Raw genomic sequence first — 71,070 nt, 5'->3', positions numbered from 1 at the left:
AGGATGCTGAGGTGGGGCAGAAAACTCCTGAAGGTTACCATGTAACAAAATACATTTAGCTCCACTATAACTAGAGCCAACACTTTTTGTTTATTTCTGGGGAGCTATTGTAAGCTCAACATGAGGTCTCCAATTGCCTCCAATGGCTCTGACCTGGAGGCAGTCTTGTCCTGATTCCTATACCTGGAGAATAGGATGCATCAACCCTGAATATGACAATATTCTTGAGGCCTCTACTAGAGTAGACAGGGCTTCAAAGATGGTAGGGGACAGGTCTTAACTGGTGTCCAGGTTTTAAGGCACAGTATGATGTTTCCTGAGGTTTCCAGTCTCTTTTCAGGTGTGGTCCTAGCAGCAGTGAGATCAAACCACATTTGCTTCTCGGTTATTTTTTGTCAGAGTCACTATGGTTATATTGGGATAGTCTTTTTGCTTTCTGAGTTCCCTCTCTGTCTTGGGTCTTTCCCATAAACTGTACCTGTTCCCAGGATTTGTCAGTTTTCCCCAGATCAGCAATAGATTGTCCAACATCATCAAAATATCTTGTCTTATGACTGGACTCTGCATGGATATCAGTGTCCCATACCAGGTGCACTGAGGGTGGACTGTGTTATCCTGGTTTTAGTTCCTGCAGTGAATGTCACCTAATCAGAGCTTTTAAAAACTGGTCAAAAACAGCCTGTCTCATTCCCAACTCCTTACGAATTTGTTGTAACTCCTCCATAGATCTATAGATTACCAGGATCCCACATGCCTAGGGAGATTCCCTTTCATTGGGCCAAGCCTCCCTGCAGGCTAGAATAATCCAATCTATAAGGGAATGAGTAACTTTAAACCCCTGAGCACCAGGCCAGCACTGCTGGAAGACTGTGTGTGTGTTGTTGCTCATTTTCTCTGTCTCCTACCCGGTCAGAGAAATGCCATCACCCACCATATCCCATAGCTGCAGTAACCATGCCAGGATAGTTTCCCTGGTCTTTTCCTAAACTTAGCAGCTACACCAATAAGCTCAGGGGGAGTATATTCTCTCATCATGAATGTTTCCTGAACTGTGGGCTGCCCCACTGGCTGGGATTGCTGTTGCTCTGCTTTTGCTTTCCTGTGTATTAAGGATCAAACAGCACCAGGTGTTTCATTCATTTCACTGCTAATCACCATAAAATCGTCCTCCTCATTTTCCTCACTTTCCCAGGTATTCCACCTCTTTGTGTCCCAATCAGGCTTTGTCATAAGCACTTGGACCTTACTCCATTGCAGCTTGTCATCTCCTGGTTTGTAAAGAAGAATGCTAGGATCTCCAACTAATTATCCTGCTCTTGCATCCTGTCTTCCAGCCCTCAAAGCCAGCAGAGTAGTGGAAACCTGCCCATCTTTCTCTAACCTCAGCTCTTCTTCCAACTTTATAACACAAGTTTCAGCCTCTAGTTGGGTACTAATGGCCAACCCACAGTAGAAGCCAGCCAACTACACAGCTGTGCATTTCTCTTCTCTGCTGCACTGCACTCTGCACGGTTCCTCAAACAAAAGTATCAGACCAGTCACCATTTAGGGAACATCCTTGTACTCATGCACTGGTCCACAAGCCTCTGACCTATGTCTCATCCCTCCCCACAAAAAGGTCACGAACAACTCCCAAGACCCATCTTTCAGTCTCTTGGCTGGCTAGCAAGTTGTTGGTTTGCAACCTCAGGTATTCCCAGAATGAAATTTGAAACCAGCCCCCATATGGAAAGCAGACAGAAAGAGGCAGGCTTTAGCAGGGTTAATAAGTGAGGGAAGTAAGAGGCCTGACTTGGGCAGCTTCAAGAAAAGTAGATCTTTACACTGGCCCACTAGAATCTTAAGTTTATATAGAGGCTTTAACTAGGTTCAGGTACATGTACCATCCAGATAGACTCAATAATGCATTGTTCTCTCAGGGCTGTGTCTTTCAAAATGGTTCCCACTTTGGAAATGGTAGGCAGAGTATACATTCCAAGGACAGGGCAGGGAGTGAGAAGCCTCTATATACCCAGAGCCAACCAATGGTCATGTCCTCTCGATGACCTCCTCCAACAAACCGCTCCTCTTGCTTTTAGGTGCTATTATCCAAGGACAAAATGCCTGGAACAATGGCAGTCATCTTGCAACAATGAGGGGCATGGTCTAAGACAAAAGCATCACAAGATGGCTGCATCTTAATGTCATTATCGAGGAACTGAATTAACCAATGACTATATCTGAACTTCATGTGGGAAGACTTTGGATTGTCCCCTGTTACTTATAGCCAAGAGCAACCTTCCAGCATAAACATTAACTTTATTGCTGCTTTTATAAGCTTCTTTGAAATTATGTGACTTGTACATACTTTTGCTGTAAGAGCAACTTTGATTTATGCCACTGTAGTTTTGCTGTCTTCTCTGTATTTAATGATAAAATTATTGCTTTGGGATGGGAAAGCAATATGTTGCAATCATTCTAAGAAGTCTCTGTTGCCTTGTCTGTGAGGTCATTATGTCATGTGTGAAAATGACACAAAAGCTTTGATAGCTTCAAGCCATCTAACAAAGTTTCATAATGGACAACACCCTAGGAGAAAAAAGATATGTGATCCAATAAAATACTGTTTCAATGGTATAATATATTCTAGATATATTTAAATTTTGCTCAGAACCACTCATCCCACCATTTACACATCCCGATACTAAATGTGCACTGGAACCTCATTGATTTTGATGATATTATTCTAAGTTGAAGCAATTTACTTTTTTTTTTTGGAACCTCAACTTTTATGCTTCAAAGAAAAATTTTTAAGCCGTTGATCCATTTTTATGATTTGGGGATATAACACAACACAATGGCAACCCTGAAAAATGTTAATAAAATTAATGTAAGCAATAATATGCACAGAAAATATGTGAAAATAACACCTGTTGCCTTCATTTTATTTTTTTAAATTTTTTAAACATTTATTTATTTTTGAGAGACAGAGAGAGGCAGAGCATGAGCAGGGGAGGGGGAGAGAGAGACACACACACACACACACAGAATCCTAAGCAGCCTCCAGGCTCTGAGCTGTTTGTTAGCACAGAGCCCGACACAGGGCTCGAACTCACGAACTGTGAGACCGTGACCTGAGCTGAAGTCGGAAGCTCAACTGACTGAGCGACCCCGGCGCCCCTGTTGCCTTCATTTTAGACAAGAGATTGCTGCAGTCCTTAGAGTCTAGGAACACCTTTAGGAACATAATTACTTAAGTATATGGCAGGATTTCCATGAAAGTCTATTCATGGAAAGGATTTCTATGAAGGGTTATTTTCCAGCTTCCCCTAAATCACTCATCAACTGCTTCACCCTTCTGTGTTTCTAATGCAACCATACACATGGCCCAAACACCTAAGGGGTGGCAGCAGCAGTGGGATCTCTCCAGGCAAGGAATGGCCTGCTATGTGTTGACCCCCAGCTCAGTGCCATGCACCACTTTGTGCTTTATGCTAAGATTGGTGGCATAATAGTAAGAATGGCCTTATTTGGGGCAGCAGGTCTCTGATATAAGACTTCAAAGTGCTCTCCAATCACTTACCATATGCAAACAATGTCCCCTTCACTACATCCTAGGATTTGTAAGAAACACCTGTGTGTTGATCCACTCTAATGACCTTTCCAGGTAAGCCCCTTCTTCATGCCCCTGTCACAGCCCCATCAGCCTCCCATCAGTGACAGCTTTGAGAATCGAGTGAGTAGATGAAGAAGTCAGGTTATCCAACGTAAGAACATTAATAATCCTCACTCTATTTAACTTACTTGTCCTGGCCTCAGGCTTCAGGGCTGGCAGGTGTCCACCATGGTTAGGGGACACCATGGACTGACCACTATACATGACTCACATCCCTAAAAGGCCTTAATTTTATACCTTTGACATATTTTCCAATGAAGGTGCATGCATTGTTTTTGTGCAATGTGTTAAATTGTTAATGCAAACTTTAAAATACACAATTTTTAGAATAATGCTTTAGCGTTTCTTCATTCGCTATATTTGGAACCTCAAAAAAATGGAAGTATCCTGGGCATCTTGATCTCTTGAGAGATGCTGGAGCTAGTTGAGCCAGAGTGACATTGGGGCAATACCCCTGCTGGGGTTCTACTTCTCCCTCCAAGCCAGCAATGCTGACAAAGGCTGGAAGCCATGTTTACAAATTTCAATGTGTAGACATTTTATTCCCAATTCAGTTTCAAAATGCGGGCTGAAATTTCTGAGACAAAAAGCTGCTTTGACAGTATTTACTAGGAATGAGGATGATAGGAAGGCACAAAGCAACTCATGGTGCGTACATCAAAGCCCACCTTCTGGAAATTCAACTGGATTCCTAACTTCAAGTTGGAGAGTTCAGGAGTTATCCTATGTTAATAGGGAGCCACCAAAGATAGATGAGGATTGTGGCTTGTTTAGTATTGTATTTTAGAAAGATCATTGGTAGCTAGTGAAGAGAGACTGGAGCCTGAGGCTATTGTTCATGTACTTCTAGGTAAAAATCAAGGGCATGGTGAAAAGCCTGTTCTGGGGTTTCCAGTTGCAGACTTGACAAAACAAATAGCCCTTCCCTGGCAAGAACTTTCAGTGAACACAATGCATCCTCCCAAAGGGAGAAAGCTGGCCTCCCTCACATGGAGCATTTCTCTCCCTGCTGGCCTAACTTAGCTGAGAGTAAGAGGGCCAGGAAACCTCTCAGAAGAGAACAGGTTCAAGGGAGAATAGGAGGTAATTTCTTATTGGGAAGCTTGAGGGTCTGGTGTCCCATTTTCTGGGATAGTCTGTCCATTTGCTTCCTCCATCATTTCCTTATACTGACGTTTGAAGAAGCCAACCTGTGGAGAGGAAGGAAAAGAGAATTAGGAAATCCAGTGGAAGAGAGGAAAAGAGATGATTGAGGAGGGAGAGGGATCACCATTGCTGGAGCCCCTACTATGTTCCAGCACTACACTAGAAACAGACACACTGTGTCATTTAGCCTTTACCAAAATTCTGTGAGTTGGATGAAATCACCTTCAGAATGAGAAGTCAAGACCCAGCATGGACCAGTCACTGCCTACAGTCACAGAAAGAATCAGTGGTAGTGTCAGCACCCAATCCAGTGCTGTGCTTTATTTTATAATTTGCTGTGAAGAGAAACATGTAGTGATAAAGAGGAGAGTGGAAAAGACAAGGAGAGCAATTAAAGGCAGTCTGACTAGAATTAACAACACAAGAAACAACAGATGTTAGCAACAATGCAGAGAAAGGGAAGCCATCCTAAACTGTTGGTGGGAGTGCAAACTGGTTCAGCCACTCTGGAAAACAGTATGGAGGTTACCCAAAATTTAAAAAAAAACCACACAACTACCCTCTAATCCAGCAATTGTGCTACTAGGTACTCAAGGATACAAAATACAGATTCAAGGGGCGCCTGGGTGGCTCAGTCAGTGAAGCATCTGACTCTTGACTTCGGCTCAGGTCATGATCTCACGGTTCATGAATTTGAGCCCCACATCGGGCTCCATGATGACAGCGTGGAGCCTGCTTGGGAGTCTGTCTTTCCTTCTCTCTCTCTCTCTCTCTGCCTCTTTCTGCTCTCTCTCTCTCTCTCTCTCTCTCTCTCAAAATAAATAAAAAACTTTAAAAAATTAAAATTGAAAGAAAAAACAAAAAGACAAAAAACAAAGGGATACATGCACCCCAATGTTTACAGCAGCATTATCACTAATAGTCAACTATGGAAAGAGCCCAACTGTCCATAGGCTGATGAATGGATAAAGAAGATTGTAGATATCAAAAGAAATGAAATCTTGCCATTTGCAATGACAAGATGGAGCTAGAGTATATTAATCTAAGAGAAATAAGTCAGCCAGAGAAAGACAAATATCATATGATTTCACTCATATGTGGATTTAGGAAACAAAACAGATAAACATACGAGAAAGGAAAAAAAGGAGAGGGAAGAAAACTATAAGAGACTCAACAATAGAGAACAAACTGAGGGTTGTTGAAGGGTAGGTGAGTGGGAGGTGGGATAAATGGTGATGGGCATTAAGGGGAGGAATTATGATGAGCGCTGGGTATTACATGAAAGTGGTGAATTACTAAATTCTACTCCTGAAACCAATACTACACCATACATCAACTAACCTGAATTTAAATAAAAATTTGGAAGAAAAACACATAAGGAGGCCTGAGAATCAGACAGGAAGGCATGAGGGAGTGTTGGGGACTGGTGATGTCATATGTGGGAGGGGATCTCTCATATGCAGTGCGTTAGCAAGAATGTGTATCTATATCCAAGGTGAGTTCTTCCCTACACTGCAGAAAGAATGGGATCAAAAACTGATGGCTCAGTCAGTTAAGCGTCTGACTTCGGCTTAAGTCATGATCCCACAGTTCATGGGTTATAGCCCGCGCAGGGCTCTGTACTAACAGCTCAGAGCCTGGAGCCTACTTCGGATTCTGTGTCTCCCTCTCTCTCTGCCCCTCCCCTGTCTCTGTCTCTCAAAAATAAATAAAAATGTTAAAATTAAAAAAAAACCTGGTAGTGTCAAGAGCAGGATGAAAATACTCACCTTATACAGAATGACTGTGATGAGAGCCAGCAGCAGCAGTCCTCCCAAAGAGCTGCCCACAATAATGGGGACAGGGTTGTAGACCTCATACTTCTCCAGTACCATCTCCATCTGGAGTGGAGGTGACCTCATCAGAAAGTATCAGAACTCTTGCTGTCCCAGACTCTTCCCAGGTTCCCCAACCTTTAACTCTCTCCCCTCCTTCCTTTACTCCAAGGGGTGACAAAGAGAAAAATTCATAGGCTTGGGGACACCTCTCCTGCTGAGGGACCTTCATCCTTCCTCCCTCCAGGCTTGTGAGCCTCACAGCACCACATATTTTGCAGTAGGAGCCCTCTTACCAGCCTGGCCACTGCCTACCACACAGTCACTACCTGAGCTCTCAAGAATGCCTCCTGTCCTGGAAGCTGGGCATACACAGATGTGTTGAACATGATTTCAGCCACACTCACAATCAATACCTTCTTCTGCAATGTCTACAAAACAGAGGGGGCACAGATGAGGAACTAGCACTGGGAAAGGCACAGAGCTCAAGAAATGTCCTGGCTGGAGGATGGACACAGACATCATCTGGTGGCACCTGAATCCTGTGGTGGGGCGGTGGGGGGTGGGTGGACTCTGCTGTTGGGCCTACACACCTGGCTGACCCAGCCAAAGCTGAGGTTGCCCTTTAGGATGAAGTCAAGTTCCTCCTGGACGCCAAAGGAAGGCAGGTCACAGTGGAACCTCAGGCAGTCAGCAATTGAGCAGTTCTAGGGACAGAGAAGTAGCATTAGGCCAGAGAAAGGTGGTTTTGAAGGCAGATGACAGCATAAAACTGATTGATGTGAGAGGAGCAGTCACAATTGAATTCAAGAGGGCTGTTCAGCAGACAGCCATCTGAATGTAATACAGGTTCTTGAATTAAACTCTTCTGGTGTGTGGTTTGAAGTGGAAATGGCCCAGAGCCCTCCTTTTACCAGCACGGGATTCTTCTGAATGTGGGTCAGGAAGTCAGACTCTATGGGCACCATTCTCTCTGAAGAACACTGAATGGAGGGGTTCTAGGAAAAAACACAGAGAACAAGCATCTAAGGGGGTTGGGCATCAGGAATTCATGAGGGACAGAGAGATCCAAGTAAAGGGCATTAGCTGGGGAGCTGTACACAGTCCTTGAGTACCTGGGGGTGGAAAACCTCTAACTCTGTCCACACAGGCACCCCATTCAGCTCCACAGGCACAGAGAAGTTGATGCTGACAGGCAGGTCCCTCTGTCCCAGATTGTTCACCTGCACAGAGGGCAGTGAGAGCAAAGACCATGCCAAATGCCATATCCCTCCCTAATTGCTGGCTGCTAGCCCCCTGCCACAGCCCATGCTCTTGAGTCAGTATCACTTGCCTGGTATCTATGCTGAGCCTGGCTGCTTTCCTCCCAGTCCAAGGCTGAGAAGTTGAGGTACTTGGTGGACTGTTCATGGCTGGGGAGAAAAGAGGCACAGATGGATTTGAAGTTCCTTGAGGGACTCCTAAAGAGGCTCCAGTTAGCATCATGACAGGATAGGTAGCCAGTGGGGCCTTGGGGTGGCCTTCAATGAATTCTGTGACTGATCTGAGGTAATGGGAGGATTTAGGGAGCAGGGCTGGGCTTCAAGCTGGGTGCAAGCTTCTTGCAGAAGCTGTCAATGGAGTAAACTGCCAAGGAGGCTGGCAGAGAGCACCGTGAAAGGGACCCAGAGCTATGCCATTGACTCACTAGAGAACAGGGGCCAAACCATCCCTCTTTGTGTCTCTGTTTTCCTTTCAGGCCTTCATGGGCACAGAGGATACAGGATATGCATGTGAGACCCAGCAAAGTTTTGGGGAGACTTGGACTTATACTATTGGTAAATGTTTACTGGACACTACCACTGTCTGGCCTCCCACAGACCTTCCTTCCTCTCCTGTTTCCTTGGCTTTTCTTGGTCCTGGGACTTAGAGGTGAGGGAAGGCCTAACAGTACTCTTTACTGGATCTCAGCGTAACAATTCCTCCTGAGCCCTACCCAAGCCCATGTGTGGAGACCCAGTGGCCAGCCTGGCTCCTCACACAGGTGGGTGGGCTCACCTCTGGCCCTTCTTGCTCCACTTCTTGGGTACCTGTCCTTTGCCCACACAGTCCTAATTCTAGACCACTTCCACTCTAAACTCTCATCCCTCCTCTGTGAGGAGCTTCCCCAAAATGCCCCAGCCTCATCCTGTGGGCCTCTCTGAATGCTCCCACCCACAGAGTCAAATCAGCTGAGTACAGCTGAACTGTAGGGCCAAATATGCCTAGATATGCCCTGCCCATGGGTTTCCAGTACACACTCCAGCAAACAAGCTCAGAGCATGCACCTGGCTGGGCTGCTGAGACCTCCCAATGTGGAGATGTGAATTAGAATGTGACACTGGGCAGGAGGAGGGTGTCCAATGAGGCACAAGGGCAGAACTAGCACAGGGAAAGGTACCCAGGCTAAGCCACACAGACTTGTTGCATATCATGGATGTATACATCCCACAAGGGCAGGAGATTGTGTCTAGTTTTGATTATACAATACAGACTCAATAAATTTTTGTTGAATTTCAAATGAATTTATGGAAAGCAGCCAGAGCACTGTGCTTAGAACACAGGAAATGCTAGGAAGCTATTTACTGAAAGAAGGTGTCTGCTCCAACACATGACTTGACTCCTGAGTTTTAAACACCTCATCTATTACCCTTCCTGGAGCAGCATTTTAAGCTCTTTTTCTTTTATCTAACTTCTCCCTGAAATTTGACCTCTACAGCAAGCAGGTCATTTGTCTCTATACCTCCCAAAAGGGACTGGGAAGAGGAGGAGTAGCAGGTCTAACGCCCTGCAGGTGTAAATCTGTTCCTTTCAATGAAGAATTGTCTCACCCAAATGTCAATGACTCCTTTGAGAACCACTGCTGGCTAATCCCAATGCCATGGACTCTCACATTTAGCAGAGGCCTCCCCTGACACAAGGCTCTAGCTGCTCTTGGAAACTCAGCCTCAGAGTACAGAACCATGGAGAGGTCCTTGATGAGATTCTGTCTTGGATCAGAGTAACCTCACTTCCAAATAAAGCTGTAGGAATCTTGAGACATGGAAATGTCTCATATTTCTCAGGAAACCCAGGAAAATCTTGGTGTTTCTAAAAAAGCCTTCTGAGAACTGTAACCTCTATTAAATGTATAACAATAATAATATTACAATTATTATTATCATAGCTATCCCGCAATAAACACTCGATATTTAATTAGTAAGTGCTAGCAGTATCATCTACCAATTGAAAAGGTGGTGATAAAACCTGAATGTTCCAGATGTTGAAATGCTGCAGGGGATAAAATCCTTTCCTAGCCCCATCAGAGTGATAGAGAAGAACGCTTTTGAGCTGGTGGTATGGTACCTGCTGATCACAGTGTAGATGGCATACTTCACCATGAGCTCCATCTGAAAGGTGGTCTTGCTGGTCCTGGGAGTAGTATTTTCACTGGAGAAAGAGGAGGAGCCTAATTGGCAAGGACCCCAGAGGAGGAGGCTAGGGGCAAGGAGGCACTGCCCCCGGCCTGGCCCAGCTCACCTGCTCACATTAGCTGTCAGAAGCAACCTATCACCCAGTATGGCCTTGGGGGAGACGTCAAAGGTGACCATGAAGGTCATCTGAGGAAGAGGCAAGAATGAGGGAGTCACCAAGAAATGAGACAGGGTAGGGGCAGGTAAGCAGTGGGTGGGCAGAAGCAAGGCTGACCTTAGCACCCTCACGGAAGATGAGGTGGTTGATGCTGCAACGGGTGCTCTGAGTACTCTGGCCCTGGGCTGGGGTGCCATCACAGGTCAGGCTTGGGGAGTGTGCCTGCAGCTGGTTCTAGGCAAGGGCAAGTAAAGAAAAGGCAGGTGAGCATTGTTTAATATTCTAAAGAGACTCCATGAAGTAGTGAGTTTCCTGGTATGTATCTTAAGGTTATGTTTTTTAAAATATCTTCAGACACTGTCTGGTCAAATTTCTTCCTAATGTAGAAATGCCAGATTTATTAGAGTTTACCCTCTTTATTTTTTGTTCTTTTAAAAGAGCTTTTTATTATGGAAATTTTCAAACATACTCAAAAGTAGAAAGACAGACTAGATAAGTCAACCCTCTTTGTTTCCATCACTCAATTTAAATTTCTACTCTTGTTTTATTCAGCTGCTTGACAATTTTTTCTGAATAATTTAAAGCACATTCTGGATATCACATCACTGTATCCAGAAACACTTCAGTGTATGCCACTAACAGATAAGGGTATTTTTTAACATAACCACAAGACTTAAGAAATCACACTCAATAAAATAACTCCTTAATACTAGCTAATATCCAGGTCATGTTCAGTCTTCACATTTTCTCCAATAATGTTATTTTGCAGCTCATTTTTATTTATTTTTTACAGCTATTTTTAAAATCAATATCCAACGAAGGTTCACATATTGCATTTGGTTGACACATCTAGTAGTACATTCAATGATAGGGTGCTCAACCCTCACACAGCCAGAATTTGCCATTCCTAGTGCATTCCTTCATACATAAATCAAAATATGCTCCCATTGGGAATATCACTAGCCTAAGAGAGACATCGGAGACCAACCAACCAAATGGAAAGTATAGACCTAGTTTAGATGTTTGTTCAAATAAACCAGCTGTAAAAAAGATATTTTTGAGACAATTAAGGAAATTAGACTATGGTCTAAATACAAAGGAATCATTCATTTTGTTGGATGTGATCATGAGATCGGGGTCATGTAAGATGTGTGGGAGGAATGCAATGACATGTTGTCTGGGACTTGTTTTAAAATACATCAGCAAAGGGAAAAAACCCAGATGAAATAAATGTGGTCAAATGTTAATAATTGTTGAATTTGGATGATAAATTGTGGGGAGGTTTGTTGAACTACCTCCTATTTTTGTAAATGTTTAACATTTCATAATAAAATTTTCATTAAACAACCTGTTTCTCTTTGACTCCCTGTTGTCCTAGTTCTATCTTCTAGAATAGAGATTGCCAAATGACAGCTCACCATCAATTTTTATAAATAATTTTTTATTGGAAAACAGCTATGCTCATTCATATACATACTTTCATTGTCAATGGCTACTTTCATTCTACAACAGCAGAGGTGAATAGATGTGACAGACACTGTGTGACCCACAAAGCTGAAATATTTATCATCTAGTCCTTCATAGAAAAAGTGAAATCAGTAACCAAATGGTTAACAAGACTAATATGTGCAACTACAACTTTTTACCCAAATTTGCTTGTTCTCAGAATGTGGCCTACCACCACGTTTCTGTAGAAACAGTCTTGCCTAAAACCATGATAACAAAACACTTGATTTAGGTGTTTTGCAGAGACTCAGGCCTCATCAAGAAACTGGCCAGAACTGATCAGGACCACTGACTGCCTCTCTGACCATGCACAAATGCACAAGGGGTGAACTTTTGGCATAGAAGGGCCTAAAACTCCACTCTTGAATCATGCTAAGAAAACCATCTTCTGGTAATACGTAACATGCATGACAGCTTATGCAAAAGCTTCTCACGGTGCAGATAACAAAATGACCGCAATCCTCCCCTACTTATTAACTTCCTTTATCTGATTCTAAAGTCATATCACTCTTCTCCCCTATAACCAGACCTTGTTTTATTTGCCTTTAAATATCCCTGACTCTCCCTTTCCTTATGCAATGTCTCAATGATTGGCTTTACTGCACATTGAGGGTATGGACTTGGATTTGGTTACAAATTTGGCAAACCAGCCAAGAACTCTGCCTATGATTTGTCTACTCTCCAGCCAGTAAAAGTAACAGGAGGTTGGTGATAAGTCCAAGAAGTGTCCTAGGCTCTTTTGTTCTCGAGACCATCCCAGGGGCACCACCCCAACTTGGCACCACTGACTTTCTATGTTTAATTTAACTCTGTGGCAAGGAAACATCTTTTGGTTTGGACAGACATCTTTTCAAGAGTATTTTGGTATGATAGCATGTGAGCTTATTTCTTATTCTCATTCAGTTGCCTCAAAATAGGTAGGGGCATTTGGTTTGGTTCTCTTAGCCTCCTTTTCTTGCTTAACTAAGAAAAGTTTCCTAGGGTGCTAAGTGAAATAAGTCAGTCAGAGAAAGACAATACCATATGATTTAACTCATATGTGGTACTTAAGGAACAAAACAGATGAACACAGGGGAAGGGAAGGAAAAATAAAATAAGATAAAGACAGAGGGGGAGGCAAACCATAAGAGACTCTTAAGTAATAGAGAACAAACTGAGGGTTGCTGGAGGGGAAGTAGATGGGGGGGGATGGGATAAATGGGTAATGGGCATTAAGGAGGACACTTGTTGGAATGAGCACAGGGTGCTATATGTAAGTGATGAATCACTAAATTCTACTCTTGAAACCAATATTACGCTATATGCTCTATATTAAGTAACTTGAATTTAAATGAAATCTTGGAAGAAAAAAATAAAATAAACATAAAAAGAAAAGGTTGACTAGAAAACTTTTTGGTTCAGTCAGTGAAGACCCAACTTTCAGAGAGAAACTAGAGACTAGGAAGCCATTTGGTTCAGTAGGTGAAGCCCCAACTTTTAGTGAGGAACTAAATGCTCACAGTAGTACTCTCTGAGCTTCATCTGGTATGTTTGTTGCTGCAGCTTTTGGCATCTTTGCATAATACCAGCCATGTTCTAATTAGAAAATGAGAAATGACTATTTGATTTCTGCATGTAGCCCTTTGGGCTATACTCTCCAAAATTGGGCAGTGTTTAGTTATGAAACTATGAAAAAATTATCTTTTTTTGCAACACTGCTTGGCCAAGATATGTTACATTCTGGAGAAAAATGGCCATTAATTAATGGATTCATAAATTATAATACCATTTTACAGTTAGATATTTGTAAAAGGGAAGGTAAATGGGATGAAATACCTTCTGTTCAGTCTTTTATGATTTTGTATCAGAATAAGCTGGCTCAGAAAAGATGTAAAATTTTACTTCAACAGCATAGTGACACTAAAAAATCTGTGTTGCCTGAATCCAACTGGAGAAAAGAAGATAATTTACTGATTATTGAATTAAACCCCCAAAGGGGGTGCCAGAGCAGCTGCCCCTCCACAGCAGCTCCATTCCAACAACTTGAGCACCAAAGGGACCCTGAACCAGGTCCCCTTACCTTCGGGGGTGGGGGGCAGAGTTTGGAAAGATTTCCCCTTCTCATATGCAGCAGGGTGTTTAATTCATCCAGGGAATCACTGATTCCTGAGGATGGCAATATCTGCTAACACAGGTCCCAATTGGATGTTCAGACGCTGGAAGAATGATTTGGGTCCACTCTCCATTCTCTACCTCAGATTTGTTTAATTGAAAAAACAATATGCTTACTTATAGAGATGACCCCAAGAGGATGGAAAATTTGTTTTCATCTATTTTTGCCACTCACAACCCACTTAGGTAGAGGTACAAAATCTGTTAAATACTTTCCTCACTTCTAAGGAATGCTGCATGTGGCCAGGAAAAGGCTAGAGAAGAAGCTAATCAGCTACATGCTGAAACCCCAGTAACCCCTTAAGAGCTGATTCCATGATGGCCATTGCTGCTGTGGATCCCAACTGGAGTGTCAACGTTGGAGACTGCAGTTAGCTTGAACACTATCAGGATTGCATTTTAGCTGGATTAAGAAAAGGAGTCCCTAAGCAAAGGAGTGTAAATAAGAGTCAAGAAGTTAAAACTGAATGAGAACCCTTCAGAATTTCCTGAAAGAATTTTTGAGACACATCAGAAATAAACTGATATTGATCCTGAGGCACCAGAAATTTTTAAGATGATCAATATGATGTTTATCAAACAAAACGTATCTGGAAATTCAAAAAAAAAAAAAAAAAAACTCCAAAAGCTGCATTGGTAATGCCCTTCACAATTGTTTGAAACTGTCTTTGAAGTTTTTAACAGTATCAACAGAGACCAAGCACAAGAAATAAAAGAGCACCAGAAAATGAAACAGCATGTTGCCTTGTTAACTGCGGCCTTAACTCAAGGAAATCCAAGACCAGGCCAGGGACCCCTAGAGGGTGAGATCGACAACAGATAAGAAATTCAGGTGCCCCAATTTGGGTCTTGTCAATATGCCTATTGTAAAGAAGAGGGCCATTGGAAAAGAGAATGCCTTAGGCTCATGAGTTCTCTTAAGGGGACAGAGTCCCAAAATGCCCACCAGATACCTTAACTGGCTGATAGTGACTAAGAATGAAGGGGATCAGGGGTTCCTTTAAATCTTGTAAAGCCTATCATCATATACCACAAGGAACCCCAAATAACAATGGCAATGGGAAATAGACTCATGGACTTTTTACTGATGTGAGGGCCACATATTCAGTACTCTGGGTTCTCTCTGCTATAGCTGTACCAAGAGTTTTGGGAGAAGTATTGACTAAAACCTTCCCACAACCACTAAACTGCCAAATGGGACAAATTCACCTTAAACGCAGATTTCTGAATATGCCCGAATGTCCCATCCCTTTGCTGGGCTTTGATCTATTAACTAAACTGAATGCTAAAGTTAATTTTGCTATTGGATCCATAGATATAAAGGTACCACCAGAACAAGCTTCATCAAGGTAGAGAAGTTCTATTAGAGCTGCCTGAAGAAGTCATCTGAAAAGTAAGATCAGATGTTTGGATGGATAGGAAGCCAGGACAAGCAAAAGCAGGGACACTTGTACATATTAAGTTTTGTGATGGGAATTCCAAACTTCAGATAGTACCCATTAAAGAAACAAACTAAAAGGGGGAATTCAGCCTGTCCTCTCTGCCTTCTTAGAATTTGGCCTTCTCCACTGTTGCCAGTCCACATACAATGCACCTATTTTTTTCTGTTTATTTATTCATTTTGAGAGAGAGAGAGAGCATGCAAGCACATGTGAGTGTGGAGGAGTGGCATAGAGAGAGGAAGAGAGAAAATCCCAAGCAGGCTCCACACTCAGTGCAGAGCTCAACACAGGGCTCTATCCCACGATCATAAGATCATGACCTTAGATGAAATCAAGAGTTGGATGCTCAACCAACTGAGCCACCCAGGCACCCCTACAATACACCTATTTTGCCTGTACAAATTTAAGAGCCATTAACCAAACTGTAGAAGATATCCACCTGGTGGTAACTAATTCATATACTCTCTTAACAACCTTGCCGGAGACTTTCAATGGTTTACTTTTCTAGATTTAAAAGATGCATTCTCTTACATCCCTCTCAGTTCAGACTCCCAAAAGCTGTTGGCATTTGGAAAGAACCTGAGACTAAGAATAAGCAGCAATATTGCTGGATGGTCCTTCCCTAAGGTTTTAAGAACTCTCTCTGCATTTTGAGGAAAGTCTTAGCCACAGACTTAAGGGACCTCCAATTATAAGGGGGAACCTTCCTTCAATATGTAGTTGATATTTTGGTTGCAAGCAAGACTAGAGAAACCTCAGACCAAAATATGATTTTGACCCTAAACTTCCTGAATTAGCAAGTCTATAAAGCCTCAAAGAAAAAGTCCCAAATCTCTCAAACATGTGTTAAATATCAAACTGTCAAAGGGACAAAGGAATCTGCTCCAGACCGAAGGGAAGCATTAGCAAAGGGTCACAGTGCTCACTACCAAAAGACAGTTGCATGGATTCCTAGGCATCACTGGATTTTTCCACATTTGGATTCCTGATTTTTTAAAATATAATTTATTGTCAAATTGGTTTCCATACAACACCCAGTGCTCATCCCAACAAGTGCTCCCCTCCATGCCCATCACCCACTTTCCCCTTTCTCCCACCGCCATCTACCCTTAGTTTTTTCTCCGTCCTTAAGATTCATCACTAAACCTCTCTATGAAATTCTTAAAGGAAGAAATAATGAACTTCTTGATTGGACTGGAGAATGTCATTAGGCATTCCAAGTTGTTAAAGAAAAGCTACTCACAGCTCCTGCTTTGAGCCTTCCATATATCAGGAAGCCTTTTGATTTGTCTGTCCATGAGAGTCAGGGGATCAGTCTTGGGAGTGCTAACTCAGAATTTGGGCAACATAAAAAGATCTGTTGCTATTTTTTCTAAATAATTAGATCTAACAACCAAGGGATGGCCAATGTGTGTGAGAGCAATAACAGCCACTTGTAATCTATTACAAGTAGAAAAATTTGCTTTGGGGTATCCTACCACACTGCATACTCCACATTTACGTACTCTTCCTACTGGAACAAAAGGGTGGCTACTGGCTCACCTCTAGAAGATTAGGCAAATATCAGGTTGTCCTATTGTACAACCCCAATGTTACTTAGAAAGCGGTCTCCACCTTGAACCCAGCCACATTGCTCTCCAACAACACTGAGGGACACATACATGACTGTATACAGATAATTAACAAGTTTATTCCAGCCATCCTGATTTTATGGATCTGACACTGGAAAATCCAGACTTTGAGATGTTTGTGGACTGGAGCAGTATATCATGGATCACGGACAATAAAGAGCTGGATATGCAGTGATGACCCATCAGTAGAAGCTCTCTCACCAGGTACCTCCACTCAGAAAGCTGAAGCCATAGCTCTCATAAGAGCCCTCCATTTAGGTATGACAAGACAGTGACTATTTTTACTTATTCTAAATACACCTTTTTATCAGTCCATGCACATGCAGAGCCATTTTGAAGGAAAGAGGTTTGTTAAATTCAGGAAATAGGGAAATTGAACATGACAAAGAGACTTTACAAGTACTAGAAGCTGTTTTGGAACTCAAGGAGGTAGCTATTGTCCCCTGCTGAGGACACCAGAAATTGGACTGTTTTCTTGCCAAAGGTAACAATCAGGCATGATCATACAAAGACTTCAAAAACCCTCTATAACAGCTTTAGTACCAGACATAGACTTAACTAAATACCAACTCTAACCTTCCTCTGAAGACCTAAGAAGAGCTAAGAAATGGATATTTGGACATATTTCTGGCATTGAAACTGGCTGGAAATATAATAAATAAGGAATAAACCTTAACCTAGAACATCTTATGGAAGAGATAATTAGTGATATTCACAAAGCACCTGTTATGGACATAATGCTGCTCTTTAATGGATCCAATCATATATTATGGATCCCAATATTTAGAAAACTGTTCAAAAATAGTTGAAAAATGTGACATTTGTGCTAAAAAAAAAATCCTAGGACCGAACCCCCACCAGTCCTAAAAGATATAGAACTTAGAGACACCAAACCTGGAGAAAATTGGTAGGAAGATTTTACCATGATGCCGAAAACAACAGGTAACTTTCAATATTTGCTAGAATTTACAGACACCTCTACAAGTTGGGTTGAGGTTTTTTCATGCCATTCAGAGAAGTTTTCAGAAGTTTTCAAAACACTTTAAAACCAATACTAGGTTTGGATTGCCACTAACAATTCAGAGAGACAATGAAGCAGCATTTGTGGCTAAGGTCACACAAGCAGTATCTAATGCCTTGGGCACTTGATGGAGACTACATACTTCCTAGAGACACCAATATTCTGGGAAAACAGGAAAAAAAATGAACCATATGCTTAAAAAACTTTGGTAAAAATCTGCCAAGAAACCAACTTAACTGGGAAAAAAGGTCTTGTCAGTTGCCCTGCTTCAGTAAGAGTGGCTTCTAGAAGTAGGCTTGGTTTAATCCCCTATGAAATGTTTTATGAAAGACACTTTCTGTATTCTTTTCATGACTTAGGAGTTCCAGGTGGGGCTCGTGTTCGGGATTTGGATACTATCGGGTACATTGATTCTTTGGGAAATATTCTAAGTGCTATACATACATTTGCTTCTATCAGGTTGATGCATTTCACAGATGTATTCTTACACCGCTTGAATCTTGGAGACTTGGTGTTATTAAACACCTTGAATAAGAAGCACCTGGAGGATCAACTCCAACCTCAGTTGACAGGACCTTATGAGGTACTGTTGACCACCATTCTTCAGTGAAACTGAAGGGAATTAAGCCATAGATTTACCACACTCAAGCTGGTTCCACAAGAATCCATTGGTTCCCTATGTCCTGTCAACAAGAACATAGGGAAAAACTCTGCTTGGACCAGAAAGCCTGAGATGGACCTGAAACTGCTACTTGGGAGAACTGGTCTAAAGAAACCAATAGATAAGTAACAAATGACCTATTAATAGTTTATACACTATGAATGTTATTCCATTTTCTATTTGCATTTTCCTGTTACATTTCCTAAGTAATTTCCTATTACAATCTCTCGAGTTTGGAAAGATAACTCCATGATTAGGATTTCTCAAATGTCATATACCTATTGGATATGTCACCCTAAACCACACTCAGTGTACAACCACAATGACCCAATAGTAATGCCTGTAACCAACTTTTCTCTGATCCCTAATTTTTCAATACATCTAAATCAATGCACTCCATTAGCTTAGAGTCAGGTTAATCAACTTGGCCTCCCTCATTTTCCTTATCCTTTAATTTTCTCCCAACTATCCCAAAATATGGGCCTCTCACATTCAATGGTTGGAATACACCCCAGAAGCTTGTATTTCTCCTTTTGTTTACAATATAATCATAACAGTTAATAATTTCACCTCTTGTTAAATTAATTGACCCTTTTTCCTTTCATCACCTTTTAGAGATTTTTGAGAAACATGCTGTTTTAAAAGTTACTCATCTTGAGCACTGAGTGTTGTGTGTAAATGATGAACCACTGGAATTTACCCCCAAAACCAAGAGCACACTGTACACACTGTATGTTAGCCAATTTGATGATAAATTATATTTAAAAAAACAATAATAAAATAAAATGTGTACTTAAAACAAAAACAAATAAACTTTTAAAAATTGAAAAAAAAAAAGTTACTCATCTTGTCCTGCTCCTCTCTGTACAATACTGAAAACTAAAAGAACTTGACAACATAGGACCCCCACACCCTTCTGTGTTACTCTCTTACCAATTACACCAAACTTAACTATACTTGTTCTTGGTTTCAAATAATACAACGATTCTGCAAAATGAAAGTATTGACCCCAATAAACTAAGAGAAGTGCTATGTGAACCCCAGGTTACATTTTTGTTTGTGGATATCAACACTTCCCTTGGCAATATGAATGTTTATGTGGCTAGCACATGGGAGGTACTTGTCTCCTAGGACATTTGGTCACCCCTTTTTTCATATATAATTCTAATAAAAGCAGACATTTGACAAGTCCTCTCAACTGTTCTACAGGTTAAAGAGAGAAATCACAAAATATTCTGATTATTTTCCCAGAAGTCAGGAAGATGGAATTTGGTACATGTTTGGGAGACCATTATTGCCAAGGTGTTGAAATGACATCACATGAACATATGATAAGAAATTCTTCCGTAACTTTAGGAATTATTAAATAAAATAAAACTTCCCAAGCCATAGCGGCCCAACAAAAGGCCTTGGGCAGGAATAGTTTTATATAATATAATTTAATATTAATATAATTTGTAAAATATATAATTTTATATAATATAATATATAATAGTTTTATATAACATAATTTAGATTATATTTTAGCAGAGCAAGGAGGTGTTTGTGTAAAAGCTAATTCATCATGCAGCATATATATTAGCACTTCCTCAGAAATTGAAGCTTGTATTTACAAAATAAGACAACAAGCTACTTGGTTACAACAAGTCTCCCCTAATGTCCCAGACTCAGATTTGGACTCGTTTTCCAGGTTATTTTCTTGGATCCTCCAAGAAATTAGATCAATTTCCCTAGGATTATTCATATTCCTACTTCTCCTTTGCTACTTAATCATAAAATGTGGTATAAAATGTACAAAAATTATTAACCAAAGTACAAAAATTTTGGTAATGCAAAATGTTAGCTTACAACATGGAACAAAGGATATTTCCAAATAAGTGCGAAAAGTTTCCATTCCTCTAACCCTGATCTACACACTATTTCAGCAGGAAGTAGCTAGAGTAGTCATCATCCCAGTTCCCTCAAGAATGAGGAATAATCAAAAGACAGTGGGCATGGAAACCAGTAACCAAAGAGTTAACAGGACTAATAAGTGCAACTGCAACTTTTTACCCAAATCTGCTTGTTCTCAGAATGCAGCCTGCCACCATGTCTCTGTAGATAACAGTCTTGCCTGATGCCATGATAACAGAAGGTTGATTTAGTTGTCCTGCAGAGACTCAAGCCTTCACTAAGAAACTGACCAGAACCAGGGAATACACATGGCAGAGAGGTAGGGGGACCCAAAGCTTCCTAGTCCCTCAAACACAGCAGTGTTGAGGCCAAAGGACTTTGAATTCCAAGAGTCCGGGCCACAGAGTGACAGAGACATCTCCAGGGGCCCACAAGGACAAACTGGTGGGCCATAGGTGTATGATTGTGAACTGGGAGAGATAAAATGGGTGGCATAGGCATGAAGGGGAGGGATCCCCTTCTGTGGAGAGACAAAGGGGAGAGAAAGAGAGGCTGTGGAAGTGTAAGACTATATTTGGACAAGAGAGAAACCACAGACCTGAGATCAAAAAAAAAAAAAAAAGAAATATCCAATTTCTAACTTCGAGGCTTTCTCTGGACTGGAGTCAGCTGCCCTGTTCTCACACCTGGAAAGGAGGGGAGCCCACCCAGGGCTCAGTAACTAGTTCAGCGACACAGTCCACAGTGGGAGAAAGCAATCCCCTCCCTCATGTGCTGTGGGAAGAATGTATACAGCCATTCAAAGGAAAAAGCACCCTGCCTGTGCCCACCAGCCAGAAACCATTTATCGGTGGGGTGGAGCGGCACTTCTCCCGGAACTGAGGTGCACAGAGTGGGACCCTTTAAGACATCAGGGTTTGAATCCCAGCTGAGCACTAGGGAGGCATAGGAGTCGAGTCAGTGGAGCAAAGAAAAAAAATAGGCCTGCTTGTGCCCACACAGTGCTGCGAGGACTACCTGAGCAGAGTGGTTTGGAACACCTGGTCTGGGGAGGAGAGACTGGGGTGTCACCATTTTTCTCCCCATCACCAACAAGGTGGGGCTTCAGAGAAGGGACAGCAGGCCCACAGTGGAGGCGGGACTCACCTACACCAAACCATACCCTTCAACACCAGATAACTACATATCTACCAGAGATTGACATTGACCAACCAGGCACCCCCTCTTCCAGATGAGCGCTGCCACCGGTTCCAAGGCACCCAGAGGTTTTGCCTTTCCAAATTTAATTCTTGGACAATTCTTAGTTTATATATTTTTTCTTCCTTTTCTCCTTATTTCTTCCCTTCCCTAGTCTGGGTATTCAGGTTGTTGGTTTGTTTAAGCAGACATATTTAATCTATTTTCTTTATACCTGTTCTATATCTCCCTCTTTATTTTCCCCTCTCTCTTTCTCTCTCTCTCTCTCACTCTCTCTCTGAATTAAGCCACATAGTTCTCTGCCTGGTCAATTTTCTTTTCTTTTCTTTTTCCCTTCCACGGTCATTTTTCTCTTTGTATGGGATAAGGCCTGTTCCACCACTCCCACCACCCCCTTTTTTAAAAATTTTTTTTCCAGGGTTACTTTAATGAACAAATCAAAGCACACCTGGTACAGAGTCCAAAACATCACTATGAGGAGGGAAATAAAGAAGCTAGAGTCACAACAACAGAGAGTACATAACACACTCCAAAAAACACCTCCTGAAGGTCCAGGTCCTGGACAGTGTATAGTAGTGCTCGCAGGTGCAGGACACAAAAGTTTCTAAAACACAGAAGGGACAGAAAACTAGCCAAAATGATGAAACAGAAGGATTCTCCTCAAAATAAATTCCAGGAAGAAATGACAGCTAAAGAATTGATCACAACAGATATAAACAATATAACTGAACAAGAATTTAGAATAATAGTCATAAGATTAATCACTGGGCTTGAAAAAAAAACATAGAAGACAGCAGAGAATCTATTGCTGCAGAGATCAAGGAACTAAAAAATAGTCATGATGAATTTAAAAATGCTGTAAATGAGGTGCAAAATAAACTAAAGGTGCTGACACTGAACACTGAAGAGGCAGAGGGGAGATTAGGTGAAATAGAGGATACAATTATGGAAAAAGATGAAGCTGAGAAAAAGAGAGATAAAAAAAAATTCTCGACCATAAGGGGAGAATTAGAGAACTAAGTGATTCAATGAAATGGAATAATATCCATATCATAGGAGTTTCAGGATAAGAAGGGAGAGAGATAGGAGCAATTTGAACAAATCATAGCTGAGAACTTCCCCAATCTGGGGAAAGAAACAAACATTGAAATCCAGGAGGCACAGAAAGCTCCCTTCAGATGCAACAGGAATCGATCTTCTGCATAACATATCATAGTGAAACTGTCAAAATGAAAAGATAAAGAGAGAATTCTAAAAGCAAGAGATCTTAAAGGGGACTCTGTGAGGAATGTTGCAAAGACTACAAAGGACCAGAGACATCACCAAAAAGATGAAACCTACAGATAACAAATTAACATTAAATCCACATCTTTCAATAATAACACTGAATGTAAATGGACTAAATGCTCCAATCAAAAGACATAGGGTATCAGAATGGATTAAAAAAAAAAAAGACCCATCAATTTTCTGTCTACCTTTAGACCTGAGGACACCTTCAGATTGAAAGTGAGGGGATGGAGAACCATCTATCATGCTACTGTAAGTCAAAAGAAAACTGGAGTAGCCATACTTGTATCAGACAAACTAGATTTTAAACTAAAGGCTGTAACAAGAAATGAAGAAGGGCATTATGTCATAATTACAGGGTCTATCCATCAAGAAGAGCTAACAATTATAAATGTTTATGCGCCCAATTTGAGAGCTCCCAAATATATAAAACAATCACAAACATAAGCAATCTTGTTATAAGAATATGGTAATTGCAGGTGACTTTAATATTCCACTTACAACAATGGACAGATCATATAGGCAGAAGATCAATAAAGAAACAATGGCCCTGAATGATATACTGGACCAGATGGACTTGACAGATATTTTCAGAACTTTTCATCCAAAAGCAGCAGAATACACATTCTTCTCGAGTGCACATGGAATGTTCTCCAAGATAGATCATATACTGGGTCACAAAACATCCATCAATAAATATAAAAGAATTTAGATCATACCATGAACATTTTCAGATCACAATGCCATGAAACTTGAAATCAACCACAGGAAAAAGTTTGGAAAACCTCCAAATGCGTGGAGGTTAAAGAACATCCTACTAAAGAATGAATGGGTCAACCAGGCAATTAAAGAAGAAATTTAAAAATTTATGGAAACAAATGAAAATGAAAACACGACAGTCAAAACCATTTGGGATGCAGTAAAGGTTGTCTTAAGGGGAAAACACATTGCAGTCCAGGCCTATCTCAAAAAACAAGAAAAATCCCAAATACAAAATCTAACAGCAAACTTAAAGGAACTAGAAGCAGAACAACAAAGAAACCCCAAGGCCAGGAGAAAAAGAGAAATAATAAAGATCAGAGCAGAAATAAACAATATAGAATTAAAAAAAAAAACAAAAAACCAGTAGAACAGATCAATGAAACTAAGAGCTGATTTTTTGAAAAAATAAGTAAAATTGATAAACCCCTAGCCAGACTTCTTAAAAAGAAAAGAGAGAGGACCCAAATAGATAAAATCACGAATGAAAATGGATTTATCACAACCAATCCCTCAGAAATACAAGCAGTTATCAGAGAATACTATGAAAAATTATATGCCAATAAACTGGACAACCTGGAAGAAATGGACAAATTCCTAAACAACCACACGCTTCCAAAACTCAATAGGAGGAAATAGAAAGCTTGAACAGACCCATAACCAGCGAAGAAATTGAATCAGTCATCAAAAATGCCCCAACAAACAAGAGTCCTGGGCCAGATGGCTTCCCAGTGGAATTCTACCAGACATTTAAATCAGACTTAATACCTATCCTTCTCAAGCTGTTCCAAAAATAGAAATGGAAGGAAAAGTTCTGGACTCATTCCATGAAGCCAGCATTACACTGATTCCCAAACCAGAGACCCCACAAAAAAGGAGAACTACAGGCCAATATCCCTGATGAATATGGATGCAAAAATTCTCAACAAGATACTAGCAAATCGAATTCAACAGCATATAAAAACAATTATTCACCATGATCAAGTGGGATTCATTCCTGGGATGCAGGGCTGGTTCAATATTTGCAAAGCAATCAATGTGATACATCACATTAATTAAAGAAAGGCTAAGAACCATATGATCCTGTCAACAGATGCAGAAAAAGCATTTGACAAATTACAGCATCCTTTCTTAATAAAAAAAACTCTCAAGAAAGTCGGGATAGAAAGAACATACCGGAACATCATAAAAGCCATATATGAAAAGCCCACAGCTAATATCATCCTCAATGGGGAAAAACTGAGACCTTTCCCCCTGAGATCAGGAACAGGACAAGGATGTCTACTCTCACCACTGTTGTTTAACATAGTGTTGGAAGTCCTAGCATCACCTATCAGATGACAAAATGAAATAGAAAGCATCAAAATTGGCAAAGAAGTTGAGCTTTCACTTTTCGCAGATGACTTGATATTCCACATGGAAAACCGGAAAGACTCCACCAAAAAGCTGCTAGAACTGATACATTAATTCAGCAAAGTCACAGGGTACAAAATCAATGTACAGAAGTCTGTTGCATTTCTATACACCAATAATGAAGCAACAGAAAGAGAAATCAAGACTTCGATCCCACTTACAATTGCACCAAGAACCATAAAATACCTAGGAATAAATGTAACCAAAGATGTAAAAGATCTGTATGCTGAAAACTATAGAAAACTTATGAAGGAAGTTGAAGAAGACACAAAGAAATGGAAAAACATTCCGTGCTCATGGATTGGAAGAATAAATATTGTTAAACTGTCAATACAACCAAAGCTATCTACACATTCACTGCAGTCCCAATCAAAATTGCACCAGCATTCTTCTCAAAGCTAGAACAAACAATCCCAAAATTTGTATGGAATCAGAAAAGACCCTAAATAGCCAAAGTAATGTTGAAAAAGAAAACCAAAGCGGGGGCATCACAATCCCAGACTTAGGCTCTACTACAAAGCTGTAATCATCAAGACAGTATGGTACTGGCACAAAAAACAGACACATAGACCAATGGAATAAATAGAGACCCCAGAATTGGACCCATAAATGTATGGCCAACTAATTTTTGACAAAGCGGGAAAGAGTATCCAATGGAAAAAAGATAGTATCTTTAACAAATGGTGCTGGAAGAACTGGACAGCAAGCAACATGCAGAAGAATGAAACTGGACCACTTTCTTACACCATACACAAAAATAAACTCAAAATGAATGAAAGACCTAAATGTGAGACAGGAAACTATCAAAACTCTAGAGGAGAAAACAGGCAACAACCTCTTTGACCTCAGCCGCAGTAATTTCTTGCTTGACACATCTCCAAAGGCAAGAGAATTAAAAGCAAAAGTGAAGTATTGGGACCTCATCAAGATAAATAGCTCTGCACTGCAAAGGAAACAATCAACCAAACTAAAAGGCAACTGACAGAATGGGAAAAGATATTTGCAAATGACATACCAGATAAGGACTTAGCATCCAAAATCTGTAAAGAACTTACCAAATTCAACACCCAAAAAATAAATAATCCAATCAAGAAATGGGCAGAAGACATGAATAGAGACTTTTCCATAGAAGACATCCAGATGGCAAAAAGACACATGAAAAGATGCTCAACACACTCATCATCAGGGAAATACAAATCAAAACCACACTGAGATACCACCTCACACTGGTCAGAGTGGCTAAAATTAACAACTCAGGAAACAACAGATGCTGGCGAGGATGTGGAGAAACGGGAACCCTCTTGTACTGTTGGTGGGAATGCAAACTGGTGCAGCCACTCTGGAAAACAGTGTGGAGGTTCCTCAAAAAATTAAAAATAGAACTGCCCTACAACCCAGGAACAGAACTACTAGGAATTTATCCAAAGGAAACAGGAGCGCTGATGCATAGGGGCACATGTACCCGTATAGCAGCTCTTATGGGTGCTATATAGCCAAATTATGGAAACAATAGCCAAATTATGGAAAGATCCTAAATGCCCATCAAGTGACGGATGGATAAAGAAGATGTGGTTTATATGTACAATGGAATGCTGCTTGGCATTGAGAAAGAATGAAATCTGGCCATTTGCAGCAACGTGGATGGAACTGAAGGGTATTATGCTAAGTGAAATAAGTCAGTCAGAGAAAGACAGATACCATATGTTTTCACTCATATGTGGATCCTGAGAAACTTAACAGAAGGCCATGGGGGAGGGGAAGGGGAAAGAAAGTTACAGAGAGGGAGGGAGGCAAACCATAAGAGCCTCTTAAATACTGAGAACAAACTGAGGGTTGATGGGGGTTGGGGGAGAGGGGAAAGTGGGTGATGGGCATTAAGGAGGGCACCTGTTGGGATGAGCACTGGGTGTTGTATGGAAACCAATTTGACAATAAATTATATTTAATAAAAAATAAATAATAAAAATAAATAAATAAACATTTAAATTTTTTTAATTAATAAATAAAAGGTTTAAAAAGAAAAAGAAACTGACCAGAACCAGTCATGACCACTGACTGTCTCTGAGAATGCACATATGTCCAATGTATGAACTTTTGACATAGAAGGGCCTAAAACCCTACTCTCAGATCATATTATGGACACCAATCTCTGGTTGTGGATTGCATGAAAACATATGTAGAAGCTTCTCGCAGGCACAGATGACAAAATGACTTCAACCTTCCCCTACTTATTAATTTCCTTTATCTGATTTTGAAGTCATGTAGCTCCTCTCCCCTATAGCCAGACTCTTTTTTTGTTTGTTGCCTTAAAAATCTCTGACTCTCCCCCTTGGAGAAGGTGGATTTGAGGCTGGATTTCCCATCTCCTGGTTGGGCTGCCTCTCGAATAAACCCTTCCCATGCTGCGTATTCAATGTCTCAGTGACTGGCTTTGCTGTGCACTAGGCATACAGACTGAGGTTTGATTACCAAAGTATCCAAAGCCCTGATCTATAGAAACCAATAAATTCAACTCTTTCTTCTACAGAACAGTGTTTTAAACTATTTGAGGGCCAAGATGTTTTATTTAAAGAGGAATACTTATATGGTGTGGAAAACAAAGAAATTTAAGGCAGGGTCCCCTTTCTCTCCACATTTGCAGCCTTGTGGGAATTAATTTCTGATAGTATCTCTAAAATACAATACCCAGAGTTGAACACAGCATGAGCCAAGGCAAGCTCCAGCAATATAACCATATTCATCCAACTATGATCACCCCAGTCCTCTTGGCTTACAAGAGGCTGCTAAGCAATGGTGGCACCTGCCTGAGCTCTAAACCAAGCACAGGAGTCTCTGCTGACCCCCAGCCATCAGCTGCTTTCTTCCCCAGATACCTGGCTCCCTGCCACACGACGATAAGACAGCCCTGGAGGGTAGAAGAAGGTGATTGTGGTTCCATAGGAGTCTTCACCATCATTCCACACTGTCACTTTCATATTCAGCTCCAGGGTACTCCCCACCACCAGAGTCTTCAAGCTAGTTGTTGGGGTAGAGGGCAGGAGATAATTCTGGGACTGGGGCTAGAAATGGTCTGGGGATAAAACACAGAGTGAGGAAGTAGGGAAGAAATGGGGTACAGGTTGTCTGTTTCTGAGCACAGGGTAGAAATGTTAGGGAGAGCCAGAGCAGGAGCTCCAGGTTCAAGAAGAGGGGTTGGGGAACCAGGGCAGGTCTAAGGAGTGGTAGCTCACCCTGAGAAGTCAAAGGAGATGCCAAGGTCATCCTGACAGACATGGTCAGTTCCACAATTCTTCTCAAAGGGAAGCTGAAAGGGAAGGCAAATGAGGTTTTCCCCAAGTTCTGGAGTCCACACCCTCCACTCCTTTCTGGAAGATTCCAGTACCAGGACTCACAGAGGCCACGAAGTATCGCTGAGCATCCACAGCCAAGACAGGCTGGAGGTTTCCAAAGGAAGGGATAGGTTTGCCCACCAGAGAGAAGTTGAGACGCAAGGTGATGGGGGTCACTGAGTCCTCCACACAGGCCTAGAGAATGGACATTGAAAACAGCAGTGGCTAAAGAATGCATCCTCACAGTCACTAGCTGTGTCCTGTTCCCTCATCTGTAAAATGTAAAATTTGTGTGCAATGACTATAATTCCACCATGCAGAACCTCTGCTTTGCCTATTTTCTGCCTTGAATTCCTTACCCCCAGCCTCCTACACAGCTCATTCATTCTATTCAGGATCTTCCCAAACTCTACCTGCTCAAGAGGTCTTCCCAATACCTTCTCTGCTCTCCTCCTTGACTTTATCCTTTTTTTTAATTTTTAAATGTTTATTCTCTTTTTTTTTTTTTTGAAAGAGAGAGAGAGAGAGCAAGTGGGAGAGGGGCAGAGAGAGGGAGACACAGCATCCAAAGCAGGCTCTAGGCTCTGAGCTGTCAGCACAGAGCCTGACACAGGGCTCGAACTTATGAACCACAAGATCATGACCTGAGCTGAAGTCAGATGCTCAACCGACTGAGCCACCCAGGTGCCCCGACTTTATCTTTCTTCATAGCATTCATCACTATCTGACATCTATTATCTAGGAACTTGATTGCTTTTGGCCTTCCCCTAGAGTTTCCCATGATCATGCTGTGTCCCCAGTGCCTCAGACAAGGCCTGTCTCAGAGAAGCAGTTCCTAAAAGAATCCCAGTACATCAACCCATAGCTCTCTAAACCAGTGGTTCTATCCTAAAATCCAGCTATATAGCCTCAGCAATTACAGGTGACCCATCCATTTATTCGTTTGCTCACTCACTCATTCAGCTAACAATGTTATGCACCTCCTGTATGCCAGGTGCTGTGCTGGGGCTGAACCACAGTGAGAATCAGAACACACTCTGTTCTTTCCCTGCCCAGCCCACTGCCAGCCTCAGAATCTCTGCCATCCCCAGGACTTCAAAGTCCCCTTACTAGGAGGAGCAACCTCACGGTCTCACAGTACTGTCTCAGCCCAAGGACTCGGATATGAGTCAGATTCCGGGCTTTTGTCTCCTCAAAGATGGCACGGGGATTCTGGCGGCCAGGGTCGAGGGTCAGGTCAAAGGTCACAGAGCTTTGGAGGTCACCTGCAGGGGAAAGGAGGGGATAAGGAGAGATGAGAGAGCCAGAAATGCCTCAGGTGGACAAGGTTCAAGGTAGGAGACAGGAGTCCTGAGCTGAGGGATTCCAAGTGTCAGGGTATCTTGGGTCAAAGAGGAGAGGACTCACCCAGCCGATTCTTGGGACTTTCATAAATACGAAGGCAGACGTTGGCATCACCCAGTGCCTTGACAGAGGCTGTCTCTTCCCGACATTCAAACACAGACCTGGCAATCTCTGCAGATGTGAATTGGATATTCATCCACACCCTGAGCACAGGTCTGGTCCTATGAGTGGAAAACTGAGCTGATGGCAGGCCCTTGATCCCAGGAAGACAACGTGGGATGGGGATTGGGAGGCTGGAGTCCTACGTGGACTTAGGATACCATCTGGAAGTGTCTGGGAAAGGCTTTCTCACCTTAGCAACACCACCTGCCCCTGGGCCCCCACAGCCAGGTCCACCAGTCCATCCAGGGTAAGGTCCTGACCCCCACTCAGTGACTGCCCAAAATACTGGAGGCTGGGGGAGAGCTGGGAGCCTGAGATCCGCTGGCGAGAAAGGGAACGGCAAGTCAAGTTGAGGGTGAGGGAAACGAGTTGGAAATTAGCAACAAGAGGAACAGGAAGGTATGAATGTGGGAGACAGAAAGAAGAGGTGAGTAGTGAAAAGATGTCACCAGAAGTGCTTAAAAAGAGGAGGTGGGGTGGGGCAATGATGACTAAAGAAAAGGAAAGATTCCTAAGACATAAGTGAAGACATGGTGATTGAAAGGCTGGCCTGGCGACCTGGGTCTCATTCATTCATTAATTTACTTAGTCTCAGGTTCAATTATGGAGCCTCCACTCATGAGCATGAGGCCTTGGGCCAGGATCTGATCTTACTGTGCCTCAGTTTCCTCATGCTTCATATGGGGATAATAATACCTCAGAGTTTAGCTGTGAGTAGTAAATGAATTAATGCATATAGTTCTTTGAACAGCACCTGGAAAAGTCACTAGTCAGTTACTGATTATGATGAGTATTAGGGCTAAATGGGACCTCAGAGCTCATCTGACCCCACCTCCTACTTTTCAGACAGTGCCAAGGCCACATGACCTTTAAGAGATCAGCTCCATATCTGAAATCAGATCCTCTGACACCATGCCCAAGGCCCCTTTTTGCTCCCAAGGGCGACCATATCTCTTCAGAGGACAAGGGATGGGAAGTGGCTGTACCCATAATAAAATGCTCTGGAAACTTGCCTCCCCTGTGCATTCCTTCTCTTTTATTTCCATTGCCCCTGTAATGACAAATCCCTTGAAGAATGTGTCCTTTAAAATCTCTGGACACTGCTGGGACTGGAAGACATTAAGCATAGTCATATTAAATAAAGAGTAATTTACCAATTACTAAGGGTGTCTAGAAAGGAAGAGGCAGGAAGTGATATACAAACCCAGTCAAATGGCTTCATGCTCAAGAAAACTGATCTTACCACCATATCCTCAGGTTTGTGTGGGGCCCAGTGGGAACAGGGTAAGTCCTTCCCAGTCAAGTATGTTGTGGGATACATCATGGTGGGAAGGAGGAAAATCATGGTGGGCCAGCAAATCTGGAAAGGTCTCCTCTTAGAGTCCTTATACCCTCTTGGGTATAACTCAAGTGATATTTGCAATTGAGATTTTTCATAGATATGCTTCTAAGCAGCTGTAGCAACGTGAAGTTAAACAGGTGGTGTGGAATCAATGCAGTTTCTTGACATCTGGTGTTATTGTCAACAAAGCCTTTCACCCTCTTCTTAAACTTCCAAGTTCTTTAGTGGCGCCTGGGTGGGTCAGTAGATTAAGCGTCTGACTCCTGATTTCAGCTCAGGTCATGATCTGCTAGCTTGTAGCAATGCAGAACCTGCTTGGGATTATCTCTCTACCTCTCTCTGTCTGCCCCTCTACTACTAGCACACCCTCACTCTTGCTCTCTCTCAAAATGAATAAGTAAACTTAAAAAAAATTCCAAGTTATTTAGAACCCCTCCCATTGTTAAACTGTATTAACAATAGTTGATTATAATACTGTAACACCAATTATATGCCAGGCACATGTGTATATTTATACTATGTATGTACTCTATATGTACTAACTCATTTAATCCTCACAGAAGCAGCCAAGTGAGGTTGGTTCTCTTATTATCACCATTTTACAGATGAGGAAACTGAACACAGAGAGATTGTAATGACTAAGACCATGTAGCTGGGAAGTAACAGAACTGTAGAGACCTTCTTTGACATTTTTGTTGTAACAACTTTTTGAGATATAGTTCACACACCATACAATTTACTCTTTTAAAGCATACAAGTCAGTGGTTTTAGGATGTTCTCAGAGTTATGCTACCATCACCAAATCAATGTTAGAACATTTTGATCACCCCCCAAGAAAACCCATACCCCTTATCACCCACACCCATGTTCCTCATTTTCCTCCATTGCCAGTCCCTGACAACCCCCAATCTACTTTCTATCTCTGTGGATTTACCTATTCTGGACATTTCATATAAATGGAATCATACAATATGTGCCCTTTTGTTTCTGGCTTCTTTTTACTTAGCATTATGTTTTCAAGCTTCATCCATGTTGTAGCAAATACTAGTATTTCATTCCTTTCATGGCCAAGTAATGTTCCATCATATAGGTATTTATTTACAACAGAATTTATCTGCTCATCAGTTAATGGATATTTGGATTATTTCCATATTTTGGATATTATGAATAATGCCCCTATGAACATTGATGTATAACTTTTTGTGTGGACATAAGGTTTCAATTCTCTTGGGTGGAATTGCTGAGTCATACAGTAACTCTACGTACAACCTTTTGAGGAACTGCCAGATGTGTTCCAAAGTAGCTGCAGCATTTTACATTCACACCAGCAGTGTTTACGGATACCAAACATTCAACATTCTCACCAACACTACTTATGATCTATCTTTTTATTCTAGCCATGCCAGTGGCTGTGAAATGGTATCTCACAGTGGTTTTGATTTGCTGATGACTGATGACTAATGATGTTTGACATCTTTTCATGTGCATATTGGTCCTTTGTATATCATCTTTGGAGACATGTCTATTCAAATCCTTTGCCTATTTTTTAATTGAGGCTTTCTTTAACTTTTGCCATGAGAAGAAACCCTCCCTTTTCAGGAGAACCTGCCCCATGGATGAAGTACTCCTGCCTAGACAGATATTTGGCAGGATTACTAATGACATGAGGAAATAGTCATAAAGCATCAAAGGAGAAGGGGTGAATAGACAGGCACACAGAGGCAGCCCAACCTAAACTGGCAACAGGGAGCCACCAAGAGAGCCAGCACTGGGTTAGAAGTCAGGAAATTGAAGCCTCCCTCATCACCATTCCTAATCCACAATAAACCTTGGACAAATCACTGATTTTCTCCATGCCCCAGATTTCATCTCTAACATAGGTTTGCTAATGCCTGGCTTATGTACCTTGTAAAGCTGCTGGGGGATTAACAGGTCTGGATAGAGAGCTCACTCAAGAATCAAGTCCTAGATTTACACAGGAGAAGATGGTGGCATAGGAGGACACTGGGCTCACTGCGTCCTGCTGGTCACTTGAATTCCACCCACATCTGCCTAAATAACCCAAAAAACCGCCAGAAGACTAGCAGAACGGACTCCCCAGAGCCAAGCATAGACAAGAGGTCCATGGAAGAGGGTAGGAAGGGTAGAGAGGCGGTGTGTGCTACACGGACTGGTGGGAGGGAGCCAGGACGGTGGAGGGGCAGCCTGCCTGGCAAGGTGGAATCCCCTAGTCTGGCTTGAAAAAGTGGAGGGGCCAGACTGTGTGAGTTCTGACAGCCAGTGGGACTTAACATCTGGAATGTTATAAGTCACCAGCTCGGCTCAGAGAGCAGGAGGGCGAGAGGACACCAGGAGGGAGAGGTGTTGAGCCCTGGAAGACAGAGCTCAGCTCAGCAGGGAACAAAGGCACTGGCCAGCGCCATCTCTCCCTCCCATCCCCCAGCCGAAATTCCAAAGGGAACCATTTCCTGTCACTGAAATTGCTTGCACCACGCAAACACCCAATGCTGTGCCTCTGTGGATCCATCCCTTCGACGGGTCTGCCTGCCTCCCTCCCAGTGCTGCAGGGCCCCTTGTGCAAGGGAACACTGATAGCAAAGTGAGCTAAGCCTGCCCCTCCTACCCCTGTACACCTAGGGGATCCACCCCAGCTAATATGCCAGATCCCATCAAAGCAGCACCACAAGCCTGGCAGTGTGCAAGTAGCCCAGACAGGGGCCACACCACTCCACAGTGAGTCCTGCCCCTGGGAGAGCAGGACATAAAGTACACACCAGTCTGACTGTGGCCCCAGCGGTGGACTGGGGACAGACATGAGGTCTGGCTGTGGCCCCACCCACCAACTCAAGTTACTCCAGACAGCACAGGGGAAGTGCCCTGCAGTTCTGCGCCACTCCAGGGACTATCCAAAATGATGAAATGGAAGAATTCTCCTCAAAAGAAACTCCAGGTAATAGCAATATCTAATGAATTGACCAAAAATGATTTAAGCAATATAACAGAACAAGAATTTAGAATAATCATCATAAAATTAATCGCTGGGTTTGTAAAAAGTATAAAGGACAACAGAGAATCTATTGCTACAGAGATCAAGGGACTAAGAAACAGTCATGAGAGCTAAAAAAAAAAAAAATGCTATAAATGAGGTGCAAAATAAAATGGAGGCGACCACAGCTCGGATTGAAGAGGCAGAGGAGAGAATAGGTGAATTAGAAGATAAAACTATGGAAAAAGAAGAAGCTGAGAAAAAGGGAAATTAAAAAATCCACGACTATGAGGTGAAAATTAGAGAACTAAGTGATGCAATGAAACGGAACAATATCCGTATAATAGGAATTCCAGAAGAGAGAGAGAAAGGGGCTGAAGGTGTACTTGAACAAATCATAGCTGGCAACTTCCTTGATCTGGGGAAGGAAAAAGGCATTGAAATCTAAGAGGCACAGAGAACTCCCTTCAGACATAACTTAAATCGATCTTCTGCATGACATATCATGGTGAAACTGGCAAAATACAAGGATAAAGAGAAAATTCTGAAAGCAGCTAATGCTAAATAGGCTCTAACTTACAAAGGTAGACAGATGAGAATAGTAGCAGACCTATCTACTGAAATTTGGCAGGCCAGAAAGGAATGGCAGGAAATCTTCAATGTGATGAACAGAAAAAAAATATGCAGCTGAGAATCCTTTATCCAGCAAGTCTGTCATTCAGAACAAAAGGAGAGATAAAGGTTTTCCCAAACAAACAAAAACTGAAGGAATTCATCACCACTAAACCGTCCTTACAAGAGATCCTAAGGGGGAATCTGTGAGTGAAATGATCCAAGAACCACAAAAGACCAGAAAAATTACTACAAGCATAAAACCTACAAACATCACAATGACTCTGAACCTATATGTTTCAATAATAACACTGAATGTAAATGGACTAAATGCTCCAACCAAAAGACATAGGGTATCAGAATGGATAAAAAAACAAGACCCATCTATTTGCTGTCTACAAGAGACTCATTTTAGACCTGAGGAGGTCAGGTCCATTCATGCTACTGGAAGTCAAAAGAAAGCTGGAGTAGCCATACTTATATCAGACAAACTAGAATTAAATTAAAGGCTGTAACAAGAGATGAAGAAGGGCATTATATAATAACTACAGGGTCTATCCATCAGGAAGAGCTAACAATTATAAATGTCTATGCACCAAATACGGGAACCCCCAAATATATAAAACAATTAATCACAAACATAAGCAAACTTATTGATAATAATGTGGTAATTGCAGGGAACTTTAATACTCCACTTACAGAAATGGATAGATCATCTAGACACAGGATCAATAAGGAAACACGGGCCCTGAGTGATACATTGGATCAGATGGACTTGACAGATATATTTAGAACTCTGCATCCCAAAGCAACACAACATACTTTCTTCTTGAGTGCACATGGAACATTCTCCAAGAGAGATCACATACTGGGTCACAAAACAGCCCTTCATAAGTATACAAGAATTGAAAGCATACCATGCATACTTTCAGACCACAATGCTATGAAGCTTGAAATCAACCACAGGAAAAAGTCTGGAAAACCTCCAAAAGCATGGAGGTTAAAGAACACCCTACTAAAGAAGGAATGGGTCAACCAGGCAATTAGAGAAGAAATTAAAAAATATATGGAAACAAATGAAAATGAAAATACAACGATACTAATGCTTTGGGATGCAGTGAAGGCAGTCCTGAGAGGAAAATGCATTGCAATCCAGGCCTATCTCAAGAAACAAGAAAAATCCCAAATACAAAATCTAACAGCACACCTAAAAGAAATAGAAGCAGAACAGCAAAGACACCCCAAACCCAGCAGAAGAAGAGAAATAATAAAGATCAGAGCAGAAATAAACAATATAGAATCTAAAAAAAACTGTAGAGCAGATCAACGAAACCAAGAGTTGGTTTTTTGAAAAAATAAACAAAATTGACAAACCTCTAGCCAGGCTTCTCAAAAAGAAAAGGGAGATGACCCAAATAGATAAAATCACGAATGAAAATGGAATTATTACAACCAATCCCTCAGAAATACAAGCAATTATCAGGGAATACTATGAAAAATTATATGCCAACAAACTGGACAACCTGGAAGAAATGGACAAATTCCTAAGCACCCACACACTTCCAAAACTCAAACAGGAAGAAATAGAAAACTTGAACAGACCCATAACCGGTGAAGACACTGAATCAGTTATCAAAAATCTCCCAACAAATAAGAGTCCAGGACCAAATGGCTTCCCAGGGGAATTCTACCAGACGTTTAAAGCAGAGATAATACCTATCCTTCTCAAGCTATTCCAAGAAATAGAAAGGGAAGGAAAACTTCCAGACTCATTCTATGAAGCCAGCATTACTTTGATTCCCAAACCAGACAGAGACCCAGCAAAAAAAGAGAACTACAGGCCAATATCCCTGATGAATATGGATGCAAAAATTCTCATCAAGATACTAGCAAATCGAATTCAACAGCATATAAAAAGAATTATTCACCATGATCAAGTGGGATTCATTCCTGGGCTGCAGAGCTGGTTCAACATTCCCGAATCAATCAATGTGATACATCACATTAATGAAAGAAAAGATAAGAACCATATTATCCTGTCAATCAATGCAGACAAAGCATTTGACAAAATTCTGCATCCTTTCTTAATAAAAACCCTCTAGAAAGTCAGGATACAAGGAATATACTTAAACATCATAAAACCATTTATGAAAAGCCCACAGCTAATATCATCCTCAATGGGGAAAAACTGAGAGCTTTCCCCCTGAGATCAGGAACATGACAGGGATGTCCACTCTCACCGCTGTTGTTTAATATAGTGTTGGGAGTGCTAGCATCAGCAATCAGACAACAAAAGGAAATCAAAGGCATCAAAATTGGCAATGATGAAGTCAAGCTTTCACTTTTTGCAGATGACATGATAGTATGCATGGAAAACCTGATAGATGCAACCAAAAGTCTGCTACAACTGATACATGAATTCAGCAAAGTCGCAGGATACAAAATCAATGTACAGAAATCAGTTGCATTCTTATACACTAATAATGAAGCAACAGAAAGACAAATAAAGAAACTGATCCCATTCACAATTGCACCAAGAACCATAAAATACCTAGGAATAAACTTAACCAAAGATGTAAAAGATCTGTATGCTGAAAACTTTAGAAAGCTTATGAAGGAAATTGAAGAAGATATAAAGGAATGGAAAAAGATTCCGTGCTCATGGATTGCAAGAATAAATATTGTTAAAATGTCAATACTACCCAAAGCTATCTACACATTCAATGCAATCCCAATCAAAATTGCACCAGCATTCTTCTCGAAGCTAGAACAAGCAATCCTAAAATTTGTATGGAACTACAAAAGGCCCCGAGTAGCCAAAGTAATTTTGAAGAAGACCAAAGCGGCAGGCATCACAATCCCAGAATTCAGCCTCTACTACAAATCTGTAATCATCAAGACAGCATGGTATTGGCTCAAAAACAGACACATAGACCAATGGAATCCAATAGAAACCCCAGAATTAGACCCACAAATGTATGGCCAACTAATCTTTGACAAAGCAGGAAAGAATATCCAATGGAAAAAAGACAGTCTCTTTTTTTTTTTCAACGTTTTTTTATTTATTTTTGGGACAGAGAGAGACAGAGCATGAACCGGGGAGGGGCAGAGAGAGAGGGAGACACAGAATCGGAAACAGGCTCCAGGCTCCGAGCCATCAGCCCAGAGCCTGACGCGGGGCTCGAACTCACGGACCGCGAGATCGTGACCTGGCTGAAGTCGGACGCTTAACCGACTGCGCCACCCAGGCGCCCCAAGACAGTCTCTTTAACAAATGGTACTGGGAGAACTGGACAGCAACATACAGAAGGATGAAACTAGACCACTTTCTTACACCATTCACAAAAATAAACTCAAAATGGACAAAGGACCTGAATGTGAGACAGGAAACCATCAAAACCCTAGAAGAGAAAGCAGGAAAAAAACCTCTCTGGCCTCAGCAGCAGCAATTTCTTACTTGAAACATCTCCAAAGTCAAGGGAATTAAAAGCAAAAATGAACTATTGGGACTTCATGAAGATAAAAAGCTTCTGCACTACAATGGAAACAATCAACAAATCTAAAAGGCAACCAACGGAATGGGAAAAGATATTTGCAAATGACATATCAGACAAAGGGTTAGTATCGAAATCTGTAAAGAGCTCACCAAACTCCACACCCGAAAAACAAATAACCCAGTAAAGAAATGGGCAGAAGACACTTCTCTAAAGAAGACATCCAGATGGCCAACAGGCACATGAAAAGATGCTCAACGTCGCTCCTCATCAGGGAAATACAAATCAAAACCACACTCAGATATCACCTCATGCCAGTCAGAGTGGCTGAAATGAACAAAACAGGAGACTACAGATGCTGGAGAGGATGTGGACAAATGGGAACCTTCTTGCACTGTTGGTGGGAATGCAAATTGGTGCAGCCACTCTGGAAACCAGTGTGGAGGTTCCTCAAAAAATTAAAAATAGATCTACCCTATGACCCAGCAATAGCACTGCTAGGGATTTACCCAAGGGATACAGGAGTGCTGATGCATAGGGGCACTTGTACCTCAATGTTTATAGCAGTACTTTCAACAATAGCCAAATTATGGAAAGAGCTTAAATGTCCACAAACTGATGAATGGATAAAGAAATTGTGGTTTATATAGACAATGGAATACTACGTGGCAATGAGAAAGAATGAAATATGGCCTTTTGTAGTAACATGGATGGAACTTAGTGTTATGCTAAGTGAAATAAGTCATATAGAGAAGGACAGATTCCATGTGTTTTCACTCCTATGTGGATCTTGAGAAACTTAACAGAAGACCATGAGGGAGGGGAAGAAAAACATGGTTAGAGAGGGAGGGAGCCAAAATATAAGAGACTCTTAAAAACTGAGAACAAACTGTGGGTTTATGGGGGGTGGGAGGGAGGGGTGGGTGGGTGATGGGTATTGAGGGCACCTGTTGGGGTGAGCACTGGGTGTTGTATGGAAACCAATTTGACAATAAATTTCATAATAAAAAAAAGAAAAAAGAAAAACAGAAAAAGAAAAAAAGACACATAATAATTAAAATGGCAAAAAATAAAGAGAGAACCTTGAAAGCAGCAAGAGAAAACCAAACAAGAATATTTTATCCAGCAATGTTAACATTCAGAATTGAAGAAGAAATAGTTTCCCAGGCAAAATTTAATGGCCCTACCTATGGCATATCATTTTAAGTATACATGTGACAGTTATTTAAAATACTGGAAATGTCAAATACATGTTATCATTATAAAATCATTTCTAAACAAAAGTTTTTAGCTCAACTTACTTGAGCTGATATTTAATGAATAGAAAAAATTAATTAGAAGCTGGGAAGGGCACTGATGCAGGGAACGGGGCCAAATATTATGATTGCTGGCTTTGAGGCTGACTTACCTACTTCCTGCAAAGAATGTCAAGGACAAGTTGAACAATACCCTTCTTCCTCTTGTGCTAAGGGGTCCGTAGCAAATAGCACCCTCCATCAGTTCTGTGAATCTGTGAACTTCTCTTTGTGTTTAGAACCACAAAATGATTTTTGATTATTTTCCTTAACACAAAATGTAAAGATATCTTCGTTTCCTCCATCTACAGTACACCTCATCTTTTAGACACAATCTTGAATGAATTAACATTTCATACATAATTTTTAATTTGGGACTTCCCTTCCCAAGCAAAGCTTGAGGGTAACTAATATTTCGCTGAATTCAGCAACTGTAAAGATTTCCAACTGCCTCAATTGTATTATCATTTGTCTCAGCAAAATTTTTGCTTGTTTTGCACTCATTAAAAAAAACAATAAGGGCATATTGCAAAAAGATATTAAAATATTTATAAAAACCACACAGTGTCATAAAAGTATCTTTCTCCTAGGCCTGGTGATGAATGTTCCAAGGTTCTGATTCCTCCAACTTGCTGCAGGTGATATTCCTCAACTCTAGGTATCTTCAGGGCACTTAATGGGGGTTCTATACTTGGCAGAACCACCAACTCTCTGTAAATTTTTTAAAGTTTTTGATATGGTAATTTATAATAAATACATATTTGGTCTTTGTCTTTTTTCTGGCAAAGAGCTCCTAAAATTCTTGGAATTCCCAAGTGATAAGAACAATATAGGTGTCTCATGTTACAAGGTGAGGTTTGGAAAGCACCTAAAAGTGGGAACTGGTTGCCAGTAGAGTCAAACATGGAATTAGAAGGTTAGAAGTTTCAGTCTCAACCCCCCCTCCCCAATTTCCTGGGAGGGGAGAGGGGCTCTAGTTTGAGTTCAACCACCAAAGAGCAATGACTTAATCAATCATGCCTATGTAATGAAGCTTTCATAAAAATCCAAAAGCAGAGTTCTGGTAGCTTCTAGGTAGGTGAACAAGTAAAGATCTGGGAAGATTGCCATGATTGCCATGAAGCCTTCATGCTCTTTCCCCATACCTTGTCCTATGCATCTCTTGCATTTGGCTATTCCTGAGTTACAACCTTTTTAATGGATCAGTAGTTTGGTAAGTAAAGGGTTTTACTGAGTTTTGTAGTTGCTCTAGGAAATTACTCAAATCCAAGGAAGGGGTTGTTGCAGACCTTCAAGCTATAGCCAGTGGGTCAGAAGCACAGGATTTATGTATTGGTTTAATATGATTTTAGATCCACTAGCAAGACAAAATAAAACTTGCTTTCATAAGTAAAGTTGTTTTGATAAAAAAATAAAAGAAAATAAAAAAGTTGTTTCAGGATGTCATTATCTCATCTTTTCTCACTAATAAAAACTCAGTAGCTCAGCTGTTGAGGGCCCTGCTGGAGGCTTATCAGTAAAAATATGTGAAGAAGCAACCCTGAAAAGGGGACATTAATACAACAAATACCAAGAGTTTGTGAGGACTATCCAAGAGTGTTTAGTATGGTCAAGGTTACAATTGGCTGATCTAAATAGCCTTCTGAAGACCTTGGGGGAAGTTAGCTCCTGCCATGGTAAAACCAGCAGTGATGAAAGCCATGCAGCAACCTAATGTAGAAGATCATCTTGCCCACTTACACCTTGCCATTGTTCCCTATCACATGCTGTAGCACAGGGGAATTTTACCTTTGCACTGGTAGCTGGACATCAGTTCTTGGTTGGCTAACCTATCTCTGCTGAGTATCATTTTGCCCTGTATTTTAACCTTATAAATCTATTCCTGGACTTTGATACTTTGGACCTTTTTTCATGTTTTTGAGAAACATTCGTGTATGCTTAATTATAGAATATTCAAAACACAAAGGAAATTACAAAGAATAAATACCCTTATCTACCCTTATCCCATTTAACAAATGTTAAAATATTAAAGTATTAGATACCAAATATCAGGAGTTGAATGTTAAGTTTAACAAATTTAGAAGTTCCCTTTCCACCTCATCTGAGGTAATCATTGTTCCATATTCTATCCTCATAGATTAGTTTTGCATGTTCATACAAAATGAATCAAACATTTTGCAGTCTGGTGTTTGACTTCTTTTCCTAATGACAAAGTTGAGATTCATCCATATCGTTACATCAATCTGTAGTCTGTTCTCTTATTATGGACTAGTAAACCCCTTGTATGACTACTAAGCCTATTTGCCAGTTTGATTATACATTTTCCTCTTGATGGAATCTGTTTTTTAATTTATTTTAATTTTTTAAATTTAAATTCAAGTTAGTTAACATATTGTTTATTATTGGTTTCAGTACAATTTAGTGATTCATCACTTACATATAACATACAACAGTGCTCATCCCAACAAGTGCCCTCCTTAATGTCCATCACCCATTTAGCTCACCCCCACCTACCTCCCTTCTAGCAACCCTCAGTTTCTATTCTGTATTTAAGAGCCTGACACAGGGCTTAAACTCATGGACCATGAGATCATGACCTGAGTTGTAGTCAGTCACGTAACCGACTGAGCCACCCAGATGCACCGAGTCTGGTTTTTTAAACAACAGCCTAACTCGTGCTCAATCCCCAACACTGCTATCTGAGGGGGAGGTCTGCCTTTCTCCAGACTCACATCCATGTGGTGGGGCATCTTCAGCCATCTGTTTTACCCCTCCCAGTCATATGCACTTTGGTTTCTGGGCCCCAGGGGGGGTCCCAGGATTCCCTGGGTATCAACTGGGTCTCAAGGGATGGGGGAGGGTGGACTTCTGGGAAAGCCAGGCCCTGGACAAGGAAGCCAGATCTCTAGAGGTGGTGGCAGTGGGAGAGTATGGGCGATTTTCTCCAAGGGTGTCTTTGGCCTCCTGTCCCTGCCTCTGTTCTATGATTAACCAAAGACTTCCTCACTGTGCCCCTCCTTCTGTTACTTGAAGGCCTGAGTCATTATTTTAATTCTCCCTGAGGACACTGAGCATCCTTCAGTGCTCTATTGCTCAGCTCTTCACTTCTCCTTCGATACGCTGCTCAATGATGGCTTTTGGAATTATGCTCCTCTTAGATGGTAAGTGGGGCCTCAGAGCTGGAAGAGGTCTGTCTTGTCTCTGAGACAGACCAGAGGTCTCTATCTGGTAGGGCATTCTGGGGCTGGTGGTCAGCTCATATAGCTCTGTGGAGGAGGTGAGGCAAGGGAGTGCCTTAGTGTCTAGAGTCTGGTGTGGAAAGAGGAATGGCCTGGAATCAGGGGAGGGTCATAACCTGAGCAAAGATGAGATAAGATGGACTCATAGGCTAAGTTTGGGTGGAGAATAAACTACTTCTCCACATTCCCCAAGGCTTCCCCCCACCTTCTGTCAGGCCCCTGGTGTGTGTGTGTGTGTGTGTGTGTGTGTGTGTGTGTGTGTGTGTGTGGTATGGTTGACAGGAGTCAGCCTCAGAGCCCCAGGGGGGAAGGCCATAGAAGTCACTAGGGAAGGGAAACTTTGGATATCTCATCCTTGGTCCTTGGTTTTGATTTCAGGTAGGTTGTTCCACGACTGCCAAGAGAATAGTCCAGAAATTGAACCTGTAACAGGATCACATTTCTGTGTCATTTGAAATGATTTGTGTGTCAGTCAAAAATCAGATTCCACACAAAAATCCAGACTTTCAGCTTCTCTTGAGACATGGGAAGGTCTGGAGCTCTGAATTCTAGACCCTGGTAATGCTTACCTCCTTTAAAAGGGCCACATTCTCTAAGTGCCCATAATTCCCTGGTACTCACACCACCCACTTCACTCACTGATGTCACCCTCTTGGCCTCTGAGACATTTCAGTCTGAGACTTTTGGCATCATCCTACTTGTCTGGTCATAGGTTCTTTTTTCAAACTCAGAAATAGAATCATCCTTTGAGGAGATTTGGGATGTGAAGCTCCCTTGCATGTGGCCATGGTAGGGTTATGGCACCTTCAACATCTGGCCTTTTCCCAGAACCCCAAGATTCAGTTGTTTGGACCTTTCCTGTCACATCCTGGCCTAATGGTTTATATTCTTAGAGCTTCCCTACTTTGGGGTTGGAGTTGACTCCTCAATCCAGAGACAGCTGGGAATTCTAGTAGAAATGGAGAAGAAACCTGCTGTCTAGGAGTGAGAGTTGTGGGAAAAGCCCTTGAAATGTAGGGGACCTTCCACTGAGGTTTTTGAGCTTAGTCACCAGAGAGGAGAATGTGAAGGATCAGGAGAGTGGGTTGGAATCCTGGCTCTACCAGGGGCTTCCTGTGCAGTTCTGGGTCAGCCAACAAATAGTAAGTAATTAGTCACCTGTTAAGGGCCAGGCACTGCCTCAGGCACCAACACAAGATGGTTGCAGTCCTTGTTGTCTTAGAGCCTAGCACCAAGGAAGGGGGGCATGGGAAACACATAATAATAAATAATTAATCAAAAAATTCTAAGTCTGTTTCCCCATCTGGACCTTAGGGTGGGCCATGATGTAATTATTAGTGGTGTCCCTTTCATTCTCAGAAGGTCTCAGTTTAGGAAATGAATTGTATTATCATAAGGGGCATTCTTGAGCTAACATACCATGAGGTGACAGGCTCAATTTCAGGTTGTACATGTCCTTTGAAATATCCTTGAGGGGGCATTTCTCTGGATTGTTGCCCTTTGTATTGTGGTTTGATTATTGTTGAGGAAGGGAGAGACAGGAGCCACACAGATGGCAAATCAGGAAACAAAAGAACACCCTTCTCCTGGGAAGATGAGCTGGACTGGGGTGGGCATCAAGATCCCAAAAGTCAGGTATCCAGAGGAGATGAGGCTTCTCTGACTGTTCCTCCCACCCTCACTTCCCTCTCCATATTCCTCAGTCATTGCTTCTTATTATGGGTTCAACTTGGATGTGGAGGAGCCCATGGTCTTTCAAGAGGATGGAGTTAGCTTTGGACAGAGTGTGGCCCAGTTTGGCAGATCGAGGTAAGCCCTGCCCACTCTCCCCACCCTCACCCCTTCAGCCTTTGGGCAAATGGATGAACATGGATTAGGAAGTATCTGGAGGAAGGGCAGCATGGGCAAAGTCTGACACCACTGACACCACTACTACCAACTATTCACGGTCCCAGGAAGGGTCACAAACTCTGGACAAGACACTCCTTCAGGAGGGAGATCTTGAATCTCCTCCAGACAGGTCTCGCCTCATGGCATGTGACCAGTGTAAGTGACGAGTACAGTTACCCTTGCACTTGTAATAATGTTTTGCAGTCTTCTTCTTGAAATTATTAAGAATTGATCTTAGCATTTGTGTGTGGTCATTAAGATTGATGGGGAAGTGGAGATGTGCTGGAGGCTTGGAGCTTTGGCTCACATGCAGTCTAGCCTTCTGTGGAGTGGTTCTTAGCTTCCTGCTTCCCCACACCTATCCAGTGACCCCTGCTGCCCTCAGCCCCTGGTATGAGTTAGGCAAGGTCAAGGTTGGCTGTGCACAGTTTTCCCAGTCTGTGGGGTTTGCACTGGCCCTGGGAAAATCCCTGTGCCTTGGGGAAATCAACACTAAATAGCAAACAGGTAAAGACAGGACAGGTAAAGAGGAGGATCATGGGGAGGAAAAAAAAAGGGACAAAAAACTTTTTTTCTCCCAGAATAAAAGGCCCACATTTTTATCTCACACTGGGACTGTCAATTATGTACCTCACCCTGCTTCCAGAAACTCACATTCTCAGGTCCCAGCAGCAGGGACCCAAGTTGTTAAAGTCCCAATGTGATGCAAGTGTAACGGAAATCTGGAGGCATAAGAAGGAAGAGATCAAACCCAGGAGGGAATTCTAGGAAGGCTTCACAGAGGAGGTCAAGTTGGCAATGAGCCTGAGAATACAAGAAGATTTCATTGGCCAAGAAGTAGCATATTGAGGAAACTGAGTTCTAAGAGCACATCTGTCCCCCTTCCTCACCCAGCTGTCAGGCTGGGACATGGAAGAAAATGCCAGATGTCAGAGTTATGGGTTTTTTTTTTTTGGTTTGTTTGTTTGTTTTGAAATATACAAGGCAAAAACTGAAGTGCCCAATCTTGGAAGGTCCAACTCAATAAATTTTTCATATGTGTATACCCAGGTAGCTGCCGCCTGGATCCAGGTACAGAAAACATCCTCAGGTCCCCTCCCCTGGATTCCCTTAGGCCTTTTCTGATCACTCAAAATCCAACAAATTCAAAGATAGCCACTGTCCCACTTCCATCACCATCAGTTACACACACACACACACACACACACACACACACACACACACACATCTATAAACTATTGATTGACTGCTGTTCACCAGTATTAACAAAAAAGTAAATATATAGATTGGATGACATGCTGATTGCTACAAAGTTATTGTTTTTCCTGTTGTCTGTTGAAACACAACCCAAACACTGAAAAGACTAAGCCTATGAATCAGGAATAGATAAGGTAAAGAAAAACATGTAGATGAAAAGTTTGCTCATCCATTTATGCCAGCAGGTCCCAAACTGCTACATCTCTAACCATCTATTTAGGTTTTCATCAGCAAGTGTTAGACCCACAAGGATTTCAGTTTTCCATAAAGGAATAGCTTTCTAGAAGGAAGATTTAAATGCTAACCTAATGTGGTTTGCCTGGCTAATTAGTTAAAAACACACAAATATTTGTCTAGTTTTCTCATCTGAGTGGAGAGATTGTTGGCAGACATAACATTTTTTTAAAATTAAAAAATTCTCTCCTCTCAAAAGGTTTTGTAAATAAATTTTTGCACTTATATGACTGTAGATATTGATATGGAGTCTGATGCTTTTGCTTTAAGTTGTCCAACTCAAATTGCTTATGTTATATTTAAATTATCCAATTAATTACAGAACAATATTTTTGTTTTGATACCTTATGGCTTAAAATTTTTCCATGTAGGGGTGCCTGGCTGACTCAGTCAGCTAAGCATCCGAGTTTGGCTAAGGAGATGATCTCACAGTTTGTGGCTTAGAGCGACACATTCAGCTTTGTGCTGACAGCACGGAACATGCTTGGGATTCTGTCTCCCCTCCCCTCTGCCCCTCCCCAGCTCATTCATGCTCTCTCTCTTTCAAAAATAAATAACCTTTAATTTTTTTTCCAGGGCACCTGTTGGATTGAGCACTGGGTGTTGTATGGAAACCAATTTGACAATAAATTATATTTAATATAAAAAATTCTTTTTTTCCATGTAACTTGAGGTGATCTATTTCTTGGGTGGCTCAGAATGATGGTACCCCAGAAACAAAATGCACTTACTCATGGCTGGAAAATGTTTTTCTTTTGAATATATTTATTTTTGGTTAATGTTAAAAAACAGCACTCAAACCATTTGTATATATAAATACAAATTTATTTATGTATCCTCACACATACCCAAACAAAAAGTCCAGCATAGTCCTTCAGCACATGTGGGTTAAACTGAAGCTCTCCTTTTTGAGTAGCCTCATGAGTGGCAAATGCCAAGAGCTTCCCTCTCAAACTCTCACTTCCTTGTTACATGGTGATACTTCCTCACTTGAAGCGCCCTGTGCCCTTACCCCTCATACAACTATATGTCATGCTTGTGCCTCCAGACTCGTGGTGGGAGCCCCCCTGGAGGTGGTGGCGGTCAACCGGACAGGACGGTTGTATGACTGTGCAGCTGCCACTGGCCTATGTCAACCTATATCACTGCACAGTGAGTGACTCCACCTGGGAATTGGGGCCCTCAATCCTCCTGTACCAGAATGTACAGTCCTGTCTCTAGTCCTGATTCTCCCCCTAAATGAGGGTGTGCCCATGAGTATGATCATGTGTATCTGCCCTCAGCACCACCAGAGGCCGTGAACATGTCCCTGGGCCTGTCCCTGGCAGCCTCCAACAATCTTTCCTGGCTGCTGGTGAGTTTCTCTGGGTCATAGAAGGGTCACAAGGGCAGGATCAGGGGCCAGAGGAGGCTTGGGCTGGGGGAGAAGAAAATGGAGAATTCTGGGGCCCCTTTGCTCACACAGGTCTCTGCCTCTAGGCCTGCGGCCCAACCATGCACAGAGCCTGTGGGGAGAATATGTATGCAGAAGGCTTTTGCTTCCTGTTGGGCTCCCACCTGCAGACCATTCGGACAGTGCCTGCTGCCCTGCCAAGTAGGTCCCTTTAGAGACAGCATTTCTGTTTTATACACATACTGGCACAGAGGAGTGGGCAGAGCCTGAGACTATGGTCTTGGCCTCCTGTGCTCATGGCCTCTTCCCAGAGGCCTCAGTGAGCCCAAGAAGGTCTGGGAACATGGTCTGGCCTCGTAAGAAGGGCAGCTTACAACAGGTTCTCTAAGCTGGTCGAGGGGGAAAGTTTTGGATGAGGCAGAAGGGAGCCTCAGAGTGCTGGCAGCAGGAGGCATGAGGATCTCACAGTTGCCAACAGGTGTAGAGATGCTTCTTGGGCTTTCAGAGGAAAGGTGAAAGGTGGATGGTGAAAATGTGGTGAGGATGATAGATCCAGGGATCCAAGTACGAGGCCATTCCTGATCACTCACTGATGAATTTCTAAGGGGAGAAAACATTAGGGCCATGGAAAACGTGATGCACAATTTTGTTGCTGATGTCTTCCACAGAGAGTGGTGCCAGGGACACTGAACATCATCTCTCTGAGAGTCATTCTGAATAAGTCTGTCTTCTGTGTCCTTGGGCAAGTGACCTAATTCCCTGGTTTTCATTTCCTCATTGGTTAACTGGGTCTTAATAATTGAGGTGGTTATGAGGATTGAAGGATTTAATATAAATATAAAGTGCTTAGACTTCTGCTTGGCACATAATATATAATTACCATTATGACAGAAATTCTAGCTAGGACCATGTGTTTGGACTAGGAGGAAGATACAGATAAACTGTCTTCTCTGTGGTATCAGAAGAGATACTGGGCTCCAAGTAAGAGCTAGGGGCACTTAAAGTGCTGACTGAGAGCAATGCTTTGGGCCAGAGAAGTCATGATGCCAGGGAAAAATAAAATAGCAGCATAAACAACTCACAACCAAACTGTGAGAGCAGAATCTACAGTGGGGACAGAGAGAGTGGAGGAAGGGTGTTCAGGACTTTGGGGGGTGCCGTGACCTGCCTTGGATGTCTGTGCAGCCAGGGTAGGGGATGTGGCATTTCAGCACTAGGAAGTAGATTCTTAATCTCTATGGTCTATTTAACCCATCCCTCCACCTACGTCTCTTCTGGAAAGGATCAGTTTGTTGTCTATAGTTGAGAGTCTGTTTCCCTGTTTCTCTCTTTCTCTCTGTCTCTATCTCTCTTTCTTTGTGTTTTTGTTTTCTTTCTTAATATTTGGGCAATGGATTTGGGCCTTTTCTGTGGAGGGTGTTGGAAAATTGGTAATAATTGGTTCATAGACCAAGAATGACCCCGTAAGTCTGTTGAGCAGGAAGGGTTTCTGGGCCCTGAGAGACAGCTGGGCCCCACACTAGCATCTCTGATTCCTTCCTCCTTCTCTACAGAGTGTCCAAGTCAAGAGATGGACATTGTCTTCCTGATTGATGGCTCTGGAAGTATTGACCAAAGGGACTTTAAGCAGATGAAGGACTTTGTCATAGCTGTGATGGGACAGTTTGAAGGCACCAACACACTGGTGAAGATTGAATCCCCAAGACCTGGGGAGTGCTGGGCATGTGGTGGTGGCTGCCTTTGGGAAAGGCCAACCTAGGGGGAGACCTGGCATTGTTGGGGGTGGACTCAGTGGACCTGTGCCATGATAAGGCTAAGGTCTCAGTGCAGGGCTGATTTGTGCCCTTACCTGAGGAAATTCCCCTGTGGCATTTAATATGTCTTTATATGGCGCAGGAAATATAAGGTTTTTTTACTGTTAAAAAGCATTGAAAGGATCGCAAAAATAGTTTTGATATGAAAGTAGACTGAAGATACCTTGGCCAAATACTTAATGATTTCTTTGTTGTGTTTTCCATGCAACTCATGATTTCTCTTATTTTATTTCTCACTAATTAGTGTACATGTGTGTATGAATTCTTGAGAAGTGAGGAAATATAGCCTACAAGTGGATTTTATACGTTATGAAAGTTTTTAAAAATCCTATTTTAACAAATATTGCAGTATTGCCAAAGTATGAAAGAAACATTATTTGTTTTTGATTTCTAGTTTTCTTTTTGGGCCAATTTCCCCCTGAGTTTTAGCCTCAAAAAACATGGAAATTGTTTGTAAATCCAAAGTTAATACAAAATTAAAGTTTATTAAAAAATAACTCTTGAGCACCAGGGCCTTTTTCTTGGCCTTTGCAGTTCTCACTGATGCAGTACTCCAATGATTTGGAGATCCACTTCACCTTCACCAAATTCCAGAGCAGCTCAAGTCCTCAGAGCCTGGTGGATCCAATTGTCCAAATGAATGGCCTGACGTTTACAGCCACAGGCATCCTGAAAGTGGTGTAAGTTCCGCCTTCTACCTCATGTGGACACATTGCCACACCACTTCCTCATGCTGGTCTGAACAGCCCAACTCCAGGACTATGGGAAGCTCTGGGGAAAGGGTCTATAAAGGGAAGTAAGGAGGCTGTAGGGGGAATGTTCCTCCTTGGATCTGTTCCCAGATACAGGATGGGACTCTTCTGCAGTGTTTTTTCTTTGCCTGACCTTGGATTGGCAGGACCCAGATTCCAACTCGAGCAGCTTTGGCTCAGATAATCTGAGTTCTCATTCTGGCTCCCTGCTGGTGACCTGGGAAAACCTGGGAGTTACTGACTTTAAGTCTCAGTTAACTGCCAAATGAGGACAACTTACAACTTGGTTGTAAAGATTACATGAGATAATATGCACCTCATGCATGGCATAGTCTGAGGGTACCAGGATTCCCTAGTCTCCCCAGATGACCTTCTAGAGCTGCAAATGATTTCTTTTCAAAATCAGTTTCATCTCAGGAGAGCCAACTCCCTTTCTTCCTTGACAGGAAAGAACTGTTTCATAGTAGGAATGGTGCCCGTGAAAGTGCCAAGAAGATTCTCATTGTCATCACAGATGGGCAGAAATACAAAGACCCCCTGGAATACAGTGATGTCATGCCCCTGGCAGAGAAAGCTGGCATCATTCGCTATGCCATTGGGGTACGTCCTCTTCCTCGTGGCTCTCTCAGACTGAGACTGCATCTCACCCATGCAGAAAGGCTGGTGGGCTCCTCCTCAGCTGCCTCTCTGCCACAGGTGGGAGATGCTTTCCAGGAACCCACTGCCAGGGAGGAGCTGAACACCATTGGCTCAGTGCCCTCTCAGGATCACGTGTTCAAGGTGGACAACTTTGCAGCACTCAGCAGCATCCAGAAGCAGCTGCAGGAGAAGATCTTTGCAGTGGAGGGTAAATACAGGGCGAGCTTGGTCTTGGAATCCAAAGGTTCCCAACCCGATTGTTCCCTACAGTTCTGAGGGTCCATCCCTATTCACATGTCACCCAAAATTGTGCCCCAGAACCTGAGACCCAGACTCATTCTTCTCCTTCTAAGTCCTTGTGGTCTCATGGTCCCCAGAGCCTAAGTGACCTGTTTTCCCACAGGAACCCAGTCGAGGACAAGTAGCTCCTTCCAGCATGAGATGTCACAAGAAGGCTTCAGTTCAGTGCTCACCATGGTAGGTGGAGCATATGCTTGATAAACAGGTCTCAGGCACCAATCCTGGGCCAGCCCTGTGCTGGGACCTGGGACCCAGAAGTAAATAAGAAGGAGATCCTGTCCTCAAGGTCACTGTCCATTTAGAGAGAGACATATAGGCAGTGTATGTAGGTGCTAGGAACACAGCAGAGAACAGGATAGCCAAGGTTCCTGCTCTCACAAAGAGCACACATACAGTGGGAGGAGGCAATAAACACAAACAAAAGATCTTCAGATTATGCTCTGTGTTAGAAGAGAGCAAGAGAGATGATCAGAGGAGGCCTGAGGAATAACAACTGAGGGTGAATGATGAGAAAGGGATAGGTGTGGAAAAATCTGGGGAGAGATTGCTCCAGGGAGAGGAAAAGGCAAGTGCAAAGGTCCTGAAGCATGAACAAGGTTACTGCACTAGAGAGATAAAAGGGACAGCATAGCTGGAGCAGGGTGAGTGAGGGGCAGCATGGAAGGAGTGGGTGGAGAGATGGGAAAGGCCAGATCATGCAGACCAAAGAAATGACAAAATAGCATGACTTATGTGAAAGTAGATGTGTGTTAAAAATATCCATAGGGATTTTCTTCAAAAGAGTTTTGGGGGTGAGTTGGAGGGACATAGAAATGAATCGAGGTTGGTAATGAATTGATCATTGAACCTGGGTACTTACGAGTTCATTGTGCATTTCTTTCTACTTTTGTATATGTTCTAAATTATCTATAGTCAAAAGTTTAGAAAGGCAATAAGCAAGGTATGCAGAGTAGGAAACACCTATCCCTCCCTGAGGGAGCCAAGGAAGACCTCACAGAGAAGGTGGCTTTGAGGATGACTCTTCCCAAGAGAGGAGTTGCGTCTCAGAAAGAGAGGAGAGGTGTCCAGGTCAAACACTCGGTGTGTTCAAAGCATAGAGCAACTCCACAGGTTTGTCTGGGGAGGACCTGAGATGCCATCCTCAGGGTCTTGGTGACAGGGAGCCATCTTGGGTTGCCAGCTGGGTGATGGCTATATATTTGGTCTGAGGAAACCTAACACTGAGGAGGATGGAGAAGAAGAACACAATAGGAGGCAGAAAGGGCAGTGGGTGAGAAGAGCTGGGACTTACTGGAGCAGTGGCACTGGGGATGGACTGAGAGAGACATTAGGAGTCAGGGATTGAAGCTGCTGGACAGGACTGGGGAAGGAAAAGAGAATTCCAAATAATGAGTGGAGTCGGTAGCAGGCATTGCTTTGGAATAGGCTGCCTTGTTTTGACTCAAAACTGCTTAGCCCTGGAATCCTTTCCTCCCAGGATGGACCAGTTCTGGGGGCTGTGGGGAGCTTCAGCTGGTCTGGAGGTGCCTTCCTATACCCCCAAAATATGAGCCCCACTTTCATCAGTGTGTCTCAAGAGAACGTGGACATGAGGGACTCTTACCTGGGTGAGAAAAAGCTGTGGTTGGGGGCACAGGCGGGAGGAGATGAGCTGCCTGGAAAGGGCAGGAACTTAAGGGATGGGGAGGAAGATTTTGTGCTGAGGCCTGCCCTCCCCCCAGGTTACTCCACCGAGCTGGCCTTTTGGAAGGGGGTGAAGAGCCTGATCCTGGGGGCTCCCCGCCATCAGCATACTGGGAAGGTTGTCCTCTTCACCCAGGAGTCCGGACAATGGAAGCCAAAGGCTGAAGTTGCAGGGACCCAGGTTGGGTGTAGAGGAATCCAGAGTGGACCATGAGGGTGGCAGGGTGTCCAAGGATGGAGAGGGAGGAGATGAAGGGGTTTGGGGGACCACGGGGTAAGGTTCTGGTGGCAGGGGGCAGGCAGGCAGGGTGACTTCACGCTCTGCCCTCCAGATTGGCTCCTACTTTGGGGCCTCCCTCTGTACTGTGGATGTGGATAGAGATGGTAGCTCTGACCTTGTCCTCATTGGGGCTCCACACTACTACAAGCTGACGTGGGGGGGCCAGGTGTCCGTGTGCCACTTGCCCCAGGGGGTGAGTGTCTGATGAGACCTGGGCTGGGTGGGGCCTGGGAGTGGGGTGGAGGGGTTGTCTGGGTTGGGGCATGACACTGGTTTTGTTCTGCAGAGGGCTAGGTGGCAGTGTGAGATCATTCTCTGTGGGGAGCAGGGCCACCCCTGGGGCCGCTTTGGGGCAGCCTTGACAGTGCTGGGGGATGCGAATGGGGACAAACTGACAGACGTCGCCATCGGTGCCCCAGGAGAGCAAGAAAACCGGGGTGCTGTCTACCTATTTCATGGAACCTCAGAACTGGGCATCAGGCCCTCCCACAGCCAGGTGAGGCCCCTCTCTGAAGCCTCTTCCAGTTCCACCTCCTTTCCCATGTCTTAGATGTGCCTGATGTCCCTGTGCCTCTTGTCATGGACCTTAGTAGTAGCTATTCTCCTTTTAGGGGTTTATTGCCATGAACTTCACCAGGCCCAGCTAAGTGCAAATTATCTCTCTTTTGTCCTTTGGCTCCAAACAGACTCCAATCTGTTGTGGGCAGTTTAGTGGGTAAGAGATTGCAGGCCCTGGTCAAATGCCTGGCCAGTCATGTCAGCTGTGTTGCCTTAGGCAGTGACTGGTTTAACCTCTGTGAGCCTTAGTTCCCCTCTATGAAACATTAAATGATAAACTCCATAGGCTTCTTGTAAAGACGACTCAATGGAGTACTAAGTACTCTGTTCATCAAATATTTATGAAGGAATATACACGTGATGAGTAAATTAACCTATTATATTTCTATTGTTATGCTTTGATTTTGTCATTAGCCTGTACCCTCACATGAATTGGACCAAAGGAGCTTGCCTCTCTCTGTCTGAGATCCCTGGGGTGTCACTACACTTGCTTTCCATTCCTACCCATTCATCTCTCCTTTTCAATTTTTCCATTCAGTTCTACTTTCATTCACTGTATTCTCCTTTCCAAATCTTTATTCTCAAACCTCTCAAATGACCTTCCCTTGACTTCCACTTCTCCTTTCCCTCTTTGGCCAGCGGATTGCAAGCTCCCAGCTCTCTCCCACACTCCAGTATTTCGGACAGTCGCTGAGTGGGGGTCAGGACCTCACCCAGGATGGACTAGTGGACCTGGCTGTGGGGGCCCGGGGACAGGTGCTGCTGCTCAGGTGATAACTCCCCACATCCCACCCTTTCCCTCTGTGTGTCCAGTTCAAAAGCTGCCGCCTCCCTTGTTCTCCTCCCCAAGGTCAGAGTCAGGTCCTCAGCCCCTCTTTGCACCCTCAGGAGTCAGCCAGTGCTGAATGTGGGGGTGACTATGAGATTCATGCCCTCAGAGGTGGCAAAGGCTGTGTACCAGTGCTGGGAAGAGGTGCCCACCACTCTGGAAGCTGGAAATGCCACAGTCTGTCTCACTATCCGCAAAAGTTCACTGGACCACTTAGGTGAGTTTCTTCCTAGTGAGTCTAGCCCCTTACCCCATAAAGGTTCCCACCCTATCGTCAGGAGAGAATGCGCCCAGGAATCCAAATACCACCTCCACATCCACCCAGCTGCCAGTGTTGGAAACCTGGGTCCCTTTTCTCCCCCTCTCCCCACACCCAGGCCATAGGTTCTATCTCCAGGGTACATCTGCCCATTTCTCCCCACTGGCCCCAGCCACCTCCTACCTTTCCTACCTTTCCTACCTATACTTTGAGCTGTTCCCATGTCTGTTTTTTGCAGCTCCCACCCTATCCCCATAGAGAAACTATAGGAATTGTTCCTAAAATGCAAATCTAGTTTCCTTACTTTCCTGCTTAACACCCTTCAACCACTTTCTTCTTGCATTTAGAAAGACCAAAATCCTTCCCTACAATGTCCTTGCTGACTTTGCTCCTCTCTGCCCTTCCAAACTCACCTCATCCCACTCTCCCTTTTTGTAAATGTGCCATCATCTCTCTCCCTTCTGGTCTTAACCACTGTTCTCATGGTCTGGGATTTTCTCTTCCCAATTCTTCACCAACCCCTGCTCATGCTCCAGGTCAGAGATCAGACAAGGCCCACCCAGGGAGGCACCTCTGACGTCCAGCAAGCCCTCCTTGGTACAACTGAGGATCCCACTGTTGAGTTGCTCATGGTGTGACATTAAGTCCTACATGCTCATCTCTTTTCCTAGACTGTGAGCTTGGGGCTATATTTCTCTATCTCCTTCTCTACCTATATCCCCAGCACCTGTTACATCTCATGACCCATAGAAAGTGCGCAGCAAATATTTATTGCACGAATAAAAAAAAAGCATAGAACTTCAGAGGTTCTCTTTGACTTTTCGTCTTCTGTTTCCCATTCTCCTCCAGGTGATGTCCAAAGCTCTGTCAGGTATGATCTGGCATTAGACCCAAGCCGCCTGATTTCTCGTGCCATTTTTGATGAGACCAAGAACAGGACTTTGTCTCGAAGAAAAACCCTGGGGCTGGGGGATTACTGTGAAACCATTAAGCTGCTTTTACCAGTAAGGACTTTGGGTTCTGGGAAAGGTGGGGGGAGAAGGAGCCCAAGGATAATCTCTGGCATCTCTGCTGCCTGTTGGGTGAGGTGGAAAGGGTGGGGAGAGTGGGGCCTGAGAGAGGAAAGTTGAGGCCAGAGTACCTGGCTGAACAGCTTGCACAAAATTCTGACTGGACAGCAGGAAATGGATGCAGTTGAGAAGGGCCAGTGGTGGAAAGTAAGGAGAAGGATAGTGGGGCTTTGAAAGCCTATTCTCCCTCAGGACTGTGTGGAGGACGTGTTGAGTCCCATCATCCTACATTTCAACTTCTCCCTGGCTGGGGAGCCCATCCCCTCATCTGAGAACCTTCGCCCTGTGCTGGCTGTGGGCTCACAGGACCTCTTCAATGCTTCTGTGAGTCTTCTGACGAAATCCCAGGGATGTACTGATTTTCACTGTATCTCTGTGTGCTTCAAAACCTATTTTGGTTCCCAACCACATCAAGTCCAAATTGCCTCCACCCAGTTACCAAGGCCCTGCCTAGCTAAGACCTTTACACATGTCCCAGCTGGTGCCCACTTTATCTCAATATAAACTCTTTGGTTCTCATTTTTCAAATCCTTCCCAACTTTTCTCATTCCTACTTCTGTTCCTTTTTCCATGTGGTATCTCCTACTTGGAAAACATTTCCTTCTCTCCACCCCAAAGATCTTCTCTAGTCCCCAAAGCTCCAGTCTTATCTTCCACTCTTTTGGAAACCACATTCAGCATCTATCACTTCTCTGGCTTCCTATTACTTCATGGTGATACCAACGTTACATGACTGGAATCATAGCAATCTGCATCTACTTTTGTGGGTCCTTTAGAATTGTGGGTTCCATAAGTACAAGAACCATGTCTAATTCACCTGTAGTTTCCAGTTTTTCTAACTCCCTACCCACCCCCTTATTGTTACTTAACAGTGTTTGTTGAATAATTGTTCCAATGTGAGTTGGATTTAACTCCTCAACTAAATTCTGTGCCCCTTGAAACCAAAGTTCTTATCATTCTTTTATATTCTAACTGCCCCTTCCCCACTGCCCCACTTCTTGTCAGTGTCTAGCACACTGTTGTGTGCAGAGTGGGTGTTCAGTAATACTCAATAATGAGTATTACTCATTATTAAGAGGAGTGCTCCTAATGAGGGGAATGAAGAAAGGTTGAGACATGGATGGGAAGAGATATTCTGTTTTGCTGCAGCTCCCCTTTGAGAAGAACTGTGGACAAGATCACCTCTGTGAAGGAGACCTGAGTGTCAGTCTCATCTCCTCAGGGTGAGCTCTATCTGCTTTCATTTCTAGACACTTAAGCTTTTGGGTCTCCCATCCTCATAGGATGAGATGTACTTTTGTTTCCCTTTGGCTCTCCTTCTAACAAAGAAATTTTGATCGGAATGTTCTCAGCCAATAGTTCATGAGTTCCCACAGTCCCCCCCTACCCCCTATCCAATTCCAACTCATTTCCAATGGAGCCTCTTTTTCAGTTTTGTCCTTCCTCCTCCAGCCTGCAGACCCTGGTGGTAGGGAGCTCCTTGGAGCTTAATGTGACAGTGACTCTGTGGAATGAAGGTGAGGATTCCTATGGAACTGTGATCAACTTCTACTATCCAGCAGGGCTGTCCTATCGACGAGTGTTAGGAACCCAGGTAAATAGCTCCCTTGGGCTCCAGTTGCTGGGATCTCTTCCCTGCTCTGGGTTATAGTAGTTTTCTTTTAATTCTTCTCTGGTGAAATATAAACACACACACACACACACACACACACACACACACACACACAGACATACACAGACACACACATACAGAGTTCCAGAGTCAGAGAGGGATGGAGGGAGGGAGGAAGGGAGATAGAGTGAGAAGTGCATAAAGCTTATGTATGATGAATAATATTAATGAAATGTCTATGTAATTAGCATCAGGTCAAGAAATAATACACTGCTGGCACCCCCAGATGTCCTCCCTGTGCCTTTCCTTATAACCTCACTCTCTCCCCGAAGGTAATCACTAAAGTATATTAGGAACTGATGATCACAGTAAGAATAGTGATTGCCGTTTCTTAGATAAAACCAGTGAGTTTTTGCCAATATTTGAAATTTATATGAATGGAAACATGTTATATGTTCTCTTGTATATTTATTCATTTCTTCAACATATGTTTGTGAAATTCATCCATGTTGTTCCTTGTGGCTGTAAAACACTTTTATTGCTATTTGGAATCCCTTTGTATGACTGTACCACAACTTATTTACCCATTTCACAATTGATGGTCATTTGAGTTGTTCTCTGATATTGGCCATGACTATTCTTGAGCATGTATCTTGGTACACATATGCATAATATTTGGAAGATGTATGTCAGTTATGGAATTTCTGAATCATTGAGTATGCATATTTTCAATTATAATAAGTAAAGTCAAACCATTTCCACCTATTTGCACTTCCATCACCTGTGGCTTTCCATCCACTCCAACACTTGGCATTGTCAGACTTTAAAATTTTTGTCTATCTGTTGATACCTCCTTGAAGTTTTAATTTACATTTATTTAATGAAGTTGAGCAAATTGTAATCATTTCCTGGTCATTTTGATTTCTTCTTTTAGGAAGTGCTTGTCCAAGTCTTTTCCTTATTCTTCTACTGAGTTGTCCATACTTTTCTAGTTGTTAAGAGCTCTTTAATATTCTTGTTACTAATACTTTTCCAGTTATATGTATTAAGTATATTTTACAGTCCTGTTCCCAGTCTTTTCAGTCTCTGTATAGTGTCTCTTGATGAGCCAAATGTCTTAATTTGATTGTGGTTGAATTTTATCAAATATTTTCCTTTGTCGTTTTTTTTTTTTTTTTTTAATGTGTGGATCTTGTCTGAAATGCTTCCCTACTCCAAGGTTATGAAGATAATCCCCTGTATTATCTTTTAAAAGCTTTATAATTGTGCCTTTTCACATTAAGAATTTTTATCTAGCTGGAATATTTTAATGTATGGAGTGAGGTAGGGATCCAATGTGTTTTGCTCTTTTGTTTGTTTTATTTTGTTTTGAATAGGCCGATTTTCCTAAGACCATTTTTTGAAAAGTCTGTCCTTTTCCCTACTGTTCTGCAATGCCCCACTGTTATATATCTAGCCCACATATGCACATGGGTAACATATTTGAATTTCTTTTCCTCCTCTGGAAGCAACCACACCAGCGCCCACTGCGACTGGAATGTGAGGCAGCGCCCACAGGGAATGAGAGCCTGAGGAGCAGCAGCTGTAGCATCAACCATCCCATCTTCCACGAGGGCACTAAGGTGAATGCTTTCCCCCAAATCCTCATCACTCTGCTCCTTTGTCCTTACCCATTTTCTTCCCTCACTCCCCCATGACTTTCCTTATCCCCATTCTTTCATTCTTTTCCTCTCAGGGCACCTTCCTAATCACATTTGATGTCTCCTACAAGGCCACCCTAGGAGACAAGTTGTTTCTGAGGGCCAATGTAAGCAGGTGAGTCCAGGTGTATCCCTCACTCTTCCATCTTATGCTCCAGTCAGAGGTTTCTCTCTTGGATTCCTTCCCAACTGGGCTCCCCCCCTCTCTCTCCAGTGAGAATAATAAGCCTACATCCAGCAAGACCACCTTCCAGCTGGAGCTCCCTGTGAAATATGCTGTCTACATGGTGATCAGCAGGTATTTAATACCTGCCCTCCCTTGACCTCTGACCTTCCTCTAAGCCTAGTACCTCCCATGGCTGCCCAGCCTGCTCTTGAAAGGGTGGGTATCTAAACTATCCCCTCTGATTCCTCACATGGAAATACTTGTGACCAGCCGTACATTTATCTATAATACCATCTACCATACAGTTCTTGCTTCTTCTCTGATGAATTGGCCTACTATTTGGATGCACATTTGCCACCATTGTGCACTCCTCTCTCTTTCTCTAAGATGGAGGCTTCCTTTAACATGAAGCCAATTCTGGTTTTGGTGCTAGATATGAATGTGCAGAGGTGAAACTAACTAGGTTAAGATTGAGGCTTTTTTAGCACTCTGAAGTGGGGAATATGGTTTGTCACCACACAGAGGAAATAAAAGGTCAGGTTTTCACCAAACCAGAAGGAGAGCAGAGGTGTGAGAAACTGCTGGGAAAGTCTCTAAGAGGCCAAGGCTGCAGCAGGCCACAGGAGAGGCAAGTGCAGGGTTGTTGCTCTCAGTTTTGAAGGTGGGTGGAGGAGCAGGGGCAGGTCAGGCTGGAAGCAGGGCAAAGAGCCCTGAATACCTCACCAAACTCCAGAGGCTTAGTGAGTTGGTCAGAAGCTTATAATATTGCCATGGGACAGAGTTTGCTACTGTTGTTGCTGCTGCTGCTGACACATGAAATTTTAGGGGAACTGGGTTGGGGGTGCTGATCAGTGTGTCATTGCCCTTCCAAACTCTGTGTCCTAATTTCCCCTTCTAACCATGGGAGAACAGTGAAACTTGTAATTTAAGAGCTTCCAGTTATATATACTTATGATATGACAGGCATTTTAAATGTACTTGACACATATCTACATTCCTTTAATCCTTCGAATAACTCTATGACATAGTTATTGTTAACCACCCTTTTTTAGCAACAAAGAAATCAAGAGGTTAAATAACTTGCCCCTGTCAGTCAGCTGGGAAGTGATAGCACCACGAATCACTCAGATGGTCTGACTCCAGAGCTTGTGCTCATGCCCATATACTACTGTGCCTCTCCAAGGATTGGGAAAACTGAGTGATTTACTGAAATTTGAAAAGAGAGTTAGAACTGAAGTTTTAAGGTGAAAAAACTGAAGCACAGAGAGAAACATTTGGGATCAGGAGCATAGAGGAGGGCAAACACACTGAGGGAAAAAAATAAATCCTAACATTTATGTCATTGCTGCAAACTGCCTCACAACTCTATTACAGGCGCTATTATTAGCATCCTCATTCTAAAGAGGAAGAAACTACAGGGCTCCAGAGAGGTTTAGTAGCTTGCCTTAAATTAGTTGGGTAGGAAGTGGTAGACTGAAATGTGAACCCAGATGGCTTGGCTCCAAAACCTGTGTTCTTAATCATCAAACTGACAGTCACATCTGTGGGAAAACTGGGGTGGGGGGCGTGGAGTTTCCGTATGGCTGGCCTGGCTTCTGTACACTAGCTGCTGGTGAAATGTGCATGTCCCGTTGCTTGTTTGCTTGATTCCACTGAGACCTTAGATGATAACTCTGGAAAGACAGGGATTATGGCTTGTTAACTGTTGTATCTCCAGAGTCAAGCACACAGCCAGTCACAGGGTAAATGTTTACTGAAGAAGGCCATGGATGCATGGATAGATGGATGGAAACCCACCTGCAGCCTGGGACATTTATGTCTGCTCCAGGGTCTTGTGTTCATGCACCATCCTTTTTCACATTTACTTAGCTGCCCCAGGATAGCCACATTTATTTTATTCTTTCCATCTGGAGGGGCTTGCACTGCATTTTTTCCTGAGTGATCCAACCAAGATTCCCTTGAGTCCCCTTAGGCTTTTTTGTTCTGGCAGTGGCCTCTGCAAGCATTACCTAAGGCCAACCACGTACCTACTAGAGGAGAAAGCCATGTGAATGCCTTCTTCTCGTGGGAAAGTGTTTAAATGTTATAATAAGTAATGTTTAAGTTGGGCCTTTAAGTGACATTTTCCAGAAGGGGAGTGGTAATTACATTCCAAGCAAAAGAAAGAACTTGAACAAAGTTATGGGAACTTGAAAGAGCCAGGGTATCAGAGGGCAACCTAGCAGTTCTGGGTGACTGGGGCAAAAGTCATGGGACAAGGGCTGAAGCTGAGTCTGCAGAGGCATGCGGGGACTGTAATTATATCTCTGGGCATTCTTCTGGGCCCACAGAGCCTTTGGAAGACGACTGGGGCAAAAGTGAGGATGGCTCCGTAGCTGTTTCTCACCAACAAGCCCTCTCTCTCCAGGCAGGAAGAATCTACCAAGTACTTCAACTTTTCAACTTCTGGTGAGAAGAGCAAGAAAGAAGCTGAGCATCGTTATCGTGTGAGAAGCCAGGGAGCATCCATATCTTCCCTCCCATGGTGCTGCTAATGTTTGGAGCTTGTGGAAAAGAGACAGACAGTGTACCTGAGGGCTAGAACCAGGAAAGGAGTAGGATTTGGGATGCTCTAGGACCACAATAACGTTCTGTCTCAATTTTCTGCAGGTGAATAACCTGAGTCAGCGAGATCTGGCCATCAGCATTCATTTCTGGGTTCCTATCCTGCTGAATGGTGTGGCTGTGTGGGATGTGGCTGTTGTGGCCCCTTCACAGGTGCCTGCTTGCCTTTCCTAATGCTCCGGAGTCTGACCCACAGTGCCCCACACCGTCTTACCAGTGAAATGTTGATCATTTTGTGGCTATTTTCTCTCTCTCACTAGAGTCTCCCCTGTGTGTCAGAGAGGGAACCTCCCCAGCATCCTGAATTCCTGACCCAGATTCCAGGGAGTCTTGTACTGGTGAGAAAGACCCTGGATTCCCATTGCAGGACCAGCTGTATATTGGGGTATATAGGGAAATGCACTTGCTGGGTTGCAGATGTATACATATGTCCTATAATTGTTCATCTGTTCTCGACCCCAAGCCTGACAGAGTTTATTTTCTGCTGTCGTTCTTGCCTAAACTAAGACCCTCTTCAACTTCATTCCCCTCCTGTCCCTAGAACTGCTCCATTGCTGATTGCCTGAGGTTCCGCTGTGACCTGCCCTCCTTTGGCATCCAGGAGGAAGTTGAATTCATCCTGAAGGGCAACCTCAGCTTTGACTGGGTCAGCCAGGTGTGTAGGCCCAACAGGAGAGCCCCCCCTTTCCCCCAGGATTCAGGTGCCACCAGATGACGTCTGTGTCCATCCTCCAGCCAGGACATTTCTTGAACTCTGTGCCTTTCCCAGTGCTAGTTCCTCATCTGTGCCCCCTCTGTTTTGTAGACATTGCAGAAGAAGGTATTGATTGTAAGTGTGGCTGAAATCACGTTCAACAGGTCCATGTATTCCCAGCTTCCAGGACAAGAGGCATTCTTGAGTGCTCAGGTAGTGACTGTGTGGTAGGCAGTGGCCAGGCTGGTAAGAGGGCTCCTAATGCAAAATCTGTGGTGCCTTATGGGAGACTCACAAGCCTGGAGGGAGGAAGGATGAAGGTCTCTCAGCAGGAGGGTTGTCCTTACGCCCATGAGTTTTTCTGTATGTCACCCCTTGGAGTAAAGGAAGGAGGGGAGAGAGCTAAAGGTTGGGAAACCTGGGAAGAGTCTGGGACAGCAAAAAGTCTGATGCTTTCTAATTCCCAAATTAGATGGAGATCATGCTAGATAAGCATGAGGTGTATGATCCCATTCCCCTCATTGTGGGCAGCTCTTTGGGAGGACTGCTGCTGCTGGCTCTCATCACAGCCATCCTCTACAAGGTGAGTGTTTTAATCCCACTCTCAACACCAGCAGCATACAACCCAAGCCCTCTCAGAGAAAGGATGGTATAGTGGAAAGAACTCAGACAATGGAGCCAGGCCAGCCTGTGTGTGCATTTTGGCTCTGCCTTGCTCACTCTTTAATGTCAAGCAATTTGCTCTACTTCTCTGAACTTGTTTTCTCATTTTTGAAATGATAATCATGCCTATATCTACAAAGTAGCTGAAGTGAGACAGAAACGAGGACAGGGTATGTGTATAGGCCTGCCTATGAATCTATGCTGTTTTACTATAGGTTATATGCATAACCATTGTGCTTGGCACACAGTAGATAATACACAATAGCTGTTGTTCACATAAGTGTTCTGGCACAGAAATGCAAGACAACTTCTCTTCTCCTTCAGCCTCTTCCTACTCCCAACTTTCTTCCCTGCCCTCTTACCCAGCTTTTCTGATTTACTTCCCCTCACAGCTTGGCTTCTTCAAACGTCAGTACAAAGAAATGCTGGATAACAAACCTGACGACACTGCCACATTCAGTGGGGAAGATGTCCAATGTGAGGCCTCAAATTTGCCTTTGTCCTAATAATTCACTTTTCTGTTTGTATGTACCCCTATTGGCTGGGCTTGACTTTGCCTACAAATCTATTTCCATGGGAATAACTTCTGTATAGATATGTACTGGACTGAGCAACTTACCAGGTGCTAAGCCACTTTCTCAAGGTATTTGAAAGGTTTTTATATTTTAACATATTTGTCAGAGTTCTTCAGTGATGACTCACTTTTTACAAAAGCAAGCATTATGCCAGCATAAATTTTCATATATAAGAATTGCCATATTAAATAAAGATGTTTATAAAACATTCTTCTTTAATCAAAGAGCTTTAATTTAGGGACCTGAGTGCTATTCTAGGAAGAGTTGAGGGACCCTGCTTGTGGGCCTAGAAAACATTCACTCACTTTTTCAGGTGATTGAGGCCTGAGATAATCTTTTTTTTAATGGCACTATATATGTAGCATCAGGGGAGTAGCCAAAGGAAGAACTCAATGTGTCTGTTTCTCATGGGTTTCAGCACAGGCTTCAGGCTCTTTGGTAATGTCAAGTGAGCAGACTGTCCTAAGAGGTGAGTGAAATTCCCTGAACTTGTTTGAACCGATCTCTCCCTTGAATGAGATCCCCAGAGGCTAGGAGAGCCAGGCTTCCAGAAAGGAGCATATGATTTCCCAAACTAATACAGAAGACTCATTAAGGGTGGTCATAGAGAATAGCTAAAATATTCCAAATCCAAAACTACGTCATGAAGACTCACAGATAGGGCTGTAGTTCCTCTGTTTGAAATCAGGGTTGTTTCCAAAAACCAGAATTCACAAAAGCTGTGAATATATGTCAAGAGACAAGTGGTACTTCAGAGTCTGCAGCCCTTAGTTTCCAGGGACCTCTGAGGAGGGCCCTTATTTAAGTCTTTTAATATCTGAGAATCTCATTTCCTCGTCTGGAGAAGGGGAACCAAAATTATATCTTGTTCCCAGAGTTACTGTGAGGTTAGTGTTATGTGAAAGACCTTTACAGGCTATAGCCCTAATTATCAGTAGGTGAGAGAAAAGGAGGATGGAGATCTCCTACCTAGTCATCAAGGATGTTCCCTGGAGCACCTCCCAAATCATGGCCTTGGGAAGAGCATGTAGACAACAGACTGCACTGTGCGCATGCACCCAGTGGAACTCCTTGTAGGCCCCTCCAGCCGCTATCCTGGTCCCCAGAGAGCCTGCGGACACACAGTTTTCACACCTTTATTGGGGCTGGGGGCATCCACTGGGGCCTCAGGGCCATTCACTGTTCATAGCCGGTGGGCAGAGGGTTGACACGGGGGTTGTGGAAAAGAGTATGGTTGCCGTCTCCCCAGGAGTAGGGCTGTGAATAGACGGAGAGCAGATTGTCAGCGAGGTCCCGGCCAGGGGGTCCCCCAGCACCCCTTGCCCGTCTGAACCATGCTCCCGCTCTGGGGGGCCAAGGCTTCAGGCCAGCATACCTTGGTGCGGATACGGAGGTGGTGGTATGGGATGAACTTGGGGCGTTCACGATGGCCCGCGTGGAGCCAGGAGTTAAGGGTGCAGAGGGCCACACTCGGGAGCGCCAGCACGAAGGTCAGGAGGCGCCAAGTGCTGGCTACAGCAGGGTGGGGGGAAGGCAGAGATGAGAGAGAGGTGGGGAAGGGAGGGCCTCTGAAGGTTACAGTTAAAGGGTGGGTGGGGGGGAGGCGGAGTGGGGGGCGGTCCTCAGAACCGCGGAAGGCCAGACAGGTGGGAGAGGGGTACAGGTATGTAAGCCACAGGGTCAGGCAGCAGCCCCACTCACCTCCTGCCCCTCCATGGTCTTCCTTTGCTGTGCTTGCCAAGCCCCGACTCAGGGACCTCAGAGGCAGAGCCATTGTGGTGAGAGAAGCTGGAAACAGTGAACTGCCCTTTCACTCTCCTTCACCACGGCCTAGATTCCACTCCCTTCTTTTTGGGCCAATCACCTGTTGAGTCTGTAACATGGGTGGCTATTTTTAGGGGGTTTCTATATTTAAAATGAGGCCTTTACTGGCCTGAGGTCCTTCTCTCTAGACATCTGCCATTTGGTGCCTCTTATTTTGATAAGGGGACATTTAAAAACAATATGCCGTTCTTTTTACAGTTGCAGGGAACTATTTCCTTCAATATTCTATTCCCAGTGGGTGTCACACAGCAGGTTTTTAGTATTTGTAGATTGAATAAAGTGACCTTTTGAATCTCAGTTTTTTAATCTGTAAAATGTATAAGAATTTATACCTTAAATGAAGTTTATGAAGTTTAATCAAAGTAACATAGGAATATGCCAGCATAGAGTCTAGCACATAACAGTAGCTCAGTATATGCATTAGTCACAATATTTTACAAAGAATAGAACTCACTCTAACTGGTTTTTAAAAGATAAGCAATTGAGAATCTTAGGTAGCTCACAGTACCTCTGGTATGGCCAGAAAGGCCAACAATCTGTGCAGCCAAAAATAAACCATTCTGTGGGCCAGCTGCAGTGAGACACCACCATAATTTGCACTGCTATACTCCAGATGCCAAAAACTTCACCCATGCTTCCCTGGAAAAACAGATTCTTCCACCCTCACACCCTCTGGAAAGTGGATTTTTCATGAATTTTGCATCCTTGGGTTGGTGTCTTCTCAATCAGAGAAATCATGTGGACCCCAGTTGACAATAGGTCATTGCCTGTACCCTAGCTTCAAGAAAGGCTTGGAAATTGAGTTTGCATTCTGTCTTAAGGAGACAGGAATTATATCTTGAAGAAAATCCCCAAATACAGGAAGAGTATTCAAAAGACACTGGGTGCAGTGCCCGGTGGCTCAGTCAGTTAAGCGTCCGACTTCAGCTTAGGTCATGATCTTGCAGTTTGTGAGTTTGAGCCCTCACTGGGTTCTGTGCTGACAGCTCAGAGCCTGGAGCCTGCTTCAGATTCTGTGTTTCACGCTCTCTGCCCCTCCCCCACTTGTGCTCTGTCTCTCTGTGTCTCTCAAAAATAAATAAAAACATTTAAAAAATTAAGAAAAAGGTAGCCACAGACTTGACAAGTATCTACTGCTAAGTATGTTATTTCAAGCTGAAAAATCTGATTACATGGAGGAAAAAGAAAGCCTGGGTAGACCTGTGTAAGCCCTGTATCAAAGCAGGTCATTAGAAATATACAAGACAGCGGAGTTGATTTCTGCCTGGCTCACTCTTCTGTCCTCAGCACTAGCACAGAACCTGGCATGAAGTAGTTGTTCTAAAAATATGTATTTATTGAATGCTTGAATGATGTTACACTGGTTAACCCTATATAAATGCCTTTGCCAAACTACAATCCTACAGGATATCTCCAGCTTGGATCAGGACTGATGTGATGAACCTAATATGAATGTAATATATAAAATAAAACATGATTTTTTGTATCTAATCTGAATTACAAAAGAAAAATGAAGAAGGTACATTTTTAGGAAGGGGCTCCATACTTGTTCCTCCTGTTGGTTTGAAACTGAACACTAGCTTCTACTTAACTTTCTGAGGCTTTTTTTTTTCCTAAGTAACCTTGTTGAACATTCAAATGGTATATAGTGTTTCTAAATTTTTCCTGAGCCCTCACTGAGCTATAATGGAATTCTTCCTATGACTGCTTTTTCCCATTTGGACTTTGGAATTGCTACTGAGAAGACGGGCCTTATTCCAGTTCAGGTTATTTGGCATTTCCCTCCACATACAGTCTCCTCAGCTTATGATTATGGCTTCTGGAGAAAGCATATGACCAGGGGTACTTTTACTTGAAAACATTCTACGTTATTCTCCCTCCACTCAGGTTTGTTGGTCACTGCCTAACAATTGCCTGAATGTTCCCATCCCTTTGTCTCAGCTTGGAAATTTCCAGGAAGAGTTTTCTTGCTGGTACTTGGTGAATGCCCCTAGAGATGCTACCATCTTCTGCTACTGTCACACTCATGTGATGTACCTATCCAGTACCCAGTTTTCTATTTAGGTAGTCTGTGCTTTCCTAGATTGCCTGCATTGCCTGGGTTAATTCTACGAAATTCTTGTTATTTAGATATATTCTTCCTTCCTTTTCTCCTTCTTATCTCTTCCCTCCTCTAAGCTAGTTATTCTGGTTTTTTGTTTGTTTAAACAGACATATTTAATCCATTCTCTTGAAACATGTTCTACACCTCCTTCTTTACATTCCTTTCTCTTTCTCTGGAATAATCAAGCCATGTAGTTTCTCTATGGGAATAATTTTATCTTCATTTCTTTTTCCTCTCATGTCCTTCTTTATTTTCCTTTCTCTCTCTCTGGATTAAGCCATTTAGTCTCTCTGCCTGGTCAATGTTTATTTTTTCTTTTTCCCTGCCCCTGTCATTTCTCTCTTTGTATGTGCTCTTCCATCAGCACTGCCTCCACCATGTTCTTTACTTGCAGCTGGTGTTTCTGGTTTTTTGACTTTTGGATTTTTGTTTTGTTTGTTTGTTTTATTTGTATTTTTGTGTGTTTTTTTCCTGTTTGTCTGTCTGCTTGTTTTCCTTTCCAGGGCTTTTTCAAAGAACAAATCAAAGCATACATGGTGGAGGGTCCAAAACATCACTGGGAGGAGGGAAATAAAATAACCAAAGTCACAACAACAGAGAGCAAGTAAAATTCTCCAAAAAACACCTTCTGAAGGGCCAGGCCCTGGACAGCGTATGAACCCTCTTTAACATAGCTGTGCTTGCAGATGCAAAGCACATAACAAGCTTTTAAAACTCATAAGGGACAGAAAAGCCAAAGAGATGAAACAGAAGAATTCTTCACAAAAGAAATTCCAGGAAGAAATGACAGCTAATGAATTGATCAAAACAGATATAAGCAATATAACTGAACAAGAATTTAGAATAACAGTCAAGATTAATCACTAGGTTTGAAAAAGGCATAGAAGACAGCAGAGAATCTATTGCTACAGAGATCAAGAAACTAAAAAATAGTCATGATGAATTTAAAAATGCTATAAATGAGGTGCAAAATAAAATGGAGGCAGCCACAGCACAGATTGAAGAGGCAGAGGAGAGAATAGGTGAATTAGAAGATAAAATTATGGAAAAAGAGGAAGCTGAGAAAAAGAGAAAAAAACATCTAGGATTATGAGGGGCAAATTAGAGAACTAAGTGATGAAATCAAATGGAACAATATCTGTATCATAGGGATCCCAGAAGAAGAAGAGAGAGAGAAAGGGGCTGAAAGTGTACCTGAACAAATCATAGCTGAGAACTTCCTCAATCTGGGGAAGGAAAAGGCATTGAAATCCAACAGGCACAGAGAACTCCCTTCAGATGTAACTTGAATTGATCTTCTGCATGACATATCATAGTGAAACTGTAAAAATACAAGGATAAAGACCGAATTCTGAAAGCAGATAGATATAAGTGGGCATACAAGAGTAGACACATAAGGGTAGTAGCAGACCTATCTACTGAAACTTAGCAGGCCAGAAAGGACTGGCAGGAAATCTTCAATGTAATAAACAGAAAAAAAAAATGCTGCCGAGAATCTTTTATCCAGCAAGCCTGTCATTCAGAATAGAAGGAAAGATAAAGGTCTTCCAAAACAAACAAAAACTAAAGGAATTCATCACCACTAACCCATCCCTACAAGATATCCTAAGGGGGACTCTGTGAGTGAAATATTGCAAGGACCACAAAGGACCAGAGACATCACTACAAGCATGAAACCTACACAATGACTCTAAACCCATATGTTTCAATAATAACACTGAATGTAAATGGACTAAATGCTCCAACCAAAAGACATAGGGTATCAGAATGGATAAAAAAACAAGACCCATCTATTTGCTGTATACAAGAGACCCATTTTAGACCTGAGGACACCTTCAGGTTGAAAGTGAGGGGATGGAGAACTATCTCTCATGCTACTAGAAGTCAAAAGAAAGCTGGAGTAGCCATACTTATATCAGACAAACTAGAATTAAATTAAAGGCTCTAACAAGAGATGAAGAAGGGCATTATATGATAATTACAAGGTCTATCCATCAGGAAGAGCTAACAATTATAAATATCTATGCGCCAAATAGGAAGCACCCAGATATATAAAACAATTCATCACAAACATAAGCAATCTTATTGGTAAGAATGTGGTAGTTTCAGGGGACTTTAATACTCCACTTACAACAATGGACAGATAATCTAGACAGAAAAATCAGTAAAGAAACAATGGCCGTGAATGATATACTGGACCAGATGGACTTGACAGATATATTCAGAACTTTTCATCCAAAAGCAGTAGAATACACATTCTTCTCGAGTGTATATGGAACATTCTCCAAGATAGATCACATTCTGGGTCACAAAGCAGCTCTCAATAAATATAAAAGAACTGAGATTATACCATGCACACTTTCAGATCATAGTCCTATGAAAGTTGAAATCAACCACATGAAAAAGATTGGAAAATCTCCAAAAGCATGGAGGTTAAAGAACATTCTACTAAAGATTGAATGGGTCAACCAGGTAATTAGAGAAAAAATTTAAAAATATATTGAAACAAATGAAAATGAAAACACAATTCAAACCCTTTGGGATGCAGCAAAGGCAGTCCTGAGAGGAAAATACATTGCAATCCAGGCCTATCTCAAGAAGCAAGAAAAATCCCAAATACAAACTCTAGCAGCAAACCTAAAGGAAATAGAAGCAGAAGAGCAAAGACACCCCAAACCCAGCATAAGAAGGGAAATAATAAAGATCAGAGCAGAAATAAACAGTAAGGAATCAAAAAACAAAACAAAACAAAACAGAACAGAGGGATGAAACTAAGAGTTGGTTTTTTGAAAAAATAAACAAAATTGATAAACTCCTAGCCAGACTTCTCAAAAGGAAAAGAGAGAGGACCCAAATAGACAAAATCACAATTGAAATGGATTTATTACAACCAATCCCTCAGAAATACAAGCAATTATCAGGGAATACTATGAAAAATTATATGCCAACAAACTGGACAACCTGGAAGAAATGGACAAATTCCTAAACACCCAAACACCAACAAAACTCAAATGGGAAGAAATATAAATTTGAACAGACCCATAAATAGTGAAGAAATTGAATCCATTATCAAAAATCTCCCAACAGATAAGAGTCCTGGCCCAAATGGCTTCCCTGGGGAATTCTATCAGACATTTAAGCAGAGTTAATACCTATCCTTCTCAATCTGTTCCAAAAAATAAAAATGGAAGGAAAACTTCTGG

At 42.7% G+C, this 71,070-nt stretch overlaps 3 protein-coding genes across 4 annotated transcripts; 1 reads left to right on the top strand and 2 right to left on the bottom strand.

Moving 5' to 3' along the window:
* Positions 1-3,083: 3,083 nt before the first annotated feature.
* On the bottom strand, positions 3,084-31,612 carry LOC102950028 (integrin alpha-X-like). Its single transcript, XM_042971625.1, has 16 exons — positions 30,190-31,612; positions 29,901-30,058; positions 29,604-29,758; positions 28,557-28,688; positions 28,395-28,468; positions 28,038-28,179; positions 10,321-10,437; positions 10,153-10,232; positions 9,979-10,062; positions 7,949-8,027; positions 7,731-7,838; positions 7,530-7,613; positions 7,209-7,322; positions 6,945-7,046; positions 6,571-6,681; positions 3,084-4,845 (listed from the first exon to the last, which is right to left on the bottom strand). The coding sequence occupies exons 1-16, from the start codon at positions 30,570-30,572 to the stop codon at positions 4,747-4,749; spliced, it is 2,022 nt and encodes a 673-aa protein (XP_042827559.1). The 5' UTR covers positions 30,573-31,612; the 3' UTR covers positions 3,084-4,746.
* An 11,067-nt stretch (positions 31,613-42,679) lies between these two features.
* Positions 42,680-64,124, top strand: ITGAD (integrin subunit alpha D). 2 transcript variants are annotated; one of them, XM_042972158.1, is made up of 30 exons: positions 42,680-42,889; positions 44,671-44,776; positions 47,397-47,500; positions 47,632-47,702; positions 47,828-47,942; positions 49,295-49,425; positions 50,090-50,235; positions 50,754-50,907; positions 51,004-51,154; positions 51,350-51,423; positions 52,724-52,853; positions 52,968-53,110; positions 53,262-53,402; positions 53,496-53,705; positions 54,407-54,537; positions 54,656-54,813; positions 55,705-55,859; positions 56,118-56,249; positions 57,075-57,148; positions 57,378-57,519; positions 59,046-59,159; positions 59,273-59,352; positions 59,452-59,535; positions 61,811-61,889; positions 62,053-62,160; positions 62,268-62,345; positions 62,549-62,662; positions 62,813-62,914; positions 63,174-63,284; positions 63,757-64,124. In XM_042972158.1, exons 1-30 carry the CDS (start codon positions 42,856-42,858, stop codon positions 63,868-63,870), a joined length of 3,486 nt encoding a protein of 1,161 aa, XP_042828092.1. In that variant the 5' UTR covers positions 42,680-42,855; the 3' UTR covers positions 63,871-64,124. The 2 variants fall into 2 exon arrangements, with proteins under 2 accessions (XP_042828092.1, XP_042828090.1); XM_042972156.1 differs by lacking the exons at positions 42,680-42,889; positions 44,671-44,776; positions 47,397-47,500; positions 47,632-47,702; positions 53,262-53,402 and having other exon boundaries at positions 47,833-47,942.
* Positions 64,125-65,061: 937 nt separating this feature from the next.
* On the bottom strand, positions 65,062-65,770 carry LOC102959733 (cytochrome c oxidase subunit 6A2, mitochondrial). Its single transcript, XM_007094181.2, has 3 exons — positions 65,641-65,770; positions 65,315-65,451; positions 65,062-65,196 (listed from the first exon to the last, which is right to left on the bottom strand). Exons 1-3 carry the CDS (start codon positions 65,711-65,713, stop codon positions 65,116-65,118), a joined length of 291 nt encoding a protein of 96 aa, XP_007094243.1. The 5' UTR covers positions 65,714-65,770; the 3' UTR covers positions 65,062-65,115.
* Positions 65,771-71,070: the final 5,300 nt, after the last annotated feature.

Source organism: Panthera tigris, chromosome E3 (assembly GCF_018350195.1).
Source record: "Panthera tigris isolate Pti1 chromosome E3, P.tigris_Pti1_mat1.1, whole genome shotgun sequence".
Taxonomy (NCBI): domain Eukaryota; kingdom Metazoa; phylum Chordata; class Mammalia; order Carnivora; family Felidae; genus Panthera; species Panthera tigris.
The sequence above is the reverse complement of the archived record's forward strand: the minus strand, read 5'-3'. Positions and strand labels throughout refer to the sequence as shown.

Coding starts and splice junctions, on each gene's coding strand:
- LOC102950028 (XM_042971625.1), bottom strand. CDS start 30,572: ATGAATGAGACCCAGGTCGCCAGGCCAGCCTTTCAATCACCATGTCTT. Junction 28,689..29,603: donor CCGTGAGGTTGCTCCTCCTA/GTAAGGGGACTT, acceptor TCCATTCTCTAG/GCCTGTGTGGAGGACTCAGT. Junction 10,438..28,037: donor GTCGTGTGGCAGGGAGCCAG/GTATCTGGGGAA, acceptor GCCCTTGCCTAG/AACCAGCTGCAGGCACACTC.
- LOC102959733 (XM_007094181.2), bottom strand. CDS start 65,713: ATGGCTCTGCCTCTGAGGTCCCTGAGTCGGGGCTTGGCAAGCACAGCA. Junction 65,452..65,640: donor AGACCATGGAGGGGCAGGAG/GTGAGTGGGGCT, acceptor ACCCTGCTGTAG/CCAGCACTTGGCGCCTCCTG. Junction 65,197..65,314: donor ACCTCCGTATCCGCACCAAG/GTATGCTGGCCT, acceptor GTCTATTCACAG/CCCTACTCCTGGGGAGACGG.
- ITGAD (XM_042972158.1), top strand. CDS start 42,856: ATGATGGCTTTTGGAATTATGCTCCTCTTAGATG. Junction 47,501..47,631: donor TCAACCTATATCACTGCACA/GTGAGTGACTCC, acceptor ATCTGCCCTCAG/CACCACCAGAGGCCGTGAAC. Junction 57,520..59,045: donor GACGAGTGTTAGGAACCCAG/GTAAATAGCTCC, acceptor CTCCTCTGGAAG/CAACCACACCAGCGCCCACT.